Below are 60948 nucleotides of genomic sequence, written 5' to 3' on the forward strand. Positions count from 1 at the left end.
TGGGATGAAAACGGATTTTGGTTAAGCGGCGAGTTTTAGTTATACGTGGGTGAAACTTTCCGTGCTATAATCCATTGACCGCAGAAACCGGGGCTAACCGTTTTGTTGTTTTTCGCTGAGATTTTTAATGAAAATTGTTTGTGTGATAGTGATTGTCTCACGGCGCAATAGAAAACGGTCCCCGAAAAAAGTACTTTTTAACTAGTTATGCTATTTGCTGTGGTTTTCACTTTTATTTGTTGTGACCGATGCCTGAACCCACAAACGGCCCTTGTTTTTTATGATGATGATGTGTTACTACAGCTGCTGTTTACATAGCCCACCAACGGTAAACTATGTTCTGTTTCTAATTCTTGCTCTCCTTCCATCAGCAGAACACTCGTGATTGTTTTGCGACTAGGCTAAGCCGAAGCATGGAAACGATTTATAATTGAAGGGGATGTCACTGTTCCGCCCCCTTACGAGCGGTTGTCCTTTTGCGAAGGATAATGGGCAACTAAATTCTCTGCATCTTCAAGATGCATTCTAAATAGACGGAAAAACACATTTCCTCGGTCCTCATTCCACCTGTGACTGGGTAGACCTGATGAAGTACTGTTCATTAACCTCATCTCTCATTTCAGACGAAGGAAATAAATTTAATGTATTTTTCCTTTTGCCTCGCCATAAATAGTCACCTACCACTTTTATCGCATGGAAAAAGCTTCTTCCATTTAGAAGACGTTCCTGCGTTGTGAATCCATCCGCCTTTAGCCACATTAGTGTCGTCCGGCCAACATGTGTGTTTCGGCGACAACAAACACACAACCGGAATGTAACGATCGCGTTCCCTGTAACCTTAATTTTCGACCACGGACGTGTTCCGGAAAGTGAAGTCGTTATGGTGCACTTGGTCCATTCATCTTAACTCCAGTGGCGCATTTTCGCAGCTCCGGTCAGACTGCTTCGCACTGTTAACGGTAATGAACTTCTAGGTATCGCAATAAATAAGATTGGGATGAATGACCAACACTAATTAGTTGTTGTCCCTTGATCCCATTGGCAGTAAATAGACGGCTGACACCAGGCGCTGGAGGTGCACCAAACCAAGAGGTGTTAACGAATTCGTTACATGGCCGTTACTGAATGGAGAAATAAATGAAACGCTTACAGTGAATACACTTCATCAGCAACCAACATTTCGGCATCAATCACGAATCAAACTTTGCAAAAAATTATATCAGTTTAGTCATACTTTATTGACTGTGTGCAGTGGCTACATAGTACCTCAGCATCAATTTCTTTGAGTTACTCAAAAGACCCGAGTGCGCACTAATTCTATAAAAGAAAAATTTAGAATTCGATCTGAAGGGGGTGTGAAAATTTTCCCCATTTTGAGACGTTTTGAGTATGAGATCTTGACATCTTGAGAAATAAATACATGACCTTAGGATGACACGTTACCTATGTACCAATCTCCAACAAAGAAGCAGATAGAGTCTATAGCACATAGAGTCAACCTTGAACAACGTAGCGGGACTGAGAGGGTATCCCTGGAATCTTAAGACCAACAAATCACTTTCCTAGATCCTTTGCGTCCTCTTCGTATATGTAACTGTGTCTTGTGATTCCACAAGCCTTGGTTTACAGTATTGTGGAATAATATATAAGTTCCAAGAAATTACCTTCTTAAGATTCGTCAGGTGAACTTCCATTAAACCTGGAATCTTCCTTATATTTAACGTAATAATTTAATATAATACGTTGAAGCACTAAACCAACCACAATTATCAACGCGTATTGATAAACTCTCGATAGTTGATCTAATATACTTTTTTTGCATACTTCCCTATCCAAAGTGACAAACATTCCGCACCATGGACGTGTTACGAGTGTGTCCCCCGGTACCTTACTTAAGAAAACATGTATACAACCTACCGTACAGCCGTAATGAATCTAGGACACGCAAGATGCTACTGCCATTTGTGTTTCGCCGCTGTCAGATGTCTTCCGAAACGGAAGTAAAAACCGTTGACCGCAATAGATAAAGGTTCACTACACTCGGTCGGGAAACTATGCTGAAAGAAAAACAAGGGAATTAATAGACTGCAAATAGAAAAAGTTTGTACGTGATTTTCGACCATTGTGTTTGGTCGCACCAGAAGGAAGTTGTTTCCGGCTGGCCCGGTTGACGGTTTGACGGCGCTCTCTAATACCTTCATCGTGGTGTACAATCCCCATGAGGGCCGATTTACGATAGTTGGCGTTAGCCGCTTTTGGTCAGACGCCAATCGATCATTCTTTGTCTCAGATGGCTCTTAATTTATGTCATTCAATTTATTAGCACTCACACACTTTGGTAACCCAGCGTAACTGGTGTTAACAGATGCTTCTAGAATGTATTATGTTTTCCTTCTTCGTGTTAGATAAGAGCGCAATCACTCTTCAACGCAAAAGGGACGTGAAGGAAGAAATTCCTTACTTAGATAACTATTCTTATCTTGGTTGACAAAACGCATCAATCATAGATTGTGCTAACACCAAGCAGAACTATAAATCCAATAAATCCTGGTGAATTAGATATATTTTCGATGTAAAACGAACGAAATTCACGAAAAATTTACAAAACTCCGTGCCATAAATACTAGAAAGATAAAAAAAAATGCTAATAATGCACTAACTATTAGGTACTAAATAAAACCAAAACCCACCGAACCCATGTTTTGCAGCACAGGGCTAATATCAAATACCTTCCAGAAATAATCGTTTCAACAAACGACATTATACATTTTTGATGACTTGAATGTGCGAAAATAATGACCATTACTCTCGTCGTGTTAAACCGACTCAGTGCGACCACCGAAACCTATACCGCAAGCACGGAATCAATTCAAAGGACTATTTGAATACACATTTTCTTTGCACCCTTCGCAAACGACACAATCACTGGATGGAAACAGAAGGCCATAGAATTTCCCCGTGTGTTGCCCAACGCATCGCCGTGGCAGGGAATTGTAAGGGGGCCCATCGCACTCCCAGATCACGTACAACTGACGTATTCAATTTGAAGTGCTTTTTATTGTTGCCAAAAAACGGCTGTTTTCATAAAATTTTACGACCCACGTGTGTCGGCTGCTCGACAAATCAAACAGTAGCGACCAAACATCCGCCCCGTACGGCCGTCGTGGTCGTACTTTAGGGACAACAGCGCACTTAACATAATTCATTAGCCTTTAATCCACCTGATTGACCTTTTCCCTTTCATATTCTGCCAAGCCAAATGCGTCAGGGATGCTTACCTTGGCCAACAGGGGGATTGCTTTTTCTTCCAGGTGATTTTATCTCTCGTAGAGCAACATTGTGCAAAACGGCGAATCCGTCATCAGCCAAAAAGACATTCGCCAATTGCGGCCAAACGAATGTTCAATCCATTTGCAAAATCAGATTTTTTGTCGTTAGTTTTATGCACAGCAAATGTTGATCATCTTGCCTATAATTACAGTGATTAGTTCAAGTACTAGGGACATGTTGTGGAAGAACATGTTATAGAAATATCTTTGATATATTTTTATGCATTTTTAACTGCACAAGTCAAGAGACATTTGATCTCTGGGCCAAGAGGAAATCATTTGATCTCTGGTTTCTCCATTTCATGTTACACGTCTTTTTCATTTTCCATACCTCCAAGTACAAATACTAAAATTCGTGTACTGTGAGTGACAGGTTATTATAGTTACTTGACTAACCTACCTGTTAGTAGTTCTTCATATCGTTCACTTCTTTGTTATTATATCGTCCTGCACAACTTCATCGTTATCCTTAATGTACATAAACCTAAAGCAAAACATGTTCTAAAATTACTCAGAAATTAGGACTCACAACAATATCTTCTCCATATTTATGAATTTGGGTTTCGTTTAGTACAACCATAATTATCCACATCGTAGGTGGTTTTCTTTTTCAAATGTTTCTATTCGTATTCCATTGCTACACTATCACACTATTACTACAGTACCTTCCAATCTCTGTAACTATAACTGAAGTTCGCAAAAAAAGATGAATGGTTAGTAGTGATAGCGACTTACAATTATTAGAACTCTTCAAGTAGAGCAACCCAGCCTCTGCTTGGCTACTTAATCATCTGCCTCGTTGACACTAGCAAAGATTCGTACAAAGCAACACCCCTCTGCTGAATAATGCTTTCTTCCTACATGGGAGATGATATCATGAAAAGGGAACTCACATAGACGTTTCGGTCTGCCTTGCATCCTTCATCGCTTCTGATAATAATTGGAAGATGATTTATGATGTAGCGAAAAAATAACTTGTCTATTCATGGTCACAAGTATACAAAACCATTAGAATCTGATTTATAGCACCACCGTTTTGGATTAACCTTTGCTCTTCAACAGCTACCACTGGGTCGCATTAGTTCTCTATTTAACTTGACATAAATGTTGGAATCAAGTTTGGTAATTTTTATAAAAATTTCAAACAATTTAACACTCCCACTACTGCTACTTGTCGTGTTACTTTTACAACACTGTATTCAGCATCACCTTCAGTAGAGACTGGCTGTGAGCGAATCGTATCATTTATTATTTTATTAACACGCCGTCTACGCCGGAACAATCCACCACGACAAAACGTCAAAACGGATGTTTAGTAATTTAGCATGAAATTAGGGACACTTGTGATTGAGTGGGACTGTGCAAAGGGCGGCGGTTGTGGACGTAATCTTCTTACGGAGTAAGAAGATCGTAAGAAGAAGGAAGCGCGAAAAAATAACCTCGCAGGAAAAGGACACCAAGGCTTATCAAGGAGCGAGAAACGTGGAATGTACGTTGCGTTGCTTCAGCTCTCAAAAAAAAACACATCTACAGATGTTCGTAAGGCATTTGTAATTGAAACGAATGTAGGCGTAGTAAAAATATGTGATCAAGGGCGTTGAGTAGGGAAGGCAAAACATCAACAACACCGTGCGTTCTTGCATTGTTCATTTTCGCTCCTCGTGTGACTTTGGGAAAAGCGATGCCGTGAAGCAAATCTCTGTCCCATTTGTTTGACGTTTGCAGGAGAGGTAATGCTACAAATTGTAATTGTATGTTCATGACGTTTGGCTTACGAAATGCAGGGCAAACCCTGCATTAAACCTGAACAACTCAAACCCGTATTTCAGCATTTACGCGTCAACGGCTTAGCAATAAAAGCTGAAAAATGCCAAATAGAGCAACAATCCGTCAATTTTCTAGGACCCACCATAACTGCCGAAGGTATAAGTCCTAAAAAAAGAGGAAGTCCTAGCAATACTAGATTTTCCAAAGCCAACCATGGCTAAACAGCTGAAAAGGTTTCTAGGTGCGATACATTTTTAACGCCGATTTATACCACATGCCGCTCATGAACAAAGTATATTACAAAAAATGATAATCGGAAACAAACGAAACGACAGTACAAAATTGGTTTGGAATTAAGAGACGAACACCGCGCAGAATTGGCAATTGTGGCAATGCTTGCGCGCATCCTGCACCAAACGCCAAGCTAGCCTTAAATGTTGAAACCATGCAATAGGTGGCGTTTTACAACAAATCTCAAAAGATGATCCTGAGTCCTTAGCGTTCATTTCGAAAAGTTTAACGCCCTGTCTACAAAAAGCGAATACTTACGATAGATCACGTACCTGGCGCACTGAACAAAATCGCTGCAGAGTCTATGCGTTTATGACTGACGCGATAGATGATGAGCACATGGCGAAGTTGCAACGCACCAACACTGAAACACAACACTGAAACCGACACTGAGAGAATTACCCGGTACGCAACCAACACACACATCTACACCTTTTGTTCCATTGCCGCTAAGGAAGCGTATAATGGAAAAATTGCACAACACAACGCATCCGGGAGAACCAACAACCACACACTTGATTTGCGAAAGAATTGTTTGGCATTCTATGCAAAAGATTGCAAAACACATCACCAAACACTTTCTACTATGCCAAAAAACAATAATCACTCGACACAACCCCAGATCCAGTACCAGTACCAGATCATAGGTTTTGCCACGTGCACGTGGACTTAATAGACCCACTTCCACCATTCGAAGGAAACCACTAACGATAAACTAACTCACAAAGCTAACGGGCATATAGAAAGCGCGCACCGGTAATTAAAAACCGTAATAATGTGCCACAACCGCGCGAAATGAACTGAGGCACTACCAATTGTATTGTTAGGACTCAGATCAATCGATAAAAAAGATTTCGGTTCCACAGTCGACGAGTTGACATATGACACTGCGCGTACCTGGACTTTGTATCCCCTTTCAAGCATCGGATCAACCAATTGCGCAAGAAGATTCTCTCCCGATAAGCACTACGACAGTGCCTTACGAAAAAAAGTACACCACACGATATGGTTGCGTGACCACAATACCGAAACGATGTTGTTACTAAAGGGGGGAGTGATGTAGGGAACTGCTCGATAGCAGAAATCGGGTAACTGCTCGACGCAGCACTGTTTTAGCAAAAAGCAATAGGTTTGCCGTTTTCTATGAGATATATCCTTTTTCTTCACTTACTTATTTCCTATTTCAAGTTTTTCACACATTATATGCACATGATCAAACAAAGCTACTATGAAAAGTAACAAAGACTGTATTAAAATTATTAATAAACAGTCGAACATCTTTAAAGAAGAAGTCAGATCACTTTCAACCAACCAAAGGTTAAGTATTTTACAAGTAATATTATTTAAAGCAATACAGGCCGCCATTAGTCCATCCTGACGACTTTATCGTTTGTTGCGATACGAGATGAAAATGTGTAATTGATGCTCTCCGAATGGTTTCTTGAGGCGCTTCATAGTGTCACTAATGAGCCAGAAATGTGTGAACACTTGCATATGACCAGAACGCCTAATGTCCAATCAATTGAATGTAGCCAGTTGGGTTGTTCCGTGCGTTATTTTTTCCTTCTCCCAGTAACCTAATACAGCGGAAGAAATAAAAACAAAGAAACATGCTCTGACACATATCGAGCGTATCGTACGACACACAGCCCCTGCTGAACTTCGGATGCTCTATTCAACCCTACTGGGGATAATTTGTATTCTCTGCGAGACTGTTCTTCTGCGGTGAAGATGTTTGTCCTTTGACCGATGACGATGAAAGAAAAGTGGAAAGCAAACCCCTCGATTGTAATTAATGAATCGGAATAAATTAAATGTCACTGCGTTATATACCTTTGAACCTCAAGGCCAAAGAGCACGAGCACATGAGGGGTGGCTTATGTGGGATGCCTCTTTTTGGGGAATATTTCGCAATAGAGTCTTTCCCCCCCTCTTCCTTTAATGATACGATGCTCTGTTTGTGTGTTTCTGTTTGTTTCAAAACATCCATGATCGACAACAATTCTCGCTTAACAAACGCACCACACAAAGAGCCTCATTGTCACTCAATTTAGGTACACTATACAGTGGTGAATTTGATTATCAATGCAGTTCCAAGTGTCTGCGCGAATAAACATGACATCTCGTACCATCATCGTTCGTAGCCAGAAGAAGTTACATTGCAGTTCTTTGACCACGTTTTCGGACTAATGCGGCATTTTTTTAGGAGCGTCGTCGTATACATTTCATCGTCCGGATCAGCCGGACGCTTTTGACATCACTTCATGCCATTGCAACTTTTCGCCTTTTTTGCGTGTTCCTTCCCGTTGCATTTGGCCGAGCCGCAAGAAATAATGCGGTTTATTCAGATTCAGTTCAGGGCGGGTATGTTCCCGCGCAACGGAAGAGACAACCATCGTAAATGGATTTAAATGGTTTTGCTTGGTTCCACGGCGCGAGAGCAGTTTGTCGTGGGCTGTGAGTGTGTCAGGGGGCCCGTTTTGTCACCGTTGACATGTGAAGGATGAAAAATGACGGCTTTCGGAACGGATGGCTGGTTATTTTTTCCGCTTGATCTTAAACTTATCAAAGAACCGGTGTAAGAACACACCGACCAGATTCTTATTCGTAGACAGTTGGCGAATCGTGATAATCTAACATGCCTTGAGGACATCAACGTGCCGTCGGGTTTGCTTTTTGTTCATATTCCTCCACGGCTGTTAGGAAGCTGAACCCGCTGGGCAAGGAAATTCGATAACCTTCGATAACATCTTAATGCAGCATGCAGAACTCGCTTCTCGATTGTGCCAACGGAAGCTGAAGTAGGAACACTTCGTGTCATTGCTGTTTAAAGAACAAAGCTATGGAACGATCAAGATATATACGTACGTAAAAGTGCATTCGAAATTAATACTAAACGATGCATAATGTCGGTATTCTCGGTTATCAGACCATGCTGTCCTCGAGAAGACAATAATCCTCAACGCGCTATAATCGGGAAACTGAACATAGGAAGATATATCATGAATTAAGTTGGGCATGTTGATATACAGGAAGTTAAAAATGTAATACTATTCTGCTATCTTCAAAGCCAGAATTGACTACAAGCCTTCTCAAAAGATGCCACAGCATAAAGGATCTTATCTACTTTAAAACACTGGTTGTCTACAACACCCAAAGGCACTGTCCATGAATTTTCTATTAAACTGCAAATACAAGTGAAAGAAATGTTAGCCACACGTTTCGGTTCAGACTGCCCATTGCTGCGGAATATTTGATTTTTCTCTCGAAACAATCGATACACCCTATATTCGCGAATCGAGCCAACATACTGACGGTGCCAACATGCCACCATTATAACGTTCCTTAGTCGTGAGGCTCGTGGAGCACTCAACTTTTATATACACAAACAAGAAGCAAAGCGCAAGGTCGTTCGATTTGCAATTCGATAATCCACTTGAAGAAATTCGACTCACGGATACAGAACCGTATGGACAACACTATATAACGTACTGGACCGATTCGTGGAGGGTAGGACACACATTAATGTACCTTTATTGCCACCGATAGGGGTAGCAGAAGGTAATGCTTTGCCAGTGTGATAGCAGCAATAATTGCTTTTATCGATTGTGATGGGTTATTTCGGGTGTTGATTTCACCCATTTTCGTGTGCCGAAGAAACCGAACCTAGCAGTAGATCATTAGAACGTTACAATCGACAGGATGTGGATGGATGTTGCTAGTGTTGAACTCATGCAGCATTTTGTTTCATTAGACACTGGTTGTAGATTTAAATGCGAATCTCGACGTCTTGAATTACCATATCACGAAACAAAATTCTACAGCTCGTAACATAAACCTTCCCACTGCTAATCAGACATTCCAGATAAACAATCTCCTTTTCCATTGAGATAATAAAAATATGTTTACGAAATTGCAATAAAAAGATTACTGTTTTGTTGAGTTATGGTACCTGTTGTATTATTCAGCTACTCTACAGCGCACATGTCATCGAAACACGGGGAAAGATTTCAATGTTTCAGCAACGAAATTGCCCTTTAACAAAAGACATTTGCGTTGTTGGTTCTGGGCCCAAATCGTCGCAGTCTGTTGAGCAACTGAGAACAACATTTCCCTCCCTGTTGCTGTATTTCGGGTAATGCTGCCAGAATTAAACAGTGTTTATACCCAACCCCAGGAATTGCCATACTCTCCAATATCTGCTATGCAAGTGATGATGATCTCACGTACAATTGTTACTATTCAATTGCGCGAAAAAGAAACGTCCGCAAGGAAAAGCGCACCAGGTAATGACACCAACGATAGCAAAATTCGTGGACGTGTTGCTGCCGAAAAAGACACTCACATCTCCCTCTTCCATATCTAATAACTTCGCGTAGAATGATAATGTCGTGCAGCATTACGTTTGACACGGACGGTGAACAGTAAGAAGCACGAAATGTTATGATTAAATTTTAATATTTTAAATCGATTGCCAGCATCTCCTGCTCGGAATGTGGCACAAAATCAATTCCACACCACTTCGTGCCATCTGGCTTTGTAATCAAGCTTGACGCTAACGATACAGAGAAATATCTCATCTGGGCGTGTGTTGCAATGCCAGATTTCAATGTTGTATAAAGGTGAAAATACGTTTATTAACCAAAAATTTCATCACAAATAAATAAACTCGAATATCAAAACACTTATTCGATTGCAAAGAAGTGAAGACATGAGCTATTGCTAAAACGTACTACTAATAGCAATACTACTAAAAAGGAGTTGTTTTGAAATTAAGTTGATAATTTTCGGTTTTATTTTAAATATTGTTCAATTTAAGTGTTCATAATTCAGCTTTAAAGGCCATTGAACCTGATGTTCTCAATGTTTGCCTAATAAAAAAAATCAAATATTAGTATGTGACAAAATGAATAAATAGAGTTACAAGTGTATTTTAGTGTTTGTGAATCTTATAGCTCATAGTAAACAATCTCCTATCATTCGATGGGGATTTCAATGACTGGAAAAAAAGAAGTGTAAAAAAGTTGCTCATAAGTTTGCTACCCTAAATGAGCTATCTGGCCCGCATTTCCTTCTCTCCTTCATTGTCTTCTAACTCTTGTGGAATTTTTAACAAATTCCTTGCTAGTGTTAACGATGATTCCACCTGTAAAAATACGGTCACAATCCCGGCAGATGGAAAACCAGAGCGAAGAATTTGCGAGTCTAATTAATTGGTGTTACGTGTAATAGCATGCCGATAGCATAATGACTACCGGGACACATCAACATTCACACGGACCGATATCATCACGATCACGAGTGGCAGAAGAACAAAACGCTGAAACACAAACGATCTGTACATATTGGTGCACAAGCCCAATTAAACCGCGAAAAACAAACAAAAAAATAATTAACCGACGGAACGCAAAAACCACACGCAAACCGCATTGGGACAATTGAAACAAATCGCACAAGTGGGTAAACATTGTAAAACGGCATCAAGAAGTACATATTACACTACAAACAAATGTGGGTGCTATATGTTGGTTCGACCTCTCCAAATGTTATCAAATTAATGTGCCAACTGCATCTTTAATGGCAAGTAACGGGCAACATGAATTTAATTGCTGGGCATTGCCTTAACACCTTGCTGATAATTATCGTACTCTCATCTGTAAGCCATGGTTTTACAAGTTTGACATAATTAATAAGCAAAAAGGCAACGGCCACCTGGCGACACAAAATCAGGTTCCATATACCCTTTGTTTGGTCCTTCATAGCCTCCATTTCACTTACAATTAAGCTGCTTAAGCTGCTTTTATGATTTATTCAAGTTATGTTACAAAGTATGAACTCGAGGACATTTTAAACCAGGATAAATTACTAACAAATAGAAGCTTGTTTTAGAAGAAGAAATAGTAATTCCAAATGTGCACCCTCTTTCTTGGAAGAACATTTCCAAAAATCTCTAAGAAACCCAACATTAGCATTTATTTTTGTAAAAACAATCCCCTCATTCCGAGGAATGGATGTCTCTGCCCAACCGTGGATCGGTTCGGTTCTTTGATGTTACTCCAGCTTCTTTGCTGCTGCTGTTCGTTCTTGTCGTCTGGCAAATCTCGATGCAAATATGTTTTATTTGCTGCTCCGCTTGTTTCACGAACAATTTTGATCGGTTTCGAACTCACGTACTTGTCACCTTTATCGTCGCTTTTCGGTGGTCGAGAATCTTTGTATGTACTTGGCGCAGTTTGGGGCGCTCGCGTATTGTAAGGTTCGTAGCGATTCCCTTGATACAGCCGTTGGTTGTACGGTTCCTTTGGATGGGTACGAACTATTTCCGGTAAGGTGGCGAAATAGATTATCCGACGATTGCGCATAGCTGGTGCGGCAGGTCGAATCATAGTCGCTGGAAACGGCACGTTGTACATTGGGAAGCCATGTGCCGGTTGCTCGATCTCGTTCGTGTACAGATAGTTACGATCGCGATAGTACAGCGGGACGTCATACCGTCTGTCCGGATAGTAGTAGTAGTAAGGATATTTGTACCGTGGGAAGTACGAATCATTTTCCACATCATGCCGCCGTTCGTAGTAATGATCGTACCGATGCGGTGCTGGGGGATGCATACGATTCATCATGTCGTGATGAAACGAATCGTACTTATTGTACACTCGGGGATACATTGGTGATTGAGATGTGGCCATGTACGAATCGTACGTTCGGGGCAGGGAACGCTCATAGTTTATGCTCGTCAGCGGTTTACGGTACAACTCCCGTATCAACTTACTGTTCGCCGTGTCACGAGATTCCGTCGAGGACACACTACTTCCTCCTTTCGTTTGCTGTGTGACAAAGTTGACCCGTGGCGCACGCGACTTTATACCTTCCTGGACGAACATGGATTCCTCACCATCGGAGTCACTTTCCTCGCGTACCACTTTGGCCTGGAATTCGGACGATTTGTGCGGTGGGGCGTTCATGGTTTGTTTCTCTGCCACAGCTACATCTTCACGAGCGGGCTGTTTTTCCGTGGAGGTGAGTTCTGCCTCTGTGTGGCGTTTCGCACGATTCGGTACTCGGTCACTAGGCCGAAAGTGACTTCTCAACCCGGCAGACTCCAATATCTGATGTTTGGTTTGTCTCTTGTCTCTTTGTTTGCGCGACGTGAATGCTTGCAAAGAGCTGTGAAGTTCTAAAACTCCTGGAACTTCATCGTCAACCACAGCGTCGTATACTGATGGTTCCAGCTTGTACCCCACATCCAATTCTACTGTGTCGTCTGAGATGCTCTTTGCCTCACAAGCACAAATCATCATCACGCTCACGATGGTGATACATTTCCATTTCACCCTATTTAGCTCTGCCATTTTTTCAATACAGACCTAAAACGTGCAATACGAAATTAGTAAAAAGGCCAAGAAGTCTCTGTTAATAGTCCTGTCGCACTATTCTACAGGTTTTAATAGAGAAATTCGTCAATGTTGCAGAAAATTTTACGTAAATTACTACTACTATACATTAGCAAATTAATATCACTACGATGCTCCTCATATCACACATTTCCCACGTTTTAGCAGCAAATTTATCACTACAACTCTTCATTTATCACTATTTCGGCACACATTTGACCGCTTGGGTTAACTGAGTTAGAACTATTCACCTTCAACATACTTACATTGACTGTTTGATGTTCATAGGTAGTAGCTTGTGTTGTTACAACTTACAGTAATACGTCCGAATACGCATAAAGTTACGACACGACTGAAACGCTGCTTTTTGCATTTTAAAAAGCATAGCGTGTCTAACTTCCGATCGCGCTTGAATACAACTACAACGACGCGCTAGATTCAACGCTTGAAATCACATAGAATCCAGCCAGAATAAAAAAAAACCCAAAGCCAATCTCTTTCACTCGGGCCGCTGGCGTATCATATTGGACACAGCACAATGGAAACGTACTGGAATTTTCAATTAAATCCCTGGTGATGAAAACTACACATAGGTGCAGCAGTCGGTTTTGTATACAAGCGCACCTGCACCAACAGCGGAACACAAAAGAGTCAACATAGAAAAGGCCATATCCAACGACGCTGTACCCCAAACACACCGGTGCATGGCAGCATGGGATACAGAAGTTCAGCCAGCGTGCGATTCTTCACAAATTACATACTCATCATGTTAGAACCGTTTATAGCATTTCTAGCATTCGCGACCGTCACCATACCGTAATTGGCCACACATACACTCTAAGCAGATTCCACGCATAATGAGCATAACACCCCACTGCACATAACGATTAAGCAGCACACACGATTAGCAGAACCGTTAAAGTTTGGAGAAAGAATACGCTATTTTGCAGATTGTTGTCTCAGTTTATGATGTTCTTAAAACTTGTTCTCAAGCAATAGATGCAATCTCTCCGGTAGTTTAAATTATTTATCAAATTCAAAAAATTTTATGCATAACAAATCCACATTTACTTATTACGCCGGTCAGGAATGTGGAAATTTGTACCATAATACTTTACAGCACGGACAATATGCAGTTTTAAGTGTTTATCAAATTGATCTTGATATGTACAGTAGATGTCACATGTGAAAATATGTTATTCCAGCGTCATCAACCACGCGTTCCGCTCTGATAGGTAGCATATATTTTAGCCACATGCCCGTACAAGCATCGACATACAGCGTAATGGACAATGGCAGCTAATCTGCATATAAAGACAAATCTCAATGAAAAGTGAAGGGCCAACAAAAATAAAAGTTATACCATCGGATGACAATGTTACATCAAAGAACATTTCAAAACTTTCGATCGTACACATTGGGGGTGTATAGGTTGGCACTGGTTAAACCCCTTGCAATGTGAGACCATAATTTGTTGTTTTCTGTCAACATAATTCGTTCTATGTTTTCTCTCGCTTCATGGTTTTCAGTATTCGTGAACGATGCAAGTCATTTGTTTCATGCATCTGAATGTTATTTCTTCAATTCTACCTATTTCTTCCTTGTCTTTCGTAGTCTTTAGACTTTAGATTCTTTAGATGACAAATTCGGATTGTTTGAACGAAGAAGAAGCATTAGAATTTTGTGTAAACCGCTCGGAATCACGTTATCGTATATATTTCACGTGCAAGCTATAAATCACCCTGTTATGCTAATACTACCATATGTATGAATATAAACTAATCGCTACATGTTTCACTTTACGTTTTACACAAACAGTACAAGGGTCGATTTAATCTATTTCAATAACTTCATTATCGATGTTTTTAGCATCCGGTATTACTGGTTTTGTCTTAACATTACTTTCCTTCGACAAGAACTGGCTGATAAGGCTGTTTTTAGTCGTCTGATTTATGCTTTGCCCGCGAGGAACGGACATCAGAAGAGGCACACGTTTTTTAGATTTAGTCACGGTTGGAGTCTTGGAGATTGCTGCTGACGCATCACTTTTTTTAGCGCTCTTAACGTGATCCTGCTTCATTGGAGGATCAGTTTTATCTTTTTCTACCACATTTACTAAGCATTTATCTATTGTTTGTTTGTTTGTCTGCGAGAACGCTTTCGTAAGCTTCGCGCTACTATCACCAGATTCTGATAATAATTGGTTCGTTTCTTTTTCCATTTCAGTTTCTTTTTCCAAGTTGGTTTCCTGTTCCAAGCTTGTTTCCTTTTCCAAGTTCGGTTTCTTTTCTTGCCTGCTTGTTGATTTGCGTTTCTGCAAATGATACTTCCATTCATTCGGAAGGGGCGCATCCGCCAGATCCCACTGCTGGAGCACCGTCTCATCGACGGTCCAGCATTGTTTTCCATGCATTGGTCCTTCTACACTGCATGGTCCCCATTGGGCAATTTCTTTAATTTTTATCTTTATACTTTCCAAGCTAAACTCAACGAAATCGTTGCGGCTCGTCCAAAATGCATGAAACTCACGTACCAAAAATTTCCGATTGTTAACATTCCCATGCACCAATCGAGCCAAATCACGAATGGCGTCATCCGTGATTCTAACCTTCTTCACGCTCGGTTTTTCATTGTCTTTGCTAGGTGAAATAGAGTCTGCATCCTGTTCGATGCATCCATTTACCTTGGAAAACGGTCGAGTAAACGAGATCGGCTCATCTGGATTGAACAGCATTGCACGATCGTCTAACATTTTCCGAATCAGTGCCGAACATTCAACGGACCGGTTAGTATCCTCGATCTCCTTTTCCCAGATACACCCGAAGAGTCTGGGCTTAATTTTTTCCGTTTTCTTTTTCATCTCGGCTACAAACTCCTGTTGCATAATTTTCAGCTTAAATTTCTGCGTCTCTGGACTGTTATCTTCGTTTTCACCCTCCTCTTCTTGCAGTTCTTCGTCGCTTAGATGCCCATGCGGTACGAAGAATTCGTTATCAACTTCATAGTCTTCTTCCGGATCGACATCTTTTTCGTCATCGCTGCCGTGAAGTGATTCACCGGGCTCTTCTTCTTCCCATTCGTCGTCAGAATCCACTTCATAGTCGAAAAATTTCTGAAATAGAAAGAATAAGACAAAAAGTTATTAACGATCATCTTCAGTTCGGTATTGTCAGTATAAGGCGAATTTGTGCTTACAGTGTCCTGAACAAAAGGTCGACGTGCTTTAATACAAACACTCCGCTTACGCCAAGTTCCTCTATAAGGAGGACGACGGTTTTCCTCGAACAGAAAGAATTTAGTTTTAAACTTTTGCTTCGTCTTTCCCGGATCAACCTCAATCTGGTGGCACCCGTTTTCGTCTAAAAGTAAAACAAGTGTTTAGGTAAGTACTCTGCTACGCCTTTGTTTTATCCAGTTTAAACTTGCCAACAATCATAATTTCATCATTTTCCTCCTCCTCTTCTGCATTCCAAGTACGTTCGGTTTTTATCGGAGTGTGACACTTTCTTCGTAGCAATTCAACATAAAGATCGGTTCGATCAGTTACTTGCTTCCCGTCGCCTGCAGGCTTTAACATTCGTTCCAAGGCATCCCTCTGATTAGAATTGAGGACTTTTCGTACAGTAGGTGCCAATTTCATGTCTCCTTTAACGCAAAACGGCATAAATCGTTGCTGACCCAAACATGTCCCGGTAACCGTTGTTCCTCCCAAGGTCGACTCGACGGAATTTTCATCATCAGAAGCTTTCACACCGCCTCCATTGATCGGTTTCTTTACGAAAAAGCTTGTGAAAGCTTGCGCCACCTTTTGCTTCCGCTTTTCCTCGGCTTCCTTTTCTTCTTCTTTACGTTTTCTTTCTTCTTCTCTTTGTTCCTCTTTCTTACGACGTTCCTCTTCTTTCAGACGTTTTTCTTCATTTTTATGATCAATTTCTGCCTGTCGTTTTTTCTCCTTTTCTTCGCGTTCTTTTCGTTTCTGATCTTCTTTCTCCTCGCGCTCTTTGCGCCTTTGTTCTTCCTTTTCTTCGCGATCCTTACGTTTCAGGACCTCTTTTTCTTCCCGTTCTCGTTTCTTTTGATCTTCCTTTTCTTCGCGCTCCTTTTTACGCAGTCGCTCCTGTTCCTCTTTTTCGCGAGCTTTCTCTTCCCTTTCCTCCTGTAGTTGACGACGCTTCTCTAACTTCTCCTGTTCCTTCAACGCACGTCGCTTTTCATGATCCTGACGTTGAGCGATTTGTTTCGGCGTCAGTTTCCGCACCTTTTTCTCATCCTCGTTCGGAACGATCTTAGAGGTTGGAGTACATAGCAAGTAAATGTCCTCGTTTGAATCAGCGTCGGAAGTAACGTCAATAACGTCAATACTGTCGGATTGATTCGGTAGTTTAGTTTCGGAATCTACTTTAACAACTGGCTCTGATGGGAAAACATTCTCGTTCGTGTTACATTCTCCTTTGTCTAACAGTTCTAACGATGTGACAGTCTTATTTTCAGCAATTGATTCATCTAATTGTTCTCTGTTTTCTTCCGCCGAACTTAAATTCTGCGCTTTGCTACCATCAACTTCACATTCCCCATCATTTATTAACTGAGTATCCTTCTCTACCTTTGCACTCGCAGAACTATCCATTCCTGTTTCATCCGTACCATCGTTCGATAGATCGGAATCATCCAAAATTATCGATTCATTAGGATCAGTGCAGAAACTCAACTTCCCTCCACCCATTGCCTTCTTTTTCAACTTCTTACTCTCATCGGTGGAACTGTGTTTACGTTTTCCTATGGGGAGTTTGATTAAAATTTTTGGCGAATCGTTCTTTTTCGACTTTTTCTTGGATTTTTTCGCAAGCTGGGATCTACCATTGTAGTTAGGTGCTGATCCTGATGGATTATCTTGTTCTTTAGCAGTTTTGTCCACATTATCACCTACCGGTTTACGATTTTCTTCTTCCACTATCAGCGTTGTAACGTGCTCTGTTACATCTGCAATACGTCCAGCCTTTGCTACATGTTCCACATCCAAAGTTTCCGCCGACGGTTTCCTTTTGCGTGCTGCTTCGTTCGATTCCGCGGGCCGTTTGGAAGGTGTTGACAAAAATTGAAAAGGTAACCGGCTTTGCTTCATTTTGCGAACATTTGCTGCCGGGGAAGTTTTCGAACCATCTTTCGACACTACGGGAATTGTAACTTCCATGTTTATTCCTCCAATTGTAGTTACAACACAAACAAATAGTACTGTATCTCTATCGGTCTCAAACCGTGCAGTTCAATTAAGCGGCAGGTACCTTCTTGCGAGAGTTGGATTTTTACACACAAACGACATTTGATTTTATCAAACTAAATGCACTCATCACACACAATCATTTATTCAATAGTTCCGTTTGTTTCTTTACGGTTTCATAAAGAATCACACTATAATTTTTACTTTTAGTTGCAATATTTTTACCTGGCGACTTGGTCAAGCGCAATATTTTTCGGTCTGGCTGTTTTTGACATTCAAAAGCGCGCTCAAATGTGTTTTCAGCCCATGCTACCAAGGTGTATAAATGATTCATGCTTTCATATTTTTAGTTTTTTTTTATTCATCTAGTTTTACAATAATTATATCAGCTCGGAATATATTCAGCAAAATTCACGTTCAATAGAAAAGAGCATTTTTTGTTTCTCATTTGGAATGTATCGGTCCATGTTCGACATGTGTCGAAGTTTATACGCACAGAACCGCCACACTATATTGTTATATTTTCTTACTATTGAATAAGCGTAAATTAAGCGCAACTTGTACCTCTATATATATCGTCTAATATATCGAGCTAATATATATAACGTAAACAATACAGCTATATCCGTAGTTGGTCTGTCCGATCGACCACTATGCGCCCTTTTATTGACATATGCTCTGGCAACACTGCTCATTCTTATGACTTTTGCCTATTTCCCAGTTGTTGGGGCCGAAAATTGAAAAATATCCAGAGATTCAATCATACCAGACACGTTCTTTAGCTTTTTAGCTTTGTTCAATCTCTTGTAATTGTGTGCCTGTGGAATCCTTCGAGTAGAGAAAATCGTCATCAATTGTCTGTGTGAATTGTTTTCGCCAAAAGTGATAAGTGCTGTGATTGGTTTGCTTATTTTTATTTAGCTTGTTTGCTGTTTGTTCTGTGCCCGTCTATTCCCGTCTCACCGTTGTTCTGTTTGGGCTTTGGTTTACAAAGGTAACACAAACGAACGTGAATTGTCTATGAGCAAATTCAATTAAAATCATCATCTCCAACTTTTACCTTCCTTGCAGAGCATTGCCTACACGTAACATCAATGAGTAAGATGACTAAAAACAAACTCAATCTGACGTTGCCGCCTGGCTCGGTGGATGTTCCCGCTGGGCAACAGACAACGCCAACACCCTCCTTCAAAACACCATCCGGCACCGAGTATGTAATTGGCAAGCATAACCTACTGGGAAAGGCGAAAAACAGTATCGATGCGCTTACGGAAACGCTGGAAGAGCTGGAAATGGAAGAAAGTGCACGCAAACGCATTAAGGTGTTTCTCAGCCAGAAGGAAAAGATCGGCGAACTGAGCGATGAGGATTTGGAGAAGCTGGGCGAACTTGGTTCGGGCAATGGAGGAGTAGTCATGAAGGTGCGCCACATTCCCACCCAGCTTATAATGGCCCGAAAGTTGATACACTTGGAGGTGAAGCCAGCGATCAAGAAACAGATCATCCGCGAACTGAAGGTATTGCATGAGTGCAACTTCCCGCACATCGTTGGATTCTACGGTGCGTTCTACAGTGATGGTGAGATCAGCATCTGCATGGAGTACATGGATGGAGGTTCGCTGGATTTAATTTTAAAGCGTGCCGGAAGAATACCTGAAGCTATATTAGCGAAAATAACATCGGCGGTTCTGAAGGGATTGAGTTACCTGCGAGATAAGCACGCCATCATGCACAGGGACGTTAAACCGAGCAACATTCTTGTAAACAGTAGCGGAGAGATAAAGATATGCGATTTTGGGGTGTCTGGACAGCTGATCGATTCTATGGCTAACTCCTTCGTGGGCACTCGAAGCTATATGTCGGTAAGATATCTGTTTCGTTCAAGTTTTCAACATTAGTATCTCACACCTTTTCTAAACCGTTGCAGCCCGAGCGCCTACAGGGTACCCACTATTCCGTTCAATCCGATATATGGTCTCTTGGACTGTCGCTGGTGGAAATGGCCATTGGCATGTATCCCATTCCACCGCCAGATGCCAAAACATTAGATTTAATATTCCAGGATAGGGGAGACGATAGCTCACCCGGTCAAAGCATCATTGAACCGAAACCGATGGCGATATTTGAGCTGCTCGATTACATCGTAAACGAACCACCTCCCAAATTGGAACACAATTCATTCACCGATCGGTTTAAGAACTTTGTCGACCTTTGTCTCAAGAAAAATCCCGAAGAGCGTGCAGATTTGAAAACATTGATGGTAAGACTTTAAACTCGAACTGCATTCGTTCTTTTGGCTTGGTTTGATTATAACCGTATTTGTTTATGTTTTAGAATCATGAATGGATTAAAAACATCGAAACCGAAGACGTTGATATTGCCGGCTGGGTTTGCAAAACGATGGATTTGGCACCGTCGACACCGAAGCGGAACGCGTCACCGTTTGCCAATTAAATGAGGTCGCTGCAGTGTGTGTGTATATGCATTCTCCGATACGAAGCAGGATTATTTTATCGTTTAGAGTTTTAGCTTGTTTAGTGTGTAACCGTATGTGGGGCCGCAGTCTTCAATGCGTAGCAGGAACATTTTATCGTTTGAGCCCTTACGAACCTTACGTTATGAAGGTAAGGTATTACAATTTATTAAGTATTTTAAAACGGTCAACCGGAAGGAGGTAGTTTTACGGATAAGGATTGTGATTGTATTCTATCCCCCCAAAACAATTGTTATTAGTTTTCCTTAGTTTTATTATCGATTTTTGTTTATTTCCATATACATAAACCACAAAAAAAGAAACCTGTTTTAAAATAACTGTAAACACTGTCAGCTTTCGTTTTGATGTATGTTTTTTATGTTGTAGTTAAAGTAAAACAAAAACTATGATAAGTTGCTGCTTTCTTCTTTTAAACTGTCGTGTTAAAATCAAATGCAGTCAAGGAAACAAATAATTGCAATATTCACAACATTGCGCTTTCGCTCACTCTCTCTTTCTCTGTCTGCACAAACATTTGAAAAAATTACATTGTATTTGATAGACTGGAACAACCAATGAATGATTCCAACAGAACACGATTTACACTAGGATTATCAAACATACTTGTATTAATGATATTTTCGTCGCACTTATTACTACACATAAGCTCCTCCACCCTCATCTGTCGCAATATAGGAAGGATATATTATAAGAGGATATCCACGAAAACAAGATGTACATTGTTACAGAAACAGAATTGCTGCTACAAACAAAAACCAAAAACGGCAATGGCCAGTTTTCTGTGTTTGTTGTGTCTATTCCGAATAAAGATGAATAGTTAAGGAAATTACTTACATGGGAAACCAACACATTTGAACAAAATACATCTATTTATTAATCTCTATTTGGGGCAAAAGGGTTCTTTTACGTGTTTATGGAAACTAAAACGATACATAACCACATGCATGCATAATTCTTCCTTTTGAATCAAGATACATTTACTGTTGTTTATCAGTTACGTGGTTATATAGTTTAAATTGAAGGCACATATTTGTTTTATTTTTGCTTTTTTCGTCACGAGCTAATGCTTTTATCAATTTTAAGCTAAGCTTTTATTTGTTGTTTCCGTTAAATGTTTCCAATACTGTTTTGTGATGTTATAAAGCGCATAATCTATCTTATAGCATAAACAAACATTACTAAAATCTGTCACGATAATAAGTGCGACGAAAATTCGAATGGTCCGAAATGTCAAAATATTTGATAAGAAAACGTAATGATTCCTTTAACATAACCAACCATCAACCGTTATAAAGCGCCTAATTATAAGTACAGAAGAATGTGTGATGTATGTTAGAACTAGAGGGATCTTTTTACCGGTCCATCATTCCACGCCAGACTACTCGCGTGACCTCATTAAACAACACGAGTAGAGGACCTAACGACTAATCCTGCACGTACGTTGAGTTTTCTGCGCTTGATTGGATCAACCTTCAGAATTTAAGCAAATAAAAATCGTCACAACGAAACCCTATTACTAGGCGACACAAATTTAGGCCACCGTCAATGTTATTTGTAGAAAGTATATTGTTGTGTACGCCCTCTTTGAAAAAACCGAATCTTTCCTGCATGATAAGTCTTACCAATAACATCCCTCCTTTACGCTCAATAAGTAGTCAAGCATTTATAGTAAGTTGTAATTCCAACCCCTAAAGCTCTTAACCAGTTAGTTTACTCTCAACCGTCGGCATTGTTTTTTTTTTATGCGCGAACAGTTCCATCGTGCCTGTACGTTAGTGTAACCAATGATGTGACATCAACCAATATTGGGTTGCTAACGTTGAAGGTCAGGGTAGAAGTAGTGGTTTGAAGTAAGCACGACAAAATATGGCCGTAGGCGATGGCGGAAGGTCTTGACTGCGGTAACTCGTGCTACTTTCCTTCTCGGCTGCGAATTTCTCGAATATAGCCGCATACTCCCGATGGAACGAAATGAGATCGATATTGGCAGGACCTATCTCGATAAAAGCTAGGAACAGCATATCCCGGTAGATCGAGTGCGTCCGATCAACACCGCGGTGTTTCAATTTTTGTCTCTCGTTTGCTAACCGTTTAATGGGCGTTAGTAAATCGTTGCATCGTATCGAAGCAATTATTTGTTGCATCACACTACAAGTAAGAAGTTCATCGTTAAACACTCGTTTGCAACACAGTAGATTATCAATACCATACACTTACGTTCGATTGATCGATGTTTGATCAGTAAGCAAAGCTTTTAATAATGTACTATCTGGTTGATTCTGTCGCCATAGCATATACATTGCCGGTCCCGCTTCAGAGTGCAGCCGGGGATTATCCCACAAACAATGAACATTAATTGTTTTCACATTACTCAAGGGGTCCGGATTATCCTCCTGGTCGATAGGATGAGAAGGTACACGAACGTTAAAAATGCATCCTTTTTTTTCCAAAACATCATATTTAACGCTACTTACCTGCTTCGGTAAGGCAAGGTTGGAAAGATGCGTATTTACATCTATCCGCTCCATAAACCATACCAAATTCCAGTAGATAATAGGATGCTCTTCAACAAACTTTGCCTTCGTAAGAGCCAAATCGCCCTCCTCGCCGAGAATGTTTTCCAACTCCTTGCGTAGCACGAGCGGATTTAAATATGGCACACTGATCATGTCATGTTGATGCTTCGAAGATCGACGCTGGGCATCTCGCTGCATATTTTCGCCTTCAGCTATAGTTTGCACATTCAGGAATGGCACTGTCACTTTGCCACATGCATTGCACGTGGTGTTCAGGTTGGAATCTTCCGCCGACCATCCTGCCATAACATCTTCGTCGTAAAGCAGTACCGAGCAGTTATGGCATTGCGAGCAAGAAGTTATTTCGATAACAAAATCTGCACCACTAGCCTCCGATATCTGGAAGGAGTACAGTTAAGGGTAAGTGGTTTGTTGGTAATTTAACGTTTACCGGTTCTCTACCTCCGCCACTGTGGCATAAATGTTGTCTGGCAACGTTGGATATGCATTCAAACTGCTAGTCGATGCAGCATTTTCACCTAAAGGAACCAAGTTATTGTAGCTAGATTTACGCGAATCGCTAAATCGACCCCACAGATCGAATTCGCTCGAAACGCGACGCGAACGGTTGCCATTTATGGTCGCTGCTGGATCGTCATGATGCAGAAGATCGTTTTCCGAACCATGGCCGTCACGTTCCAGGCTACCGTTCAAACCGCTGCCAGTTTTTACCGGTGTTGAATTGGCCGAAATCGCTTCCTTAATATCATCCAGCTTCTTGGCTACGGAATTGGCAGCATTCTTAATGCTGCTTAATCCACTCTGTAGAATCTCGTTCGATTTTTTCCCAGTAAGACTCGGACTGTAAGGAAACAGTTAATCGTTATTCTACTAGTTCGCACGTATCTTTTTCATTCCAGGGGTTTCGAGTTCAACTGAAAATTATTCAAATTGAATTAGAATCAATCCATTTGGACTCAAAACCCCTTTATCCAATAGTTTTATATCTAACTTTTTATCCATTTGTAAATCCAAACAGCAACTAACATAACATAAAAATTATAGTTTTATCCTAAACAAAACTTACCTTATGTTAGAAATGTTCTCTATCATGTTCGTGGACAGTGATTTCAAGTCTTTTTTCATGGACATGCGTGCAGGTGAATAACGGCTACAACGGAACGAAACGTTGGGGTATTTGGGGGAAAACGAAACAGAAAAAACACATTGCAAATTCTACAATATACGTGCAAGTTAAACATAAAGTGATGGAATTGTCGCCAATTCACGTATTCATGCCACAGACATCGAAAGGAGGAAAAACATCATACAATTGAACAGTCTACAAGCTTGTTAAGTTTTTGAATAATGTACCAAAAAGGCAGACATACATTTACCACCTTTTGTGTGCGCTTCTTTCACTTACCCAAAATTAAACTTTAACGTTGAGCCCAAACTTCCAAATCCCGATGTAACTGTACTTGTCATGGGCATCGTTTCGGACCGTTGCATACTCTTGCTGAGCTGTGTCGAATCATCGAATGTCGCTGAACGTTGTCCCTTGAACAGAATCGGTTGGTCGGTGTATATAGTATTGTTGTTACTGGATTCGCTTTGTTCGGATGGTTTCTCGACAGGTTCGCGCTGCTGTATTGTTAACTCTTCCGTCATATCGTTAAGCGCTCCCAACGGATCGTCCTGCGTTACGAGTGTGCGAGGTGATATTCTGTAATATACAATCGAAATTGCATTGCTATCAAACTTATCGGAAAATACCCACTTTCACCAGTACTTACTTCGTAGGGCTACCCTTTGCGTTGGGTTCCTTCGTTTCTTCTGATTCGGAATGAATGTTCGCTTCCATTCGGTTGTGAAAATCTAGTGTACGCTTCGCTTTCATCCCATCACCCTTATTTTGGCGTTGAAGTTTGTCAATAAATTTCGAATCGCCTGCAAAGCTATCTGCTCTCGCTAGCATCCGTGGACTTATATCGCAGCTATTGGTAGGAGGTGACTTTTTATATCCAGCTTTTGAGTCTTTCCCTGCAGCATTAACAGTGCCAGCATTCGTCTGCAGCTTCAGGTGATGACTCCCTTCACCACTAATTAACAATCCGGCACTCGATAGTACGTCCGACGATTCTTGATGGGCGGTATTTGTAGTTTGCCGCACAATTGCACCAACTCTTCCACGAAGCTTGTCGAAAGCGCTAAAGTCCATCGTAACGTTGGTGTTCTGTTGTTCTGCCTGCGAGTATCCCGAGTCTAGACTTGTTCGCGATGTACCGTCAACCAACTCTAGCGCTCCTCCTACCAAGTTACTTTCGTGCGACAACGATCTTCGGCGACGATCGGCAAATTTTTTACCAGCTCGTTTAAAATGAGCTGCACCGATCACAATGTTCCGCAGCCGGTGCCAACGCATTTGCGACGACAGGATAGAATCCGATGGCCATTCTGCCTCCAGCACACACCGGTTGTAAACGCCATACGTTAGCGCGTTAGGTTGAATACCCGATCGCTTCATCAGGTAATGCAACCGAACGGCTAACACCGGAAGATTGTGCAAACCGCACAGCTGCATCATAATGCGGTAGCACACCTCATCGCACGGTACCTTAAGTTTGCATGCCTTACTAAGCAAATCGTATGCCGCTTTCAGCACGGCATGTTCCCGACCGGTGTTTTCCGATATTAAACTCGGTAAAACGATAAAGTATATCGAATAACAGGTAGCAAGCAAATGTTTGGCCCACAGCTCCGGATTTCCCTGGTGTTTACGGGCTAACTTTTGCGCTGTTTTAATCTCATGCTTAGTGCGGCGGGCCATGGGCGAACCAGGCGCCAGGCTGTTGTGATGTTGCAGCACATTATCAAGCACGCTTCGCCGAGTTTCCTTTAGCAGCATTGCATCAAGCGAGAATGAATCGTACGTGTACAGTTGATCCGGCAGGCCAGGTTGACATTCGGGAGGTAGAATAAATTTCGTGCGCTCGCTGCTCTGTCCCGAATCCCATTCGATGAGTTTAATCTCAGTAGGTGTGTCCTCGTACGCGCTAACCTTTTCGGCACATTCATCGAAAAATGCTAAATTATGATCGCTGTCCGATACGAACGAACGCTCCTCGATGAATCGGATAAACATTTGCGTCTTCATTAGTAGCTGGAAAAACTTGTGGTGCGCTTTATCCCGGGATCGTAGGAAAGCCTCCATACGAAACAAAGCACTAGGGTCGGTCGCGCCGATGGTGGGCGCTTTTGAAATCGGAACCAAATAATCCCGGTAGCCCTTCAGCATGCATGCCATAAACTGTAGGAACGCTTCCTGTATGCGTTGCTCTAGGTTTTGTTCGCGCTTGCGCTTCTTTAAATCCCGATCCAAGCTATTGTTCGAATCACAACCTTGCGTTTGGCTTAATTCCTCCAAATTGCGAAGAGTTTGCCGTAAAACACGTGCCGCTCGTTTGGGTAGCAATTTTGTGGTGAGATGTTTCTGCGACTCGCACAAACTGATGTTGTTTGTGTCCAGATCAACACACGTTACATCGCTAGGCGGTTCATATAGATCGAAAAAACGGGAATCCACTCCTATCAGGTACGGTAATGGAGCGTGCAGTACCTCGGCTAAACCCAGTGGACAGAGCGGTATATAGGGGCATTGCCATTTGAAGGGGAACAGGAACGAAGATACGGCTTCGGCTACTGCCGTCAGTGTCGCCGGTCGGAGAGAATGTATAAGCAACTTTTGTTCGGTTAGCACCAGCAACAAAACATGCAGGCAATTTTCCGGACCCAAATTGGAGAGCAGCTGACGAAAGCCAGCACCGCTACGGGGTAGAGGCGAATCTTCTGGTAGCGTTAACAGAATACGAGTATTGCTGAGTGTAGACAGTTGCAACAAAATGCTCGGTGATGGGAACGGTACCTCATCAAGCAGATGAGTTATATATCGTTCGATAGGTACGGGAAGCTTTTCGTTGAGTGTGGATAATTTCTAAAACAAAACAAATCCCTGTACATGTACATTTATGCCAAACTTTAGCTATTGTGGATGCTTACATGCAAGAACTGTAGCCATTTCTCAAACGTATCTCCAAAGGGCCATCGAGACAAAATGCAGATCGATTTGTTCACGTGCAGTGAATGCGTTTTATGCGAATCTCCAGTCCAGTCCAACAATGCACGCTGCTGTTCATTCAACTTATTTTCACTAGAAAACATAAATTAATACAGCATTAACGGATATCAATTGTTGTTCAAAAATGCCACATCTTACCAAAAATCCTCGTAGAATGTTAAAGCTGATCCGTATACCTTATATGTGCCATCGTTAACGGTCAGTACGAACGTACTAAAGATTGGCTGTATTGGTTTTCTTTTTATCTGGAAAATTGTATCGTTGTGTAACAGGCTCGTAAAAAACGTGCGAAATTCAATAAATTACCTTTCCGTCGCCTCCTGGTACATGTGGCCAAGCCTCCAGCGTTGTCCCCATAGGCAGACAAAACAGCGGTACACTTGGGCATAACGTAAGCGGAAAATCGTTATGATCATGCGTTGGATACCGATGTAAAATTTCCGGCTCGTAACTGATCAATATCGGACGGTTCATTGATTTTTTGTAGCATAAGTACACGTCGCTTCCCATGAGACCCTTGTTCAGCGTTTTATGGATCATGCAGAAAGCATGAGGTGGTTTCTCTCCCTTCGAAGGTATCACGACACAGAGATCCGTTACGACCAGTTCATTGCAAGGCATTTCGTTGGTCGCCCGTCGAAACGTTAGGAACGTTTTGGCGGAAGAATTGTTCACATTCGCCAAACGATCACCGGGTGTGCTAAGCACGATCTCCGCATCCGACATAATCCGTTCAGCGCCTTCGTACATTACGCCAATATCGACCAACGGAGGTTTATCCTTGCCACGTCGATAGTAGATGAAGCATCCCGTTGTTCGTACCGATCCATAATTCAAATCTGCCAACAAACCCGTCGGGGTGTTTTCGAGAATTTCGTAATCGGCAGGAATTTTTTCACCCAGCGAAGGAAAATATACTCCAATGTCTGTAATCGGATCTATGCTGTTTGTCGATCGTAGATGCGATGAATCATTGAATATGTTCTCTTTCAGCAGCTTCGGTTGTTCGGGCATTCCAGCTACCACAAAATAATCAGCAACTCGTCTTTCCTCCATTGCTGATGTTGTATGCTTCCAGTGCTGTAAAAGATATGCACATTTTATTAATTGCCACCATAAACCAGTTCCACTGAACAACTTCATTTAGCAAAGAAGAAGAGTGGTTTAATTGATAAGCATGTGTGACTCAGTGGTTTTATCTGGGGAAATTCAATTTTGGCATATTTTTGTTATTTTACTCGAACTTCTTGTCTGTACTACATGATCTAAGAAGGATAAATATCCAGACCTTATCAAACCTTTATGAAATAGGAGGAAGATTACAAAACGAACTAGTTCGGTTCATCAAAAATTTCATAATTTATTGCTATCCATTGGGCCACACATAAAACCAGATGCCCTTGGTCATGCAGTCGCATCTATTCATTACAGCATTACCGTTCTAAACGAAGAACACACGCGCGCACACATCCACACACCAAATCTGGAGTCCGATGCAATGGCAGTGTACGAATGCACATGCAACTCAGAACATAAGAGCAAGTGTGTCGAGTTTTCTTGATTTTAACACCATTCTTTTGACAAAAAGCAACATTCTGATACGGTGCGGGTTTCATCACATCTATTGAGATGTGTTTCACACCGACATTGTCATTAATTATTTTTATCCATCTATAATTTACAACACATCTACTTGGAACACTGATAAATGCTACCTGTACAGTTTTATGTTGTGGATTCCGGTGAAACCAATAATACTTTTTCTCGGCGGTCGGACGATTCAGATGCAACAGAACGCAACAAAAGAAGTAAGGTTGCGTTTTGCGTTCAATGGCAAACCTGAATAGCGTTACATTATTTTGCTAAACCGTACATCCCCCCTAAGCCACACCTTGCTGCACCAACCACACCACACATAATACATAGTAAAGTAGCAAACCTTTTCGTATTACCGCTTCACCTTGCACCGTGATTCTCACAGCTCCGCTTTACGCCTTATCGACAGCAGCTCACGAACACGACGGGTAAGGTGCTGTGTGCGATTTCCTTTCGTACAACAGTGCAATTCCAATTCGTTGCTGATCTGTAGCAAATTGATTGTTTTCGTGTTTATTATTTTCACGAGACGATTCATTAAGACGATTCAACTTTTTGACAAACGTCTTACGTCTGATTTGCGCACTCAAATTGTCAAGTTTAACGTCAACATCTATTCAGCCCAAGCCACAGTTGTTTCATAACGGTCAGTTAGTTGTCCGTTTGTGGGCTCTAAATAATTAGGAATAAATTCTGTTACAGAAGGAAAGAGATTTTATTTTTCATTTCTATCACAGTGTGTGTGTTCGCAATGTCTAGATACGGCACAAACCCACACACGCACACAGATATCGAGTATGTGTGCATAGGATGTTCAAAATCGAGCGCACAGAAAAAAACGTTACGAAGCGTTATGCTGCACTTGTCGAAAATATTATTGTGCTTGTTTTTCGCGGTTTATGGTAAATTTTGTCTACAGGCGAAAGAACTGCAGTAGTTCTTGTTCAGCCATTCCATTGGCTTGACTTTATTTTCCATTATTTGTATTGTTATGGAAGAATGGGTAGGATAACGCACCAGTCTAGTGGGGATGAAGATCAGGTGGTACTGAGTTGCAGGTATGTTTGGTTTGCTTTATTGCACTCTTGGTAACAATCAATACGATCAGTGATTCTCCCACGCTTCGTACTATGTTAATTCACACGAGGATCGAGTTGTTTTATGCTACTAATGGCATACTTTGTAACTAGAAACATTCGTTCATCGAATTCATACTATAGTACTAATTGAGAATAAAATCTGATCGAATAATTGTACCACGTACAATTACAATTTCAACTAGCTTCTTTGTGGGATATTTTATTACAAGAATTTATAGGGAGGAAGGAAACATCGTAAATGCTGAAACTGGTTTGTGCTATTGGCCTGTATCGCTGCCTGGTAACTGAATTTTTTACACAAATTACATTGTAATGTAAAAACCCCATCTTACAATCATCAAACAATCTCATCTCCTACCGTTCGAAGAAAAAGAACTGGACAAAAGTAAATGCAAGAATGTCGGTAACACATCAATGTTGCATGAACAGTTGAATTATTGAGCAAGAGGGACCTTGCAATGTGAGTAGGTGGCTAGTTGAGCAAGAAATGTAGTTTTCAAAAAACACAAACTTGATTTGAACTCATTGCGAGCAGATTGATCCCATGCGAGTCGTGGTAAAGAACAGTGACGTATTTTCAGCAATTAGGGATTTCAATGATGCTGCAATAACAGACAGACACGCATAACAAATTCTAGTTCCACAAGGTCGCGCTGCTGTAAATTACTTCGGTGAAACCGGTTGTGTTTGGTGAACACAGAATTACAAAACGATCTGCAACCCGGTTAAATTTCTCTAGCAATTTAAAAAAACCGTTGTTTAATCAAGATGTTGTTTTAATGTATTTGATATCCTCAAACGACACATTACGGATTTAGCAGATTTTTTGCAAACACTGCACTTCCTGTAAGCACTGTTTGTTGATATACGAAGTCTCCGCCAGTCATGGCTTTGGTTCGATGATGGAGTGGCCAAGAAGATTATTAAGAAGATAATATTTCCCCGGTATCTAAACGTTGCTTACCGTGGTGCAAACGCATCTACCAAAAACTAGTTTTTAAAGTCCTACACACGTTTGCTGAACATGTTTGACTGGTGTTAGAGTGATCCGTATAAAGCGTTGAAGTCTGGCTTTGAACGATCTCAGTCAGTTATGAGTACCAGTGCGTAACAGATAGATGTAGATCATTGAGCTTGTTTTGTGTGGTGATCATTATAACACTCGCGGCTTGAGTCCACCGTTCGTGACCGAAGGAAAATGCAAACAGTGCCCTAGCTAAGCAATAACTTAAACGTGTAATGTGAATTAGAAATTGAAGAGGTTATTGGATTGTTTCCAAATATTAAGGTGCTATCGTGTTTGCTTCAACGAGTTACAACGAGTTTAGTTTTGTGACAAAATGAGACCAAAATTCCAGATACACAGATGGAGGGTGGTCGATGTCGGACTAGTTGCATTCATCGTGATATTAATTTCCGCCACAGTAACAGGACGTACGTCGGATAAATTAAAAGTCACTCTACCTCACGGTGGTACGCTGACTGGTAGATATTTAACCACGTTTAGCGGTCAAGGCATTCTCGCTTTTCTTGGAGTACCATTTGCAAAACCACCCGTCAATGAGCTGAGGTTTAAGGTGATTACTGGAATATAGCATAAAGTGAATAAATGACTCAAATTAGATGCATTGAATAAATTATCTGTGCTCTGCTCTACATAAGTTCTTAGTTTGTTAAGTTTCCTCCAAAGTTGCAATGTGATTAGATGTCTAATTTTTTGTATCATTTTGTACGTTGTACAACAAATGTTGAAATACTTTTTCTTCTGAATCTTCTACAAGATGTTCCACCATCTCATCTTCTTTTGAGCGGTCTTGGTTTATTATAAAAAAACTTTAAGCTAGCTATCTTTTAGCTTTTTTTTGCTTTAACCACTTGTACGTGAATAGTTGGTCAAGCTTGTGAAGGACATGGTTCAGTCGAAATTTCAACCCCAACCGGTTATTTGGTTCTGCATTATTGGTTCGTTGGTCGTTGTGCTTCTAGAGACTTTGAGATTCTTCTATTGAGAACCCAAACACTTCTCCCTTCCTCTTTTGCTGTCCATGTTTGGCTAAGCTAGCTATCGCAGGTCATGATTTCGGGTTTTTTGTTGATGTTTATAACCGGTTCTGATCGTATTTGATTCACGACCTACGGTGATACAAAACGTAAAGTCGAAACACAACATGTGGGAACATAAGGAACTGACCTAAGATCGACGCTATTAATAACTTTACAATTACACTACTGCTCAAAATCGCACTACAAGTGCGATAGTTTTAATCACCATTCCAAATTTGTTGCTTTCCAAATATTTGCTAACTTAGTGATTGGATTCGCTGTTGACGATTCGCCATCGACATGATCATGGAGGCGCCCAGTATCCACGTGTTCAGAGCGATCCGATACATGTCATCCCTATCTTAAATCATCATTTCATAACTTTATAGCTATATTGCAACAAATAGCATTCGATTTTCAGCTGTAAAGATCCTGATTAAATCATTCACAATTTATTGCTTCATCACAATGGATTGTATTATTGATTATTATTATTTATGCTTTGTTTCAATAACACAGCATTAAATAGTATTCTCATTCCTCTTTAGGCCCCAGTACCCTTTGGACCATGGGTGGGTGATCGACTAGCTATTACTGATGCACCCTTATGCACACAACGTGATCCGTATAGACGAGATGAATCCATTTCCGGGGTGGAAGACTGCTTACTGCTAAACGTATATGTGCCTGATCGTCCACGGTCGCCACTGTTACGATTCAATACAACGAATCCAACTCCATATCCAGTAATGGTGTTCTTTCACGGTGGTGGCTGGCAATGTGGCTCTGGTACTCGTTCTTTTTATGGACCTGATTTCTTACTCGAGCACGACGTGATCTACATCGGCGCTAACTTTCGACTTGGACCGCTTGGCTTCCTCAGCACCGAACAAGAGGACTGTCCGGGAAATAATGGACTAAAGGACCAAAACTTAGTGCTCCGATGGATCCGCGAGAATATAGCATCTTTCGGCGGTGATCCACACGCAGTTACGGTGTTTGGTGAAAGTGCCGGTGGTGCAAGCGGAACATATCACATGATGTCACCACTCTCTCGGGGACTGTTTCAGCGAGTAATTTCTCAATCAGGAGTGAACTTAGATGCCTGGGCGCAACCAGCGCATCCAGGAGTTGCGCGGACACGATCGATACAGTTGGGCGAAATGCTGAACTGCCCACAGGGCACCGATGGACGATTCAAGGAAATGCTCGACTGTCTTCGACGTGCTTCTGGGGATGAAGTTACAAGGAAATTCTATGACTTTTTTGTAAGTATCGTCTAGAGACTATCGAGCTGAGATTATTCTCCTTACGAATAATCTGTTTGAATAATATTTTGCAGGTTTGGGATACCGATCCCATGATCCCGTTTCCGCCAGTTGTGGAACCAGATTTACCGGGAGCTTTCATAACGAAACATCCAAGAGATGAGTATGAGCCACATGCTATCGGAATTCCTTGGATGACCGGACTAACACTAGACGAGGGAGCTTTAAAAAGTGCTTGTAAGTTTATGAAGAACTTTAAGTTGGCAAGATATAGTGCAATTGGTTCCTCTTTTTCGTTCTAGCCTTAATAAACATGCCGCAACTTCGACAGAGTTTAAATGACCATTGGGAACAAGCACTACCCATTTCGTTGTACTACGATCATCATGGGCTTGAAAGGCAGCGCCAAATTACAGAGGAGGTTAATAGTTACTACTTCAAAAATCAGAAACTGGTCGATGCGACCGAGAAAAATTTAACAAACGTTAGTATCATTATCTATTAGCATATATTTTTCTACATAGAAGCTTATCTTACAACACTGGTTTGTTTCCATCTTCCAACAGTTGTATTCGGATGCTTGGTTTTTAGCTGGAATGGATGAATATCTGCGAATTCGTTTGCTTGGACAAGAACGACGATCATCTACATCGAAGGCAGGACCAACTTATGTATATCTTTTTGCTCAAAAAGCTTCCGCTAGCTTCACGGAAATATTCAAGGGAGGAAAAGAGAAATATTATGGTAAGTTTCCAACAGCTCTGGCCGAGAAAAATACTCATATCGTTGTTCATCGCTTATTACTAGGAGTTTGCCATGCAGAGGAACTTCAGTACATGTTTCCCATCGCCAAAGAGCTTCCAAACTTCCACACAGCCATTCCTACTGATGAGGAGCTCGAGATACGACGAGTCATTACTAAGCTATGGGTTAACTTTGCTCGCACCGGTAATCCAACTCCACAAACAGATAATGATTACCCGCAGTGGCCTGCAGCACAACAATTTCCTTTGCAGTATCTACGAATCGGTAGTCTGGACGCTACGAAGGAACCAATTGTTGCGCTAGAAACAGGCCTGTTTGAAGAACGTGCTGCATTTTGGCGCAAATTAAAAGCACACCATCTATCTGCAGAAGTTGAGCAAAATCAACCGCCACGAAACGAACTTTGATCGTGCTTATTAAGATTGCAGGGATATTTTTCGAAATCCAACTATAAGAGATTAAAACGAAATCACATATGCATGACAAACAATAGATGAAAAGCTTGATGGAAATATATTCATTTTCAGAGCATAAAAAAGAACTCAGGAGTATATGTTAACAACGATAGGACATTTTCCAGTAGCGTCAAATTGACAGAAGTTAAATGGATGTAGATGCTAAGTTGATGGTAGCAATAAACGTCCAACAATTCTTTCATTTCAAATTCAAAATATCAAACGATTATGATCAATTTACGATTTAATTATGAACTCATTCCAATGAATACACCGAATCGTGCTTGCGCCGGTCGCTTTCCGATGAACATTGTACAGCATATCACCAGAACCGCCAAGATATAAACATCGAACGATTATGGTGTTGGGCATGCACATGCGCATTGCACCAGTAAACACGTACAGCGACGTATTGAATCATGTTTCTGTCACATAAAATCTTTAATTCAGCATAGTTAGTGCCGTGCTGGCATTAACGGCTCCGCGCTTAACGCAAGGTGAACAAAAGGTAACTGGGATTTGCGTCCGAACAATAATTGAACGATGCGAAAACAATTACGCTCGGGCTAGTGATTGTTCTACATTTAACGCAATCAAATTCGCTTTAGTGTTTTATTCGCAGTTTGTGTATGTGTGTGGTTGCGTGTGTGAGTGTGTGTGTGACAGTTAATGTATGGTGGCATGTAAAAGGTTGTGTTAAAATTAATTCTTGATTAAGAACATGTCAACACCTGTTCTTTATTAAACACTGGAATGTTCGTTATGGTGCTTATGATATATTATTGTTTGATTAAATAAATATTTGACAAACCACGTACAATCGAATGAGTGAAACGTGGGCTTAGGAATGCTGTATTGATTTGTAGCATTACATGTGTTTTTGTGCTGGTATTTGTGCGTGATGGAATGACTAGCCAGTATCAGTGAGCAGAATGTTTAATTAACTGATTTGTTGCCTACAACATAAATAAAACAAGTCGTAAAATAGCATTACGAACTGTCGGAGATGGTTGACTGACGGTCTGGGGGATTATCCGAATTACTTTTAAAGCAAGTTCATTTGCACAGTCATAAAGGTCAGAAAGGAACGGTGTAAGGCAGGTAGGGAAGATTCGATTGTGCCAATATTGTTGCCCGCTGATTGTAATTGTTGCTTGAAGGACTTTCCCTGCCTCCTGAATATTGTCTCAAAGAAGAAACACTTCCATACTCTACCCACTTCTACTCAAAGAAGAACCAAATAACTTCCTATTCCGTCTTTTGAAGTGAGATGAAACAGTACAACAGTACAAGTACAGTTTCGATACTGTTTTCGTACATCCCAATATGAAACGTATGTAGAACGATGTACAAAGATTACATCGAATTCTACATTTATGCTGAGAAGCCTGTCAATCAAAATATGACGCATGTTTTTTTTTTCGCTAAGGTGCTGTGGTTTGGGACGTTAATGCGTATGCAAATTGAAGGATCACCTTATGCAGGTATAGAAAGTCCTTCGAAATAGCGGCTATCTACAAAAGATTTTCATCACAAAAAAACATATCGAGTGCTGGCAGCCCTTAGACAGCCCAGTGCGTCAACGTATCGCCTCACCAGCAGAGTTATTGTGGTGGATGATGATTTGTTGGAATTGTTAAACCCACCTTAGCTGCGGGGACCAGCTAATTGTTGAAAAAGTATTCGGAACCCTCCCAGAGGAATGTCCGTACGGTGATAGCTCGGGGAGAAGAATGGTTTATGAAGGATCACCTTTTGCCCCAAAATGAGGACTCTCTCGTGATGTAGTCCGGTCAAATGATGGAATAGCTGGTACACGTTTTTCCAATTACACTCTATGGCTTCCCGTGCATCGTAGGTTGGTGCTAGGTTTATAACCTTTCACTGAGAGCCTGTTTGAAGAAGCGTTGTACGTTTATGCGAGGATAAAGTTGGATTTTTCTAATTGCAATTAGTTCTAGATTTTTTAATTACTTCGTGGATCTCATTAGGCGTGATCTCACCCATGCTCTAATTGTTGCAAGATTGGGCGGTAGGTTCACATTCTTCGCCTTTATCGTTCCTTCGTGCTCAGCCACTGTGAGCGGTGTCGATCTTGTTCGGAGGTCGCCTATGGTCCTTTAGGTGAAACATGGAAACTCTGTTACTAGCAACACGTGTCTCGTGTATACGTGTGTATGCGATAAAACAAACATCTTCGAGGAACGAAAAGAGAAACCGCTACACGAAAATGTCTTGCCCTAAGGAATTCTTGAAACCGCTCCCCTTATATTCGATGCACGGTGGTGAGGGCCAACTTATACACCATTCAAAATTCAATTGTCTTTCCAAACTTACGGGACCGAAAAATAACCTTGCTACATATTTTAGTGAGTTTTTGTGAGTTTAATCTAACAAATGGGCATTTCCTTTTAAAGAAATTTTATGCATCAGTCAGTTTTATGCATCAATGTTAAACTTTTGACAGCCTTGGAAATGTCCGTTGCATGTTGTTCATTTGGACTCATAGAGAGGATAGAGAGGTAGCCGGATAGTCAGGCTACGCGATAAAAATAAGTCTAGTAAGTAGCATTATATGACGATATGACGATCGCAATAGGTCGAAGGACCAAGAAGAGAAGGTGAAATGTTATCGAGACATTGGGTCGAGTAAACACAATCATTTATATGAAACCATCAACCACACCCTTCATGGCTTTTTACGATGTTTGTAACGCACGCCTTAACGCCTTGCGTAGAACAGAACAGCAATAAGCGAACAAATGTACAAAACAATCTACCGTATCAACAATTTACTTGTGTACATTCCGCTAGTACTGTAGAGCAATCGCCGATTTATTTGTCCTATTTAGTTCTACAACCAGTATATAACTCGATACGACTTGTCTAACTGCTTTCTCCAAACGATTTAAATTCCATACGGCGAAATATTCAGAACTAGATTTTATCTAGATTGAAATTCCGAAGGGTCTTATTTTTAAGTCACAATTTGACGATTGTACTATACGAGTCTTGTTAGTCAATTATAACCATGCGTCTCCATTGCTTTGAGAATTTGCTTACATTATATTTCAGTGCAAAATATTTGGCATATACTATTGTTTGGGAAATCATAAGTGTTAGTTTCGAAACATATTAAATACATAATAGTAGGAAAACACATATTATTTTATATAATCTACCGAGTAGTTTTCATTTCAAAACGTTCAACATTGACGTATTAAAGCTTTGAAATAACGTCTTAAAGCTACACTGACATTCTACACTGTTTCTTCTTGCGATAGACAATGGAAACGTTGTACACTGGACATATACATGGATTTCCTCCCTCGGCAAACATATCATATGGATCGTTAAGCACAGCATGGGGCTCACAGGGAGGTTTAATTGCTTTAGGAGTAGTACTTGGCAGCTCTGTTAGCTTAGTCGGGCTTGCATTTGCTTTCATTACGTACAGGTAAGTGATATAATACAATAAGCAATTGTCCAATTCCATTATGGAATAATACATGTCGATAAGACTGTATAAACCGTATCACAAAAGGTTGTGGTGAGTGAAAAGCGTATAAGATTTCATGAACTTTATTCCCACAGTGCTCGTGGGATGAATCTTATTGACACTTACCGCCCACGGCCTGAGGTCTGACTGTTCCAGAAAATAATGAAGACATTTTATGTGTTTAGCTTATTTTCAGATTTAAAATCGTTGGCAGGAACAACGCTTTTAAGCCTTCTAGCTTCACTGTTTATGAGCCAATTAATCTTTGTTATAGGTGTAGGAGGAGTACAGGTAGGTTGTACTTACTTGTACAGTTGGTAAAGTTTTGCTAATTTTGCTACAGGAAGTGGAAAGTGCCAAACTAATTAAGTATGACATTAATAACCTTTTCCTCGTACTTTTAATCCAGGATTCCGAGCTATGTCTATCACTTTCGCTGGCATTACTGTTCATGAAGTTGGCATCACTCTGTTGGCTGTGTTGCTGCTGTCATCATGCGCTCGTATTATTTCGCTCCAACACCAATCTGCACTCGTATCGTGAATCAACCATGGGTAAAACATTGGTTAGTTACAGGTGAGTCTCGGATGCATGTTGGCCATTGTGAACCATTGTTCAATGTTGTTTCGATCAACTTTTTTTTGCATAATTTACAGTCTTGTATCTTGGGGATATCCCTTGATTATGCTCGGCGTTGCAGCTGCCTTCAAGTATAAGGAACGCGAGCTAAAATTTAACGGCTACTCACACATACAAGTGATTGCACAAATAGTGCAAGAGCTAAATGGTGAAAACCATTGTTGGTGAGTCTTACAACAAAAAAACATTACAATTGACAAGAATACCTTTAGCTAAACTTCGCTCCTCCTTTTCTTACTAGGTTAATGGAAGGATCGGCATATTTCTGGGGCTTTCTAATGCCAGCGATTGTGTTACTTTTTACCGGCTTTTATCTTGCCTGTCAAGGAGAAGGAGCTATCAAAATTGCCGCCGCACTTCAGGTTGACTCCAGAGCAAAAAACAAGTTAATAAAAAAGCGTGGTTTGCAAATCGGATTATTTTTCAAGGTGAGTATTAGAAATTGCATGGGAGTTTCATAATTGTTCACAATTCGTATTCTCTACCCATGCATGCTGTATATTGTATACAGATAAAAGATTAATTTACTTATGCTCCACCCACGTTTGATTTATTTTTCAGATTTTGGTCGTGTTATCGTCTGTTGTAGCGCTTGGTGCCGTTGCTTCGATCTGGAACGTAATGGAGCTCTGGTCGATTTACAGCATTGCTCAGGGAGTACAGGTGAGTTTCAGTATTATTTGCACAGTTTAAATTCTAAACATCTAAACACTTTAACATATTTTTCTATTGAAAAATTAATACACTGATTAACATTGACAGGGTCTCGTGGTAGCATTATTAGTGTCTTGTAACTGTAAAGTTTTGAAGCTCTATTCAGCACCTAAAACTCACAAGTCTCGCCGTGGCACGTACCGCAACCTGAAGGACGGTGATGGTGGAAAGTATGGTATCCTCTCTGTGTCCAACCCTAACTACGAGGATATAGTACATATCGGCAGTATGCCTGAGGAAAATCCATCGAGCCTTACCAAGATGTCCTACAAGGAAGGTTGCTTCGTCGATCGCAGCGACAGCACAGCACCGACAGCACTGGATTACGCTTTTAATGGTGAATTATCTACTTCGCTCTCGATTGACGAGGTGTCGAAAACTCCTTTGCCTGTATCAGTATAGATGGTTCTGCAGTATGTACGCAGTGACAAGTTTCAAGTTCAACCAATACCATGGAATGGAGATTTCGTATGCCAGCTAGGTAAGACAATAAGTTACCGGGTGGGATAAAGATGACTACGGAATAATCGCTTCAAACTATCCAACTATGTAGAAACCTATTCATATCAAAACCAAGGATTTACTGATATATCAAATAACTCGCCGTCCAGAACATAATCAGTACACTTTTCCTAACAATGCAATAAATCAAATTGGGAAAATTAAGTAACTATCTTTATCATTAGCCGTGTACAAAGATGCCATTTTTTTTGGGACACGCTGGCACGATGTGTTAGTCTTGTCCAGCGATATGTTCTAGCTTGGTTGAGTAAATCGTCGTCCGCAATACAAACGAACGTTTTAAAGGCAAACCCGCTCTTAGCTAACATATCAAAATGGTGCGGCGTTCCTAAAACTGCCCAACTCTCGACCCAACTAAATTGGTTCAAATTGTAAGACACTTAGACTGTGTGTCGAAATTTTACGTATCCCAGGTAATCTGTTACTGCTTGTTTCATCACTGTTATTATACAGCTTCCAAGAAAACCTTAGGGGAAATCAATCTAATCCTCAAGCCACGTTCTACATAGAGCTCTCATGTCGTAGAATCGACAATACATGGAACAGTTTTATTTTCGTGATATACCACACGCGTGCAAGGGAATTACTTGGAATCTGTTAATGTTTGGCACTGTACATATTAGTAGTAGCATTAAAAAACAGGATAAAGTGAATGGAATTGTCAACAATATTGATCATAAAGTAATATCACTCTCTTAAGTAACTAAGAAACACTCTACAGCTCTAAACCTATCACCGATCCATTGTCCGTTTACCTTACATCCCTGCTAAACGTGAGTGATTAATGTGGAAATGTTATTTACAATGTGTCGTACGTCAAACATTGCAAAGTTGCTGATTCATGTTTTGCCAGTGGCTCGAAAGACATGGTCTATTATATTTGGCACATTAGTTTCACTTTTTGTCAAATTGTTGTGATAGTTGCACAATAAGAGAGAGTACAATAAGATTTTGAAACGTTTTTATTAGACGTGTGGTAATGACCATGGAAAAATACGAAGCTGCTTGAACAAAAAAATGTTTCAATTTCAAGCAAAAACAGATATATACACAAATAAGAAAAAAGAAGTCAAATTGTTAAATTACAGCATCCATCATATTTAAAAACATGTATTCGAAGTTTAATTGATCGTTTACTACAAACAGTCACATTTTTCCTGGGGACATATGTAACTATTCTTCAATTATGCACTCAAACCTGCATAATTATGGGACGCTAGTTTGGGCTTTTGCCTTACCTGGACATCTCTAGGAGCCAGAGAGAAGCAATCAATCATCATTTTCTTTAAGTAAAACAATCAATCAGAAGCTCTCAGTAAAGCTGTATAGCAATATGCTGTATGAAAAATGTTATTTTAAACGTAAGAAGCTGTATTTCTTTTCCTATAAATGCATTTGATAGTGGAATTATCTCGATCAAACTAGGTTATTGAGGTATGGCTAGAAACATATTCCCGTAATGTAAACATAATCCTGTAACACATCAGCATCAGATTTAGATCATAATAAAGTTTTAAACTTATCATATTCAATCCTCTGGTAAATCATTAAGAAAGTGGAATATGGACATTTAGATACACACTTATATGTATTTTAGTATTCATATAATCAAAGATATTACTTAAGAAACGCAAGTAATAAAACTATTTGAGTTATGTTAATGTGTGTAGCTAACAGAGTTCCAAAATGCCTTTCTGTAAAATACATGATGATCTAATTTAGAACCTGGTATGATTTAAAAAGAAGAGTTTTTATTTTACGCTGGATCTCAGTATTGGGGACACGTGATTCACAGCATGCTGCAGGTACGTATCATGAAATAAAAGTACAATACAAACTAGGCGGTGGATATGTAATTATATGGAAGATTGGTTAGAGTTATGTATTTCTAGATTGAAATAAGAATCTAGAATAGAACATTCTCATTTCGGTTTGAACAGGAATTTTATCCTAATTAAAAATAAGCTCTGAAATTTTAAATAATGTCTTCAACGGCCCCGTATCGCGAGGTGGTATGAAATGTTTCACGTATCTTTACATGACTTTTTTCACCGGAGAGCAACATTTCAACTGTTTCATGATTCTCACTCTCTTCACTCTATTCGTGTGTTTGAAAGAGAAACAAGAGAGAAAAAGAATAAAAGAGAAACGAATGTTGATTGGAACAATCACGCACACTGCTACACTACGGAGTTTGCTTACAAATTGACAGCTTGTAGTTTGCTGGGCAATGGCGTCGGTGAAGAAATTCTAAACCGAGTTTATTAAATTATCAGGAATTAAAACCGTTCTGCTTTGGTACAATTGTTTCACGGAAGTGCTCATAAAGTTGTTCTTACGATAGTTGGACAGCAGGGTGAGTAATTATTGGTAAAATATGCTTACCGGTTTGCTTTATGCAAATGAGGCTCGGCACTGTGTTCACAAAACTTTATGCTACTGATTTTTCGTGCTTTACAACTATCGTTCACTATCAAATTTCACACCTTTTATTTGCGTTTAACTACGGTTAACATTGCAGTAGACGAAATGAGCAAACGACGGCGGACGAGCTCGTTCCAAGATGACGAAAACAGTGAAGATGATGGTTCCCCCGAGCAAAGCCCAGTTCCTGCAACAACAAGGAAGAAGAAGAGGCTCGATCCGGTAAGTGATGTTTAACTCCCGGGCTGTGTGCTTATCCCTTCTACTGATGAGTTTACACATTCCGAAGCAATGAAATGGAAAACTCAATGCCTTAGTAAGAATTTGTATCTTTTTATGGTTTTCTAGATGGAGTTATGTCAACATCTGTACGAAACCATTCGTACATTCAAGAAAGAAGATGGTACAACCATTTGCGATACATTCATACGTGCACCGAAACGACGCCAGGAACCATCCTATTACGAAGTAGTAATGAATCCGATTGATTTACTCAAAGTTCAACAAAAGCTAAAGACGGACTCGTACGAAGACGTCGACGATTTGGCCGCAGACATTGAATTGATCGTGAACAATGCAAAAGCATTCTACAAGCCTGACTCTACGGAATATCAAGACGCTTGCCAGCTGCTGGATGTGTTTAATACGAACAAAAAACGTATTATAGAAAATCAACTCGAAGAAGGATGGTTGGAAACGAGACCAAGAAAAATTACCCGACCCAGGAAATCGCTCACCGCCGAAGAGGATGAATTCGATGAAGCTTCCGATTTCGACCCTTACGAGGAACTTTTCGCTATCGTCATGACGGCAACGGATCCGTTGGACAACCATGAACTACATCATATGTTTCAGTTATTGCCATCGAAAAAGCTCTATCCTGGCTATTATGACATCATCGACCATCCAATAGATTTGAAGCTAATTGCTACCAAAATTCAAACCAGCGCATATTCAAACCTTAACGAAATGGAAAAGGACTTGCTGCAAATGACAAAGAATGCGTGCACATTTAATGAACCCGGGTCGCAAATTTACAAGGACGCCAAGATGTTGAAGAAGATATTTATGGCACGCAAGGCAGATATAGAATCGGGGCGGTACAGGAAACCTCTTAATAGACGTCCCAAAATTGCGTCAAGTGCGACGGTAGCTGCACTGAAGGAAGAGATCGAAAGTTCCGATGATGATTTCGATGATTCGATGGAAACAGAGGGCGATGGTCCACTTTGGCAATTGTTTGACCAACTGTATAACACGGCCAACACTAATGGTAAGTGAAGCAACAGCTTAAATTCCTTTTGTGTTAAACTAACCCATATCAGGCTATTGGTGAAGTTATAGTTTTATTGTAACCTTATTTCTTTTTCTTCTGTTTCACACGTGTGTTTTTGTTATATTTCATCTGATTGATTCATTATCTTCATTGCATCCTGGATTTGTTCCGCCTTTTTTGTGTTTCTTTCTTTCATACCATTTGTTGAATGAACTCACATAGATCCCAATGCCTTAGGTGCGCCTTTGGGTGAATCTCTTTGGAAGCTACCGAACAAACGTTTCCACCCCGAATACTACAACCTTATCAAGAAACCCATCTCCATGGCACAAATAAGAAACAAGCTGAAGAAAGGTATATACACCCACATTACTGATATGACGGCCGATCTGTATTTGATGCTGGATAATGCGAAAAAAGCTAACGCTCCCAATAGCAAAATTCATAAGGTAAGTGTCCTATAAAAGATAAATCCTTATGAGCTCTATGAACTGATATGGTTTCAAATTTCAATGCTTTATTTTTCAGGATGCTCAAAAAATGCAGAAAATTCTCAACCAAAAGCTGATTGACTCGGGAGATTTAGAAGAGAGCGACGAAGAAGAGGATGAAGAAGATACGGATTCGTCTCAACCGACATCATCGCGCAAAAAAGGTCGTGTTGCCAAAAGCATTGGTTCACCTTCACACTGTTCTTCGAATAGTGCGCTGGTTTCCAAAACCAACCGCTTGGTTCCGACAACGATATCGTTGAAAAAGAAGCTGTTATCTTTACACGAGTTTCTTGTCGATTTTACGTACGATGATCATCAACCGATGGCCTTGTTTATGGAAAAACCTTCCAAAAAGTTGTACCCAGACTACTACCAAGTCATTCAGCATCCGATAGATATGACAACGATTGAAAACAATATTAAAGCGGATCGTTACAGCACCATCGATGATATTGTGGGCGACTATCGGCTGATGTTTTCAAACTGTCGCAAATATAACGAAGAAGGGTCGATGATCTACGAAGATGCTAACATTCTCGAGAAGGCATTGAATGAAAAGTTGAAGGAGTTTTCGGGCATGAGCAAAAAATTTAGCCTTTCTGGGAAAATGTAAGGAACGACACGATCGAAGGTAAATGTTTTTTTGCATGATCTTATGGTTTTATTATCTCTATTTTCAGTGTCAAACCTGCGCGCAAGAGTAATTCTACTCCACTGGAAACGAAACTAAAGCAAATGTATGACACGATACGGGAATACCGAGAACCGAAACAGAACCGACAGCTTTCGTATATATTTATGAAATTACCTTCAAAAAGCGTAAGATAACATGGCGTACAAACGAATTTCACTACAGTAGCTTTCTTATTCAATTTCTTCAATTTTTATCATTATTTATAGGAATATCCTGATTATTATGATATCATCAAAGACCCGATTGACATTGAAAAGATCGAGAAAAAGCTACGCCAACAGATTTATGAAAGCGTCGATGATATGGCAGCAGATTTTATGCTTATGTTCGAGAACGCTTGCAAGTACAATGAACCAGATTCTCAAATTTACAAAGATGCGCTATGTTTGCAACAATTGCTCATCCAGACGAAACAAGCTCTGCGAAGTGAAGAAACCGTACCCAATGTACAACAAGCAGTGCAGGAGCTTTTACTATCTCTCTTTACTACGTTTTATAACTATCAAGATGAAGAGGGTCGATGTTATTCGGATTCCCTGGCAGAATTAGTTGAGTACGATGAATGCGATGGCAATAGGTAATAACGAAAGCAGAAGGTTTGTCCAAAATGCGTAATAAATAATGTATATCATATTGTTTTCTTTCCAGGGTGAGAGCAATTTCTTTAGATCTCATCAAACGCCGTCTAGACAAGGGTTTGTACAAGCGTTTGGATACGTTTCAAGAAGACATATTTAGTTGCCTTGAGCGCGCACGTCGACTAAGTCGCACAGATTCGCAGGTGTTTGAAGATTCCATTGAGTTGCAATCATTCTTTATAAAAAAACGCGACGAGTTATGTCAAAATGGAAACGTGCTCGAATCTCCCGCCCTGAGCTACAACACAATGCACCTAAGTGCCGCTGTAGAATCTCTACGACAATCCAAGCTACTGCAAGAGGAAGAAACCGACACTGATAGCGATGCAGTGGTGAGTACCATATGAATTAAACCGTAGTTTATATTACACATTAGTTGATTTCGAATATCATCCATGCTTTATTTATCTATTAGCAACCATCTCAAGGAGAGAGTATGACAATCGATCAAAAAGTATTTTCTCCCGGAGACTTTGTGTATATCGACATGCCGGAAAACAAAAGTATGTATCTGTGTTATTTTTAACGTAATTTAAGGAAACTGTTCTTATTGTGTTGGTGTCATGGTTATTTCTATTGATCGATTTTATGTTCCAGTTCCTGGCATCATGTATATCGAGCGCCTGTGGACAACGGTCGACAATATTAAGATGATGGACGGTTTGTTGCTTCTCCGGCCGCACGAAACGTATCACGTGCAAACAAGGAAATTCATGGAGCAGGAACTTTTCAAAAGCGACCAACACATTCAAATCCCTCTGTCTAAAGCATTGAATAAATGCTTTGTTATGCACGTCCGGGACTATGTTAAACTGAAGCCAGAACACTTTCCCATCAAGGATGTGTTCGTATGCGAATCTCGGTACAGTTCAAAGGCGAGATCATTCAAAAAGCTGAAAACCTGGAATCTTGTGCGTGCAAATGATCCAGTGAAGCTGATTCCTCGAGAGGTACCGCTGGAAATAAAGCGCGTTATGTCTGTTTTCAAAGAGCGTGTTGAGAAGCATAAGGAGGAACTGTCGGAATTACAACTTCAAGAAGCAATGCTTGAAAAGGAGAAACCAAACGTGGTTATATATATGAACGGGGTGGAAGATGGAAATGTGTATTATGAACAATACAATACCGTTTGTGGAGGTGTAGTCAAAACCGGCGATTACGTCTACGTAGCTACCGAATCTGGCAAGCAATCGATTTCACAGATTACATCTATTTGGGAAACAAAAGAGTAAGTAGATATTCTTTCGGAATATACTATAAGAAAAAAATGTAACCACTTGGTTGTATTCTAATTTCAATTTTTAGTGGAAAAATTTTGTTCCGCGGACCCTGGCTTCTAACTCCTCCCGAAGTACCTGGCACGATAAGTAGATTATTTTATCGGCAAGAAGTTTTGCTGTCAACCATTCAAGAAACAACTTCTGCTGTGGCTATTGTTGGTCGATGTGCGGTGCTCGATCAAAGCGAATATATCACTAGTAAGTATAAACTTATTTTAAAATAACCGTGTTAGGTTTTAGTATTATATTGAATGAACTCAAAGATAAAAAATTCTAACACCATTATCCAACACCTCTATTATTAGGAAGACCAACGGAAATCGGAGAGTCCGACGTATACATGTGCGAATCTATATTTGATGAATTTAAAAAACAAATTCGCAAAATAGTTGCTCCTTCGGGTTTGCGTAAATTCACGCACAGCCAAATGGTCACTACGGATGAAGTGTATCATTTCCGTCGTCCCATAAATCCTCCAAAGGTATGTATGAAGAGAAAATGTAAGATAATTCAATGGGAAGATCCCACTAACTTTATCAACACTTTAAGGTAACATGTGGCGAAATTGCAGCAGTTCAGGAAAATAAGCCAATTTCTTCGACTGATTTTATGGTACGTATTATAATCTTTATTTACAATAATAACCGAACTTAGCGGTCATAAGTAGTTTGATGAAATTTCATAGTGTGCTTACATAATTACTAACCTTCTCGAAAAAGTATCTAGTCTAACAATCATAAAGTAGCGTTAAACTTTCATGCTAATGGGTATTATGATTATTTCATGTAACCCTGTTTGGACTTGTGTAATTTAATTCTACTTAGTTTAGAAAAATTACATCTATTTTCAACTCTTTTAACAATATGTTCGTAGAAATGTAGCATCTTGTGCCAATAACATTGACGCCTTGAAATTAAACTAAATAAAAAAAAGCAATACAAGCATCTAAATTAAAGTAAGAAGTTAATTCAAACTGAAAATGCGTAGGAAAAACACACACTCACAAATAATGTATAGGTAATGCCAGTTGAAATAATAAGGCCTTGGAGGAAGAGGATATAACATAATATAACACAATATAAAGATATTAAAAAGCTGGTGTTGACAAGCCTACAATCATCACATACTGTGCTGTTATGCCCCACCTGAATCTTACAGGACATGAAGGAAGACTTTGGCATCATCGATGATTCGATCGATGGGCCTCCGTCGATTGGGTCGGACACAATCATGACGGCATCGCCACATCCAACACAAACGATCAACACCAGCACTCCGACGATGACCACCAAAAAAACATCTAAACCCGGCAAGAAGCTAGTGACAGGCTACATATTGTACTCTAGCGAACACCGGAAGACTATCTGTGCCAGCAATCCGGAAGCAACGTTCGGTGACGTATCACGCATTGTCGGAAACGAATGGCGCAATTTGAGCGACCAAGAAAAAGCTATTTGGGAACAGCGGGCGGTTAAGATAAATGAAGAAAGTGCAGCAAAGTACGCAGCCGACATGGCTGAATCAAATTGCCCCAGCCCAGCCAACTTCAAGACCGACGGTCCAATCATACAGGACATCGTAACGAATCATGTATGGTGCTTTTGTTTTTTTCGTTATTATTTTACCTCAATTATAGTCACGCTAGAATCTTCGGATGCGACAAGTAACTTTGCTTGAATCTTGAATAAGCAATTTTGCGTTTTTCAATAATGTGCCCAAGATTTTCTTTCCGTTTTGTAATTATAATGGTAGTGCTTGGACGATTTAAAGATTTGTGATTTGATGATATTGTTTACATTTGCTCAGTAATCATATCTTTGCTTTTGCCTTTTATCTTCAAATTTCGCTTTAAAAACAGGCCTATGAATGCTGCTGGGACAAATGTGATCATCAATATGAGGATCCTGCTGAATGGTCGGAGCATTGTATTGCCGAAGGTGCGGGCTGTGTTTACAAGACATTCATCGCGTCTGCAGATCAAGAATTTATCTGCATCTGGAGGAACTGTGTGCGACTCCGCCGGAACATGCCACCTTTTCCGTCTGTTACGCGACTTGTGAAGCACGTCAAGGAAGTGCATTTAACGAAAGGTGTTAGCAAGTTAATTCAACCGCAGGACCGTAGCAAAAACTACGTGCATTCTAAACGCCCTCCTGGAATAAATACGGGAAATAATGCACCTGCGGTTAGCATGGGCAACGTAAACGCCAGCAACATGGGGACGATTACTTTACAACCAATGGGTAACGTAGGAAGCCATCCATTGAACGGCACTAACACAAACATTATGGCACTGTCTGCTCAAAACGCTGGCGGCGTAGTATCTGGCAATAATCAGATGCAACCGATGCACGCACAACAATCAACATCAATGGCAACGGCTAGTGGAGCCAATGCACCGCAAATTGGCAATTCGATTACTGCCCCGTACTTCAGCTGTAAGATATCTGTTACGATCGAAGCATGTAATCCGCGGAATCAATTATTTACGTTTTGCATATTATTATTTCAGACATTTCTGCCCAACCAGCAGAACCGTTGTTTGTTACGGTACCTCCCCGACCCCAACGTGTACTACATTCGGAAGCATACATCAAATACATCGAAAGGCTGCAGCAGAAATCGACCTACATTACACCGTGGCAGAAAACATTCACCGCTACCAGAGAGACTATTCCTAATACGGATGTAAATAGGCTACCGCAGCAGTGGCTTGGGAAACGTGCTCAAGACCGTTCAGATGTTGTAGTGGATGCGTTGTGGCAGTTGCGGAATTTCATGATGAAGGAAGTGATCCAATTTGATCGCTTTTAGATGTAGTTTAAGAATTAAGTATCACATTACATTTCATGCCTTATAGGTTTGCAGATATTTCATTTCAAGCATAGAGAAAAGATTTTATTTCTTATCCATTGAACTTTGTAACAAATGTTTTAATGTAAGATATAAATACATTATATCCAGCAGTACGCAAAATTGGTAAAAGTTTGAATTTGAGAATAGAATGCTGATAATCTGGTTGATTTTTTACATATACTTTGTTTAGTATATTAGTTTTATTACAGTTTCATCTGCAGATTCGCCATTTTCGCATAATATTCATGCACCAAACGGGTCACCTCGCCAGCACATCCCCATGCAAGTGTAATTCCTGCACCACCGTGACCATAGTTGTGGACTAATGCATGACGCTCTCCTGAAACATGACTCCATTAAGTTAAGGAAGGTAATTGAAGAGTTATGTTTGAACTTACCATTAACGAAAACGATACATTCCAGTTCTAAACGTACCCCGGTAGATCTGACCGGACGTAATCCAACACTATCCCGTACGATTAGTGCATCTTTCAATGAAGGCATAAGGTCTAGGCAACCCTTTCTGATAGTGTACCGGTCAATGGGGCTTACCAGCAGATTGTTGCTTTTTTGCTTCGTCCCACCCAAAATGACTGTATCCGTGTTGGGAATTATGTAGCACGATTCATTGGTGAATGAATGAAATACGGATGTCGACTGTACACGCTGAACCTGACCACGGACGGGAAACAGTTCTGCATCATCTGCAACGTTTTGCGAACCCATACCTAGACAATTGATAATAATAGCATTTGCGGCAATGTCCATGCGTTCCAAGCAACGGATACTTTCCAAACGTTCTTGGCGAAACACTACATTACGAGTGGACAAAATGTCACGATAGTGTTTCATCAGTTTGGAAGGTTCGCATGTAAAAGTGATGTACATAAATGCCGTTTGGACGTTCTGCTGTAGTTTAAAATGTTCAGACGCCTCACACACTTTACTAAATCCAAACACAATATCATGCCACCAAGGAGCGGGTGTGTCGTTTTCATAACACTCCAGAACTGGCACTAAACAAATTCCACACCGATCGGCATATCCACCACGCCATAGTTGCAGGAAATAGTCGTGCGTTGCTTGAGCCCATCGTCTAGAAAATATCGTTGCTTTAGGTTAAACTGCAAACGTGGTGCGATGCGCCTTACGAACCTACAATCGATGATCGATGTTTTACCTAATACGTACGGTCCCCACAATCCAGCGGCCACGTCACTCGTTGTGTTGGGACTAAAATTATCACTTATGAGCTGTATTGTTGAACAGGGAAATTCATTCGACAATCGCATAGCACAGGATAATCCATTTATTCCACCACCTAAGATAACAAACTGTTGATAGTTCGTACACATCGTTCTTTTGCGTAGCCAGGTAGTTGTTTACAAATGAATGTGAAAAATCACTGCAAACTCTTAGCAAGAAAAGCCGCAACTGATTCAATCATCAGCTGACTCAGGGCTAAAAATATTGCATTTAGTTATCTCGCTTTGGCGCGTTACGATAGATACGAAGAAGAATAATCATTGATTCACTTTTAATAGTCCACACGATAAGCAATATACCTGTTGACAACATTAACGACAACACGCAGGAAATAATGTTTGAATAGGCAGAATCTTTATTTATTTGTAGGACATAACTTTTAACACTAAATTTTGATATGATGAAACAGTTTTATTGCTTTACACAACGATATCTTATTTCTATTGAATTGCTGACTTTAATGAACGATTCGGGATCTATGACATTAAAGTAATACGGTTATTATGCTCTGTTTCCTCCCTGCTACCTATTGCTTACGTCCTCTACTCAGTTACCATGTGAACCGCCCGATTAGAAGTCATGTGCATTGAATAATGTTTCATAATTAATGAGCTGGCGGTACTATTAATCACATTCAGTTCAATTAACCTTTCCTCTCACTGCAGATTTCATTTTGCTCGGGGTACTACTTTTAACGCGCTTATTGTACGTTTTGATGTAAAAGTCTAAAAACAAACCCAGCACAATGATTGCCTGCAGAAATCCGTACCACAGCCAAAACGTTGGGAAATTGCAATTTCCGCAGACCAGCGGGCGTCCAAAATGGAAAGCTAAGTGTATGAACTGAGTCAGCTGCAGTCTTGTAAGATATTTTTTCCACCACACGCTGCTGCTCTGTGCTCCCAGTGATGTGAGAAAATAGTAAAAGTACATTATCGCATGTACCAGCGTATTCCACAGACCGAGCAGTAAGACGTGACCTCCGGGAACGAATACTAGAGCGCAATAGGTGGTTACTACCATGAACGAATGGTGATACACATGCAGAAACGAAACATGGGATTGTTTCTTGCGTAAAACGAAAAATATCGTATCAGCTAAGTCGAATAGCTTGAGCCAGAAATAAGCGTAGCTGAAGTAAACTTCATCCATCCCTGCCTTCGATCTCGTGTAGTCGATCGGTTGACATCGGAAGGAAAAATTGTCATACAAAATGAAAACATTGTAACACTGTAATGAGAAAAATATAGCAGTATGTTAGTACTCATTTAGTGTCTATTCGCTTACACACACTTACAATACGCAGAAACAGCATAACATTTGCGGCCATTTGGAACAAGTTGTAAGCCTTTATCATGTGGAGGACATTGTACGGCTTTCGATTCGCCATATGACGTGGACCATAGCGGAGCACGAAGTATAAATAGGCTAAAACAATGCCCACGATGTAAACGGGTGATCCAGCCAAAGGAAGATGCGCACTACGGTCGTCTAAAGTGAACAAAAAAGTCTCAGTTTGTGCACGATTAGCCTCCACGTGTGTGATGCTTACCTCTTCGCTCGATGAAGTAATCATTGTAGTATTTAGTAGCAATGCTAAGCACTGTCACCATGGTGCACTGCGAGATGTTCCGCGAACTACTATATCGGGTGCTACGCTAAAGCTACAGATTTGTGTCCACTTCCGCCAATAACTTATCACTGTACTGAAGCGATAGTTGAGGTTGAGTTTTTAAACAAGTTATTAGTGTCTTATTGGCAACTTTTCGTTCGGGTCAGTCATATACAATTTCGTAGCAAGATTGTAACGAAAGGAAAGTTCAAACAAGGCCGATATGTGTTCATTTTGCAGCAGTGAAGCAATGTATTGAAGACGGTACAATAAATCGTCGGTTTATCTATCGTGTGCCATTGCGAGAGGGCCGTGCAGTAACGTCGAAACAGTTCCAGCTCGAACTGTTACGTAAAATTGGAAACTAATAATGCATATCGCAATTAACCTCTTTTGCAATTTGCATCGAGAGTTAGGTAAAAGGTCCGATTAATTAAATACTACCTACAGCAACAATTACAACTTTTGCTTGGCGTAACGACCTGCTACTCGACTAGGTTTATACCTGACATTTTTTCTGGCTTACTAGACTTATCTTTTACCACGTAGCCGAATAGTCTGTCTAAGAAGCTACAAGAGAACGGACCAGATGAGACTTGGCCACTGTCCAGTTGTGTGGAGCCGATGCCGCTACTAAACACACCACCAGGTCGCCCCTGTGAGAGATCGAAATATTTCTTGAATATTAAAATTGCATTAGTGTGTTGTCGCAATTGTCGTAGCACATAACCAAACACTCCGCTTTATTGTGATCTTTTTTTGTATTTATCGGAAGAATGGCCAAGCTATTTATCTATTTGTGATCAATGTTGCTTATTGTTTCAAGACATTCATTGTTAGTGTACAGTAGAGTTTCTTAGTAATAACAATATGGTGTAGTTCGAACATTCGACCGGGCGGCCCAGTGAAGTATTGGTAGCGGCGCCTCCACACAACACGAGCGATTTGAAATCCCATCCGAACCAATCCCCCATACGTAAGACTGGCTATCTAGCAACGGGTAAATAAAGTCAAAGAAAGCCAGAAATGGCAGTGTTAGTAGACCTCATGACCTCATTGTGCTAACTTACATCTTACTATGTCATGCGTGCCATTTCGGGTTTACTAGACTAATCGTTTACACGGTAGCCGGGAACTCATTCCTTGCAACGGGGGATTAATCCGAATGGGATTTTAGACCAGTCTTATGGTGTGAAGACCGACCCCGGTTTTTCTTATTATTGCTAAATTTTGTACGCAACATGTTTACGGATATAACATATAAACAGGTATTGAACAGTCGGTTTTAAATAATTAAAATGTGTTAAGGTTTGGTATTTATTAGACAAATATGCAAAATTTCTTTCGTTTCGTTTGGACAAACGCAGTTTAATAAATATTTAATCAAATATCTAAAATGTTTCTTAGTTTTCCGTTCTCTCTGTGTACGTACAGTTTATTTGTAAGCATTATTTTGGGATCAATTGCATATACTTATAAAACTAGCAGTAAAAATACATAACGAAGAAAAGTTGTTTAGCTATCCAACCTTTTATTTGTAAGACAAATATTATTTCTTTTTAATGTACGCTTTTACATAAAAGTCAGCAAACAAGGTGAACATAAACATATTTTGTGTGAAACCGATAAATAGAAGAATTTTGGGGAAATCACAGTATCCTGCCACTAAAGGAATACCAAAATGTAGCATCAGAATAGTGAACTGAACCTGTAAGATAGAACAGAAATGACAATTACCAACTACGGATAAAATGCCCAACAAATAGATGGAATCGTACCAGCTGAACTTGGGTGATGTATCGTTTCCACCATAATGAATTTTTCAATTCCGGCTTGAACGTTGTAAGGAAATAGTAAAAATACATAATAACATGTACAAAGCTATTGATCAACCCTAAAAGTGTGGCGTGGCTCCCTGCAAGATAAGAGGAGTAAAATAATCATGATGCGTATAAACACGATAATATTACCCTGCATTACAAATAAAAGGTAATACATACCGGCTAAAAATTTAGTAAATATGTAGGTGGCGACTACCATGCCTGCATGGTGATAGGTGTGAAGAAATGTGATCTGGTTATACTTTTTTCGCACTACAAAGAATACCTAGATAGGCGAAAGCCATTCAGATATAGAATTACATTTTAGTATATCATTACTCCTTACAATCGATCGACGAACTTACCGTGTCTAGAAGATCAATAATTTTAGAAATAAAATAGAGATACGTTACAAATATGAGTTTACGTCTCGTTGGGTTGTCTTTCTGGTTGATCGTTTCGCAACTCCAGCTGTAGTCCGAATCGAAGTAAGAGTTCAATCCACCCACGATGCCGATGTAAAGGTTCAAAAAGATCTGTATCAAATTGTACATATTCATGACCGTTGTTAGATCGAATGGTTTCTGATGTTTCATTAATCGACGACCCCAATCGTTGACGAACTGTAGGTACAGTACAATAATAGCTATAATCGGCCATGGCGACCCAAGCAAAGGATAATGCTCGACTCGGGGATCTGTCAGTTGAAACGAAAATGTAAGCTTTTAGAAAGCATGTAGTCGCATAAATCCAAAGTCACGCTACATACCTTTGTATTCGTTGAAATAGTAATTGATCGTTTGGTAAATATTACGCAACACTAACGCCATCTTATTGGAGAGAGGGGCACTATTTTCTACAATTATTCCAATAGCACACGCTGGTAGTGAAACAAAGGAATGATCTCCAATGTCTGTCGTAAAAAAACACCCGTTGATTGCTGCTGGTTTGGTGTTCCTACATCAACACAACACGCGCTTCCATTTGAAGGAAGAAGCTTTGAATTGATTCACGAGAGCCTTATTATATTTGTCACCGGTGATAGAATATCTCGCGTACAGCTAATATTGCACATTTTCAAACAAAAAAAAACCCGCAACAACTTAAATTAACTTATCACGATCCTACTATGGAACGATCGAATGTTCGAATACGAATGGATCGTCTGTCTACACAACGGCGATTCCAACCACTAGCATAAAAGTGACCCACGAAATGCTAAATCGAACGCACCAAACCTCTTGCGAGTATGGCTAGTCTGTGTTTCAACCGATCTGCATACAGTGCATAAATTACAGAATTGGTTGGTCTCACATTTTCCAACACACTGTGTGCTGTGGTACCATTGGAATAGCAATAGGTACAAACAAATACATACAGTGTACGGATTGCCCGGCACACCAAGCCCTTGCCCGTACTGTTAACAATCACTCAGGAACGCAAATCACCTTATTGGGTTAAATAAATACGCAAATTTAGAGAACAACGAGCGAACTTACCTAATACCAAACTGTTTTTCAATTGCGGGGATTGGGAGGCTTTTTGTTTGAAATGAGATTAAGTGAACTTTAAACTTTCCATTACATTCGTTGGATTGGGAGCAGTCGTTAAGTTCATCGGACTTGGTTGGCATAGTTGGTTGATTGGTGCCGCAACAGTAAATTTGTCACATAGTGTTCAATATTTGGGTTATTAATAGCACTCTAGTACTCTGGTAACGCATTGCTACTAAGAGAATGGATCTGATTTCTCTCGCGAAATAACGCAGCAATGTCAGCGAACATTTAAAGTAGGGAAAAACCAATTGAAAAAAGGGATATTATTCAACATTTTTCATACCATCTAGAAGTTTAGAAATTGAGGAAGAGTTCTTGTAAACTACTTTCAATACTACTGCATATTAGTTAGAATAAGTTAGAATCAGAAAAATTGAAAACAACATGGTAACATAAATTTAAAGTTCCGCACATGGCATTGCAAATTTTCCGCATTAATTGGAATTCTTCGAAGCTGAAGATCTCTGGAAAATTCTTCAACCTGAACAACCACAGAGGAATTATGCACAAATAGACCAGCTTCTTATTGTTGGAAAGCATTTCTCTCCTGGTGAGTGATATCATGACTAAGAACCAATGAGATGAGTCTGCTTACTTCAGGCGCTGACCCATATAGCAGGATGGGATGTAGAGTACCAATCTACAGCAATGATCAAAAGGAAATAGAGGATTTTTTTTGGCCGTTGCACGATTACAACCTAGGATCCTCAGTAATCTTGAGAGTTTGTATTGGAAAATGCAATGAAACACATAAGATAGTAACACAATTTGTGTCTTTATTCCCAAATCTAATTCGCACACGTGTTAGCTGCTTCTGGTGTATTACAGTATATATTGTTTGCGTTGGTTTTCAATAACTTCTCTCATTGATCTGCCTTTTACCACACGTATATACATTCAGTTTTTTAATGCTTTTTAACCACAAATTCAGCGTACCGGTCGGATCTTGGATTTGACGCTATCGTCCACTTTTGGTATTACCTTTTTGGGGGTTTTAAAACTGTGTGACACTGTCGCTCTTGGCCGTCGTGGATATCGTGGTAATAGTAATGCTTAACAAAAAACTTTTTTACTGCACAATATTAACATACACGTCACGGCTAGCAATTATTTTAAAACTAATTTAGCTATTTTATTTTTGGTTACGTTTATTTTCCATCCTTTTGTTTGTTTGTTTTCTTAAGCGCCTGATGTCTCGGCTCACATATGGGTGGTCCATTTGCGTATAAAACTTTGACATCCAGTAAAGAATTCGCAATTATCATATCGGTTTAACTGTATGAGCCTATAACAGTGTCTACGTTTCGTTATCATATTCAGTTATTTGGTTTGTCAGAGTTTGTCCGAGGATCATTTCAGACGATCTACACTTTTTATTTCAATTCTAACAGGCGGGATCTTGATTCGTTTTTTTTTTGGTTGTTTTGCAATATCATTACATTTTGCAAGTTTTGCCTCTTTTTCCCCGGGGTTGAAACTAATGCTGCAAGAGCCGATCGCTACACTATGCATTCTTGACTCATTTCTTGTGGTGACACAAAAGCTTTCAATTATTACATCAGTGTTTTTTTGTTTATGTTCTTCCGGCTATGTTTATCAATTTGCTTGATATTGTTCGCATACTCCTTGTTAACTTTGCTCACTACAACTTGATTGTTTCAATTGGCAGTTAATATTTTGATAAATCTTCGTACATTTGAAATCGTGTTCCACATGATATCAACATATAATATCCTTGTGCCATACACTGCACTTCGAAATATTGCCTAATGAGTGCTTTTAAACCGTTCTTTTCACTACAACAAACAATTATGATGAATGATGGAAATCATAAAAATATCTAGAAGTGTATATCAAAACGTATGAAGCAATAAATGATATCATAAGAACTCGAACGCCTCATATTTTGGGCATATTTTTATATAACCCAACTACAACAAAAGCTCGGGAAATTCTCCTAACACATAAAATATATGATAGTGTTGCTAAAATTCATGTTAATATTCCACGACGTATTTGAACAATTCTATCGCACTAGGACGATCTAAATTAAGGAAAAACAATCATGAGCTGGTTTGTATTTCCGCTAAAAACTGCATATTTATCACTTATTGCGTATGTAACAGACTTATGAATGGATGATAGCATTGATTACACGGCTCGATTGTTCAAACCAACATGAATCGAACGCCGTGCCCGTCGTTATGAGTATCTGTAAGCTCTTCTACGAGGAAGGTTGTGTTGGTTGTTAATAACGTATTACCTAATCAATGGCTATAGCATCAAGGAATGCACAGGATACAGAAAAAAGCTATGGTTTTGACAACATGTCGTCCCTGTTGATCTACTATAATATATCACTGTCGTACAAATTGGTCATTTTATTCGCATTGTAACTTCAGCTGAATGTCGATTGCACTTTATACTGTCATTCGTAGCACATTAAATCAATACAATATTTAGCTACAAACTAACAAAAGAGATCCAATCCGTTTGCTCCGAGTTTTGTTTTCGTTTTCTTGTTCGCTAAACTACACATTGTTCAGATCTGTAAGACGTTATGTAAAAAATACTATTTACTGTCGGTTTTTTTTCCACTAATCCTAAGGCAGATTGTTTTCTAAATCAAAAACACATAGAGAAACATACAAATCAAGATCAAACTGGGCGGGGAGGAAGGTCGTATTGATTATAGGTTTGTAGGGTTCGGTGGGCTTAACATGCATCCTTTCTGGGGAGCTAGGCTACGTAACTAAGTAAATGATAACCGACAGATGTCGTTGAAATTATTCAACATGTTTAGGCAATTGTGAAAACTCTATTGTGTTTTTTTTCTTTTGCGTATTAACAGTAACATTATCTTACGCGTAACGGCCACGCATTCTTACTTCGTATCATCCTCTCCCTCCGACGAGCTGCGTATCGTGTTGTACGAGGAATTTCGGCTTTTCAGCATTCGCAAAAAGCTTCCTACCGCGAAGATCGTTCGACGATGTCGATGAAAGATTCCTTGGTACAGTGCATCCCTTAGTGCCTTACGGTCGTCGACTACTTCTACTTGGATTGGGTAGTGAAGTATTATGAGCAGTTATTAACGGGTAATGCACGATGCCCTTACCTGTGGGGCATGTAGGAGTATAATAGAAAACAGTAAAGAAAACATTAGATCATTCGATATAAAAACATCTCATATAAGTAAAACAGTTAAAGTTAATGAAATTATAAAGCAAATAATGTGACTAAGAAAGTTATGAGAGTTATGAGCAAGATTTCAAGATATCAAAGGATGACAGGATGAGGATTCTTTTCGTCGCTCAGGAGCGATGCATTTTTTTCCCACACTAAACTACTGATGGGGACGCCTGGTTGTTTAGTGCTAGTGACGTCAATGACGAATAAAAAAACGATGGCTCCTTTCGAAAGTTTCTAACATCTCTAATTGCGTATCGTTTCTACATGTAATACCTGTTGCAGCAGGTGATTTTGGTGAGCCAATTTCATCGCTAAACGTTCGTTCCTTCAGTTTGCGATGTTTCATGATGATGGCGGCGGTAGTGGTAACAACAGTGCCCGCACTAGCAGCACCAGCACCGGTGCTCGATGATGCTGCGTTGATCAACTCCGCTGGTAGCCCAATGTCGCGAGCGTTCCCGATGTTAGCTGTATCTACTAAGTTTAACTTCATGCTTCTCTTCGCCAGATCCGTATCGGTAACATCGTGTTGGTAAGCCGGTAACCCGGCGGACGTGCCGGGTTGCTGCGGTGTTTCCGGCAGGTTGGCGGCCGTACCTGTTACCACGTGTGCCACCAGCTCCAAATTACCCGTATCGCGATCTGCTGTCGATGAGATGATTGGCCTGAGCGAGATATCTAGATCAATCGATTTTTGGCTAACCGCACTTTGCGACACTATTACCCGATTATCACAGACCTGTCTATCCGATTCTACATCCATAATTGAAACCATGCTATACGAACTCCTGAGCGAAATGGTGCACTAAACGCACATGAACTATCACACATTGATACCACTGCAAAACGGCACCATACACGCTGAATAATCCGCCCCAATCCGAAGTAAAGATGCTGTCAGAAAAGTCCGAGTTTACTAAAGCCACGTACAGGAGAGGGCATTTTAAGTTATGTTTTCCCGGGAAAAGCAATCACGGTGGTCGCGCTTCACTCCGATAGCAATCACGAATAGCCGAACTGTACGCACTACTTTCGTTGAACATTAACTCAGGAATTTTAAGAAAATTGTTACTGTCACTGTTATTGTTTCTCACATTTCTTTCGCGCCTATCGTTTCGAGCACTTCTATTAACCGACACGGCACTGGAGCTGTTGGATGCTTTGTTTCCGTGTTCATTATTGTTTGTCTCAGTATGTTCGCCGGATATTCTGTTCGGGGCATACTGTGAGGGCGTTTTCATGCCACCATCCACGGTGTTGCCTGTAAAGTCTGTAAGGATGATTTGTGGGCCAGCTTGCGACGAGTCGGATACATTACTCGGTTCCAGCTTGAATTTATACAACTGTTCAAGCGGGACGTTGTTTTCTTTTCGATCCTCTTCGTGTATTATTCCAATGGAGGATATATTCATACTATACGATCTTTGTGTTGATTGGATTCTACCCTCGGTAGGTAAATACGTTCTCTTGTTATGTTGCAGCTTCAGATCCTTGAAGTTTGTTATACGTCTAGACAAAACGATATTTTTAAAGCACCACTGGGTATTGGTTGACGAACCGAACGGAACTCTTTAGATCAGTATTTTTAATTTGTCTATTATTTTGAAGAAAAACTGTATGTACGGTTTATGGTTTTCAACCTTGTTTGCGATCCACCTTGGCCACACTAAGAATCACTAATGATATTCCAACTCGCGTCGTTCATGAACATACAGGATGGTCTTCACTCATTTGACTCCTACGGTCCACATTCGGTGCACGTTGGCCGCAAATCGCTTGCACCTGCATTAGCGGGCACGTTGCAACGTGCCTATCCAGGATAACCATCGTTTCATCGTAACACTACCTTTACACACGTGGTCGGAAGGCGATCAAGATGCACATTTAAATGTAAATTTGTTGAAGAAAGTTCTTAAACACCTTTCATACATAGTCCATTTTTTTGCTTCTGCTTCTCTACACTACTGTGCAGCTTTGCGTCACATAGTGATTGAAAATAGCGGTTCTGGAATTAGTACAGTTAGAAGGCTTCCACAGAAACGTGTGGTTGTTGTTGTTTAGTTTCGCGGTATCGCTCACATTCCCATTTTGA

General features: G+C 40.3%; 11 protein-coding genes across 13 annotated transcripts; 4 read left to right on the forward strand and 7 right to left on the reverse strand.

Annotated features, from left to right (window-relative positions):
• Window positions 1-11214: 11214 nt before the first annotated feature.
• Window positions 11215-12739, reverse strand: LOC128298124 (uncharacterized). Its single transcript, XM_053033863.1, has one exon. It carries the CDS (start codon window positions 12737-12739, stop codon window positions 11360-11362), a length of 1380 nt encoding a protein of 459 aa, XP_052889823.1. The 3' UTR covers window positions 11215-11359.
• A 1738-nt stretch (window positions 12740-14477) lies between these two features.
• Window positions 14478-18246, reverse strand: LOC128307488 (chromatin assembly factor 1 subunit A). Its single transcript, XM_053045372.1, has 3 exons — window positions 16208-18246; window positions 15977-16140; window positions 14478-15893 (listed from the first exon to the last, which is right to left on the reverse strand). Exons 1-3 carry the CDS (start codon window positions 17970-17972, stop codon window positions 14613-14615), a joined length of 3210 nt encoding a protein of 1069 aa, XP_052901332.1. The 5' UTR covers window positions 17973-18246; the 3' UTR covers window positions 14478-14612.
• Window positions 18247-18788: 542 nt separating this feature from the next.
• LOC128305964 (dual specificity mitogen-activated protein kinase kinase dSOR1) lies at window positions 18789-21991 on the forward strand. The gene is made up of 4 exons (XM_053043617.1): window positions 18789-18993; window positions 19071-19861; window positions 19927-20259; window positions 20334-21991. The coding sequence occupies exons 2-4, from the start codon at window positions 19094-19096 to the stop codon at window positions 20451-20453; spliced, it is 1221 nt and encodes a 406-aa protein (XP_052899577.1). The 5' UTR covers window positions 18789-18993; window positions 19071-19093; the 3' UTR covers window positions 20454-21991.
• LOC128305942 (DENN domain-containing protein Crag) lies at window positions 21963-28209 on the reverse strand. Of its 3 annotated transcripts, none has more exons than XM_053043587.1 (10): window positions 27454-28209; window positions 27286-27392; window positions 27069-27219; window positions 24806-27003; window positions 24436-24735; window positions 24097-24180; window positions 23472-23871; window positions 22968-23408; window positions 22711-22886; window positions 21963-22641 (listed from the first exon to the last, which is right to left on the reverse strand). In XM_053043587.1, exons 1-10 carry the CDS (start codon window positions 28201-28203, stop codon window positions 22320-22322), a joined length of 4929 nt encoding a protein of 1642 aa, XP_052899547.1. In that variant the 5' UTR covers window positions 28204-28209; the 3' UTR covers window positions 21963-22319. The 3 variants fall into 3 exon arrangements, with proteins under 3 accessions (XP_052899547.1, XP_052899555.1, XP_052899565.1); XM_053043595.1 differs by having other exon boundaries at window positions 22711-22883; window positions 22959-23408; XM_053043605.1 differs by lacking the exon at window positions 24097-24180 and having other exon boundaries at window positions 22711-22883; window positions 22959-23408.
• A 2974-nt stretch (window positions 28210-31183) lies between these two features.
• Window positions 31184-34326, forward strand: LOC128310356 (juvenile hormone esterase). Its single transcript, XM_053046978.1, has 6 exons — window positions 31184-31420; window positions 32435-33154; window positions 33229-33391; window positions 33457-33638; window positions 33721-33898; window positions 33962-34326. The coding sequence occupies exons 1-6, from the start codon at window positions 31184-31186 to the stop codon at window positions 34324-34326; spliced, it is 1845 nt and encodes a 614-aa protein (XP_052902938.1).
• Window positions 34327-37661: 3335 nt separating this feature from the next.
• LOC128298165 (adhesion G protein-coupled receptor L1-like) lies at window positions 37662-39923 on the forward strand. Its single transcript, XM_053033906.1, has 7 exons — window positions 37662-37831; window positions 38059-38164; window positions 38283-38449; window positions 38530-38676; window positions 38754-38940; window positions 39074-39175; window positions 39275-39923. Exons 1-7 carry the CDS (start codon window positions 37662-37664, stop codon window positions 39626-39628), a joined length of 1233 nt encoding a protein of 410 aa, XP_052889866.1. The 3' UTR covers window positions 39629-39923.
• Window positions 39924-41975: 2052 nt separating this feature from the next.
• Window positions 41976-49517, forward strand: LOC128300855 (protein polybromo-1). The gene is made up of 16 exons (XM_053037082.1): window positions 41976-42104; window positions 42270-42394; window positions 42521-43445; window positions 43671-43897; window positions 43977-44551; window positions 44623-44761; window positions 44843-45213; window positions 45285-45606; window positions 45690-45777; window positions 45872-46502; window positions 46580-46752; window positions 46860-47035; window positions 47104-47166; window positions 47713-48144; window positions 48413-48992; window positions 49067-49517. The coding sequence occupies exons 2-16, from the start codon at window positions 42278-42280 to the stop codon at window positions 49366-49368; spliced, it is 5121 nt and encodes a 1706-aa protein (XP_052893042.1). The 5' UTR covers window positions 41976-42104; window positions 42270-42277; the 3' UTR covers window positions 49369-49517.
• A 6-nt stretch (window positions 49518-49523) lies between these two features.
• Window positions 49524-50765, reverse strand: LOC128300863 (D-aspartate oxidase-like). The gene is made up of 3 exons (XM_053037095.1): window positions 50566-50765; window positions 49809-50506; window positions 49524-49750 (listed from the first exon to the last, which is right to left on the reverse strand). The coding sequence occupies exons 1-3, from the start codon at window positions 50763-50765 to the stop codon at window positions 49614-49616; spliced, it is 1035 nt and encodes a 344-aa protein (XP_052893055.1). The 3' UTR covers window positions 49524-49613.
• A 550-nt stretch (window positions 50766-51315) lies between these two features.
• LOC128298462 (elongation of very long chain fatty acids protein AAEL008004-like) lies at window positions 51316-52289 on the reverse strand. Its single transcript, XM_053034211.1, has 3 exons — window positions 52229-52289; window positions 51974-52167; window positions 51316-51906 (listed from the first exon to the last, which is right to left on the reverse strand). The coding sequence occupies exons 1-3, from the start codon at window positions 52287-52289 to the stop codon at window positions 51316-51318; spliced, it is 846 nt and encodes a 281-aa protein (XP_052890171.1).
• A 1548-nt stretch (window positions 52290-53837) lies between these two features.
• Window positions 53838-54938, reverse strand: LOC128298461 (elongation of very long chain fatty acids protein AAEL008004-like). The gene is made up of 5 exons (XM_053034210.1): window positions 54878-54938; window positions 54474-54805; window positions 54289-54394; window positions 54067-54203; window positions 53838-53996 (listed from the first exon to the last, which is right to left on the reverse strand). Exons 1-5 carry the CDS (start codon window positions 54936-54938, stop codon window positions 53838-53840), a joined length of 795 nt encoding a protein of 264 aa, XP_052890170.1.
• Window positions 54939-56410: 1472 nt separating this feature from the next.
• Window positions 56411-59631, reverse strand: LOC128297152 (uncharacterized). The gene is made up of 2 exons (XM_053032728.1): window positions 59130-59631; window positions 56411-58721 (listed from the first exon to the last, which is right to left on the reverse strand). Exons 1-2 carry the CDS (start codon window positions 59629-59631, stop codon window positions 58549-58551), a joined length of 675 nt encoding a protein of 224 aa, XP_052888688.1. The 3' UTR covers window positions 56411-58548.
• Between the last annotated feature and the right edge of the window lie 1317 nt (window positions 59632-60948).

The sequence above is a fragment of the Anopheles moucheti genome, chromosome 2 (assembly GCF_943734755.1).
Source record: "Anopheles moucheti chromosome 2, idAnoMoucSN_F20_07, whole genome shotgun sequence".
Classification (NCBI taxonomy): Eukaryota; Metazoa; Arthropoda; class Insecta; order Diptera; family Culicidae; genus Anopheles; species Anopheles moucheti.

What these genes read in the sequence shown, in the direction of transcription:
- LOC128305942 (XM_053043595.1), bottom strand. Translation starts at nt 28,203, where the DNA reads ATGGAGGAAAGACGAGTTGCTGATTATTTTGTGGTAGCTGGAATGCCC. An exon ending in TACCAGGAGGCGACGGAAAG is followed by an intron (nt 27,393 to 27,453) that starts GTAATTTATTGA and finishes ACAATTTTCCAG; the next exon opens with ATAAAAAGAAAACCAATACA. An exon ending in GCAAAGGGTAGCCCTACGAA is followed by an intron (nt 24,736 to 24,805) that starts GTAAGTACTGGT and finishes TGTATATTACAG; the next exon opens with AATATCACCTCGCACACTCG.
- LOC128298462 (XM_053034211.1), bottom strand. Translation starts at nt 52,289, where the DNA reads ATGGTGACAGTGCTTAGCATTGCTACTAAATACTACAATGATTACTTC. An exon ending in TTACTTCATCGAGCGAAGAG is followed by an intron (nt 52,168 to 52,228) that starts GTAAGCATCACA and finishes TGTTCACTTTAG; the next exon opens with ACGACCGTAGTGCGCATCTT. An exon ending in TTATGCTGTTTCTGCGTATT is followed by an intron (nt 51,907 to 51,973) that starts GTAAGTGTGTGT and finishes TTCTCATTACAG; the next exon opens with TGTTACAATGTTTTCATTTT.
- LOC128305964 (XM_053043617.1), top strand. Translation starts at nt 19,094, where the DNA reads ATGAGTAAGATGACTAAAAACAAACTCAATCTGACGTTGCCGCCTGGC. An exon ending in GCACTCGAAGCTATATGTCG is followed by an intron (nt 19,862 to 19,926) that starts GTAAGATATCTG and finishes AAACCGTTGCAG; the next exon opens with CCCGAGCGCCTACAGGGTAC. An exon ending in CAGATTTGAAAACATTGATG is followed by an intron (nt 20,260 to 20,333) that starts GTAAGACTTTAA and finishes TTTATGTTTTAG; the next exon opens with AATCATGAATGGATTAAAAA.
- LOC128298165 (XM_053033906.1), top strand. Translation starts at nt 37,662, where the DNA reads ATGGAAACGTTGTACACTGGACATATACATGGATTTCCTCCCTCGGCA. An exon ending in TAGGTGTAGGAGGAGTACAG is followed by an intron (nt 38,165 to 38,282) that starts GTAGGTTGTACT and finishes CTTTTAATCCAG; the next exon opens with GATTCCGAGCTATGTCTATC. An exon ending in GCATTGCTCAGGGAGTACAG is followed by an intron (nt 39,176 to 39,274) that starts GTGAGTTTCAGT and finishes TAACATTGACAG; the next exon opens with GGTCTCGTGGTAGCATTATT.
- LOC128298461 (XM_053034210.1), bottom strand. Translation starts at nt 54,938, where the DNA reads ATGGCGTTAGTGTTGCGTAATATTTACCAAACGATCAATTACTATTTC. An exon ending in TTATTGATCTTCTAGACACG is followed by an intron (nt 54,395 to 54,473) that starts GTAAGTTCGTCG and finishes TCGCCTATCTAG; the next exon opens with GTATTCTTTGTAGTGCGAAA. An exon ending in ATTTACTAAATTTTTAGCCG is followed by an intron (nt 54,204 to 54,288) that starts GTATGTATTACC and finishes CTTATCTTGCAG; the next exon opens with GGAGCCACGCCACACTTTTA.
- LOC128300855 (XM_053037082.1), top strand. Translation starts at nt 42,278, where the DNA reads ATGAGCAAACGACGGCGGACGAGCTCGTTCCAAGATGACGAAAACAGT. An exon ending in AGAAGAAGAGGCTCGATCCG is followed by an intron (nt 42,395 to 42,520) that starts GTAAGTGATGTT and finishes ATGGTTTTCTAG; the next exon opens with ATGGAGTTATGTCAACATCT. An exon ending in ACACTGATAGCGATGCAGTG is followed by an intron (nt 45,607 to 45,689) that starts GTGAGTACCATA and finishes TTTATCTATTAG; the next exon opens with CAACCATCTCAAGGAGAGAG.
- LOC128297152 (XM_053032728.1), bottom strand. Translation starts at nt 59,631, where the DNA reads ATGGTTTCAATTATGGATGTAGAATCGGATAGACAGGTCTGTGATAAT. An exon ending in AAAATCACCTGCTGCAACAG is followed by an intron (nt 58,722 to 59,129) that starts GTATTACATGTA and finishes ACCCAATCCAAG; the next exon opens with TAGAAGTAGTCGACGACCGT.
- LOC128307488 (XM_053045372.1), bottom strand. Translation starts at nt 17,972, where the DNA reads ATGGAAGTTACAATTCCCGTAGTGTCGAAAGATGGTTCGAAAACTTCC. An exon ending in TGATGAAATTATGATTGTTG is followed by an intron (nt 16,141 to 16,207) that starts GCAAGTTTAAAC and finishes TTTTACTTTTAG; the next exon opens with ACGAAAACGGGTGCCACCAG. An exon ending in GACCTTTTGTTCAGGACACT is followed by an intron (nt 15,894 to 15,976) that starts GTAAGCACAAAT and finishes TTTCTATTTCAG; the next exon opens with AAATTTTTCGACTATGAAGT.
- LOC128298124 (XM_053033863.1), bottom strand. Translation starts at nt 12,739, where the DNA reads ATGGCAGAGCTAAATAGGGTGAAATGGAAATGTATCACCATCGTGAGC.
- LOC128300863 (XM_053037095.1), bottom strand. Translation starts at nt 50,765, where the DNA reads ATGTGTACGAACTATCAACAGTTTGTTATCTTAGGTGGTGGAATAAAT. An exon ending in ACATCGATCATCGATTGTAG is followed by an intron (nt 50,507 to 50,565) that starts GTTCGTAAGGCG and finishes GATATTTTCTAG; the next exon opens with ACGATGGGCTCAAGCAACGC. An exon ending in ATGTATCGTTTTCGTTAATG is followed by an intron (nt 49,751 to 49,808) that starts GTAAGTTCAAAC and finishes GTCATGTTTCAG; the next exon opens with GAGAGCGTCATGCATTAGTC.
- LOC128310356 (XM_053046978.1), top strand. Translation starts at nt 31,184, where the DNA reads ATGAGACCAAAATTCCAGATACACAGATGGAGGGTGGTCGATGTCGGA. An exon ending in TCAATGAGCTGAGGTTTAAG is followed by an intron (nt 31,421 to 32,434) that starts GTGATTACTGGA and finishes ATTCCTCTTTAG; the next exon opens with GCCCCAGTACCCTTTGGACC. An exon ending in CCGAGAAAAATTTAACAAAC is followed by an intron (nt 33,639 to 33,720) that starts GTTAGTATCATT and finishes ATCTTCCAACAG; the next exon opens with TTGTATTCGGATGCTTGGTT.